Source organism: Pipistrellus kuhlii, unplaced genomic scaffold (genome assembly GCF_014108245.1).
Source record: "Pipistrellus kuhlii isolate mPipKuh1 unplaced genomic scaffold, mPipKuh1.p scaffold_m20_p_9, whole genome shotgun sequence".
Classification (NCBI taxonomy): Eukaryota; Metazoa; Chordata; class Mammalia; order Chiroptera; family Vespertilionidae; genus Pipistrellus; species Pipistrellus kuhlii.
In genome coordinates this window covers 24,115,359-24,187,447 of record NW_023425595.1, presented here as the reverse complement: position 1 = coordinate 24,187,447, position 72,089 = coordinate 24,115,359, and the positions used below count along the sequence as shown (strand labels likewise).

The 72,089-nt window shown below is 37.1% G+C and overlaps 2 protein-coding genes across 5 annotated transcripts; both read right to left on the bottom strand.

Annotated features, from left to right (window-relative positions):
* Nucleotides 1-20,125: 20,125 nt before the first annotated feature.
* Nucleotides 20,126-49,414, bottom strand: COPB1 (COPI coat complex subunit beta 1). The gene is made up of 22 exons (XM_036426583.2): nt 49,279-49,414; nt 48,389-48,543; nt 45,044-45,273; nt 44,520-44,689; nt 42,755-42,869; nt 40,877-40,969; nt 40,056-40,193; nt 37,498-37,617; nt 36,992-37,099; nt 36,764-36,910; nt 35,943-36,088; nt 34,690-34,786; nt 32,729-32,889; nt 31,754-31,874; nt 27,170-27,397; nt 26,856-27,035; nt 25,573-25,717; nt 23,957-24,076; nt 23,243-23,388; nt 22,537-22,626; nt 21,267-21,422; nt 20,126-20,506 (listed from the first exon to the last, which is right to left on the bottom strand). Exons 2-22 carry the CDS (start codon nt 48,477-48,479, stop codon nt 20,447-20,449), a joined length of 2,862 nt encoding a protein of 953 aa, XP_036282476.1. The 5' UTR covers nt 48,480-48,543; nt 49,279-49,414; the 3' UTR covers nt 20,126-20,446.
* Nucleotides 49,415-54,440: 5,026 nt separating this feature from the next.
* On the bottom strand, nt 54,441-66,180 carry PSMA1 (proteasome 20S subunit alpha 1). 4 transcript variants are annotated; one of them, XM_036426585.2, is made up of 10 exons: nt 66,061-66,176; nt 64,463-64,507; nt 64,092-64,193; nt 63,863-63,966; nt 61,641-61,729; nt 60,966-61,036; nt 60,710-60,839; nt 59,505-59,584; nt 55,905-56,015; nt 54,441-54,817 (listed from the first exon to the last, which is right to left on the bottom strand). In XM_036426585.2, the coding sequence occupies exons 1-10, from the start codon at nt 66,061-66,063 to the stop codon at nt 54,761-54,763; spliced, it is 792 nt and encodes a 263-aa protein (XP_036282478.1). In that variant the 5' UTR covers nt 66,064-66,176; the 3' UTR covers nt 54,441-54,760. The 4 variants fall into 4 exon arrangements, 3 of the variants coding, with proteins under 3 accessions (XP_036282478.1, XP_036282479.1, XP_036282480.1); XM_036426586.2 differs by lacking the exons at nt 64,463-64,507; nt 66,061-66,176 and adding an exon at nt 64,328-64,448; XR_004986097.2 differs by lacking the exons at nt 54,441-54,817; nt 55,905-56,015 and having other exon boundaries at nt 59,506-59,584; nt 60,626-60,839.
* Nucleotides 66,181-72,089: the final 5,909 nt, after the last annotated feature.

Here is a 72,089-nt window from a genome sequence, read left to right as displayed (position 1 = left end):
TCAAAGAGATATCTGCCAAGGTTCAGGGAGGTAAGGACACATATGTAATACCTTAATCAATAAAGAAAAATAAAAAGAGATATCGCCCTAGCTGATTTGACTCGGTGGATAGAGCGTCAGCCTGCGGACTTAAGGGTCCCAGGCTGGATTCCAGTCAAGGGCTCCATCCCCACTGGGGGGCATGCAGGAGGCAGCCAATCAATGATTTTCTCTCATCATTGATGTTTCTCTCTCTCCCTCTTCCTTCCTCTCTGAAATCAATAAAAATATATTTTAAAAAATAATATGGTAAGAACCTAAATGATCACTAATGAATGGATGATTAAGAAAATGAAACATATATTATTATTATTATTCATCCTTAAAAAGAATAAAATCCTGCCATTTGTGACAATGTGGAGGAATCTGGAGGACATTTGTTAAGTGAAACAGGCCAGACAGAAAGACAAATACTAAATGATAGCACTTATATGTGGAATTTTTAAAAGTTGAAGTCATAGAAACCAAAAGTAGATTGGTGGTTGCCAGGACTAGAGAGTGGGGGCAATGGTCAAAGGATACAGTTTCAGTCATCAGGATAAATAATTTCTTGGAATCTAGTGTACAGCATGGTGACTATAGTTAATAATATCGCACTGTATACTTGAAATTTGTTAAGAGAATAGATCTTAAAAGTGTTCTCACAACAAAGAAAAGGGAACTAGGACAATTAAAAGGTGCTGGGACAATGGAATATCCACATGCAAAAATATTAACACAGACCCTTACTTTACATTATACAGCACACAAAATTAATTTAAATAGATCATAGACCTAGATGTAAGAGCTAATATTATAAGCCTTCTAAAAGAAAATATAGGAGAAAATCTTCATGGTTTTGGATTGGGAAATGAGTTTTTAGATACAGCACTAAAAGCAGAAGCCATAGAAAAAAATTGGACTTCAAAATGAAAGACACCATTAAGAAAATTAAAAGACAAGGGTTAGGTTGGGATTAAATATTTGCAAATCACATGTTTGATAAAAATATTTGTATCTAGAATAAATAAAGAACTCATAATCCTATAAAATAAAAGGCTAATATGCAAATCAACCGAACGGTGGAACTACCAGTCACTATGACATGCACTGACCACCAGGGGGAAGAAACTCAATGCAGGAGCTGCCTTAGGTGGTCAGTGTGCTCCCACATGGGGGGTGGGAGGTGGGGAATGCTCAGACAGGAGCCCTGAGCCAGGCTTGCGGCTGGCTAGTGCAGGCAGAGGAAGGAGCCTCTCCCCCCTCGGCAGCAGCACTAAGGATGTCCTACTGATGGCCATCAGTCAAACATCCCCTGAGGGCTTCCAGACTATGAGAGGGCACAGGCCAGGCTGAGGGACTCCCCCTCGACCCCCCCCACCCCCCGCCCAAGTGCATAAATTTCATGCACTGGGCCTGTAGTTCAATAATAAAAGAAAGTAATCCAATATGTAAATGGGCAAAAAGAAGATAGATAAATAAGACGTACAAACTTCCAGTTATAAAACATGTAAGTCATAGTAATACAATATACAGCATAGGGAATATAGTCAACAATATTGTAACAATTTTGTATGGCGACAATTACTACTAGACTTAGTCTGATGATCATTTTGTAAGGCAGATAAATGTTAAATCACTATGTTGTACACCTAAAACTAATATAATATTGTATGCCAACTATACTTCAATAAAAAGAAGATATAAGATCCCACTATACACTCACTAGAGGGGCATAATAAGAAAGATATATAATACCAAGTGTTGGTGAGGATGTGCAGAAATCAGAACCCTCATGCACTATGGGTGGGAATATAAAATGGTACAACCTTTGGAAAATAGTTTGTCCATTTCTTCAAAAATTATTATATAATTCTATTTCTGTGAATGTATCCAAAATAAATGAAAAAATATGTTTATACAAAAACATATAAAAATTTTCATAGCAGTATTATTCATTATAGTCAGAAATGGGGGGGAAAAATCTCAATGTTCAGGGGAGGAAGATCTGGGGGAGATAATAGATCAACCGAAGGACTTGTGTACATGCATATAAGTACAACCAATGGACATAAAACTCTGGGGAGGTAGGGTATGTATGGGAGGGAGGGAGGAGGGCAAAAAAATCAATAAAATATATTTTAATAAAATAAAATAAAATAAAATAATGAATTTCCATGTTGAAAAATAAATAAATAAATAAATAAAAATCTCAATGTTCAATTGATGAAAGATAAAATATGGTATATCCATATAATGGTACATCATTTAAAAGGAATGAACTCCTGATACATGCTACAACATGGATGAACCTGAAAAACTAAGTGAATGAAATCAGAAGCAAAAACTACCTGTGTAATTCTATTTCTATGAAATACCTAGGAAAAGCAAATTTAAAGAGATTAAGTGGTTGCCTAGGTCTGGGGAGGGAGTGTAGATTAACTACTGAATGGATATCAGGGAACTTTCTGGACAGATGATAATGTTCTGAAACTGGATTATGGTGATAGATGCACAACTTTATTAATTTACCAAATTATTGCATTTATAAAGTTTTAATGGGTCAATTTTGTGGTATGTGCATTATACAGCATCAAGAAAGCTGTATAAAAGAGGAAAGAAAAAAAAAAACCTTTACCATTTTTTAAACAAAGGTTAAAAAGTCATTACCAACAAACCAGCACTGGTAGGAAGGTTAAAGAAAGTACTCCAGATAAGAGGAAAATTATACCAAGTGAAAATCTAGGTCTACACTAAGAATTAAGAGCACTAGAAATAAAAACATATACATGTATTATCTATTGCTGTACAACAAATTACTCCAAATCTTACTGGCTTAAAACAGCAAATGTTTATTATATCACAGTTTCTGTGGGTCAGTCTGGGGAGACAGTGCCCTACTGTACTTCTGCATATCTTGTACCAACTTTGTTCTAGACAATCTTTTCAAGGATGTTTGTACCGCAAAGAGTCTTGGAAGACAGAGAACGTGTCTTTCTCCATAGCAGAGGGCAGATTTGTACCCTAATCCATCTAATAAAGATAATGTCTTTGTCTGGGGTAAAGGTTGGGTAGGTTTACTTGCCACTTCCAGCTTTTTACCAGAGACTATGGATATCAAAGTTGGTTTCAGGGTGTTGTCTCATGTGAGATTCAAACACAAACTTCATTAGTAATAGTTATGATATTATGTTCCAGGAAATGCCTGCTCCAGGAGTTAGTACAAAGATGGAAAGAACTATTTAGTGTGAATAAGGTAAGGGTTGGGAGAGAGAACTTCAAAATAGAGAAATATACTCACAGCAGGCCATGATCTGACAGAGGCTCCTCGGTGTTCAACACAATGGCTAACTTGGCTGAGGAAGCCACAGCTTCCTATCCTTTGGAGATAGTATGAAGATAGGAGTTTGCTGATAACTGAGATGAGCTCTTTTTAAAAAAAATATATACTTTATTGATTTTTACAGAGAGCAAGGGAGAGGGATAGAGAGTTAGAAACATTGATCAGCTGCCTCCTGCACACTGGGAATGTGCCCACAACCAAGATACATGCCCTTGACTGGAATCAAACCTGGGACCTTTCAGTCCACAGGCCGATGTTCTATCCTCGGAGCCAAACTGGTTTCTGTTTCGGCTGAGATGAGCTCTTGATTGAGAAGAGAAACCACAGAGCCATTGCCTTACTGTCATTCAAACAAAGGAGACAAACCCACACACAGGGCTTGAGACTGGAGATGGGGAGGACTGGAGATAGATTCAACAACCTGGAGATGGAATTGCCAAAGGCAGAAAATAGAGACAGCATATTAGCTTTATTATTTTAAAAAATGTAAAAGTAATTCATGCTTACTGTAAAAAAAAAAATTGAATAGTACAAGATAATATAAAGTGGTAAAAAAAAAAAAATCTTCCTGCCAATCTCACTCCTCAGAGTAAAGCAATAATTTCTTGCCTTGCCCCAATCTTACCCATTCCCCCAAGTCCTTTGCTAAGAGGTAACCGTCCTAGTTCTTTCTTTTGGCATTTCTGTATCTCTGTTTTTCCCTAAATAATATGTTCTTATTGTTATCTTTGATTAACCCATTTTAAACATAACATAGTTACGTCTTGTTATGTAGATTAGGATTTAGCTCTTTTACATCCCCATCCCTTCTATTTCTTCTCCCCCATGTTCCCGATAGAACTAATTTAGGCTAAATCAGTATTCAGCGTTTACATGATGACCCCTATGCAAATGTTATTTACAACTGACCGTCGAAGCATATCAAAATTATATTTCCTATTCTGCCTTTGCTTTTCCTAAAGTTAACAGTCGTCTTGATTTTTCATTTGGCAAATATTCTTTGCAATAATTACCTACAGGAACTCTTCTAACGCCTTCCAATAATCGTTCACTACAGTTTTCTCTGTGGTCAATGGCGTCAGGTAATCTGTCAGCTTCAATGTTTCTCTTAAACACATCCCTCTCAGGACCTTCGCTTTCCTGCTGGAACTGTTTGTACTTGAGCCCTCCTGGGAATTTCCTTCCCTGTCATTCTGAGAAAATTGTTCCCACCTTGTCCTGAATTGAAGTCCTCATTGACTAGAATTTTTATCTTCCTTTCTTAGGTTATATTCTTATTTGAGAGATCACATTACCAGTGTTTTCATCAGTTTTAGAAAGGATGATAGTCCACAATATAAATCTTTTGAGTCACCTAGCTCTTATCAGAATTGGTTGCCCTTTATACCGGGTGCAAAGCTGTGATCCTAGGATTTATCTTCACTTCCACCTTTCAGCTGCTCTTTGTCTTCTTTTTCTTGTTGGGACTTCTGTTTTCTTGGTTTATTTCCTTACTCTGGTGAGAAAGAGTGCATGTCAAACATGGTATGTCTATAAAATTTCTTTATTCTATCCTAAAGATGTACATTTAGATCATTTCCAAAATTTTACCATTATAAGCAAACCTTATACAAGCATCCTTCCACACGTATCTAAATTATCTGTAAGAAGAAAACAAAACTGAAGCATGTGACAGATACAGGAAACAGCACAACAAAGGTCAAACAGGAGGAGGAGCTCAGCAAGCCCCTCTTGGGTAAAGGGTAAGCTGTGTAAAGGGGAATAGAAGCTAAAGCTGGAAAAACAGGTTGTGGCTAAATTGTTGAGTGCCTCAAAGGTCCGCTTCATAAATTTAGATTGGAAAGCCATAGAGTCTTTTTCAGTTGGAGTTCGACTTGATTACAGCCATTGATTCTACTTTGATGGAACGAGAAAAAAGTCCTTTTACCTCCAAAACATAGTAGGAGGAAAGCCAAGAGCTGCTAGTATCATAACAGCCAGAAGAGAAGCTTCAAGAAGAGAATAGACAACTAAGTCACATGATACAGAGAAATCAAATTAGATAATTTAGCAATAAAGAATTGTGGTGGCATTTGATTGAGTAAACTGTCAATGGAGGGGAGGAATCTAAGGGCTAAAAACCATGTCAGAAATAATATAATTCTCTGGAGGTGAGAAAGTAGAGATAGTAAATGCATTAGTTAGATAGGCTATGCTGTAGGAACAAACCATCCCTAAATTTCAGTGACTTACAGCAAACATTTCTCTCTTTCCTACATTCTATGCTCTACACAGTCACTTAAGAACTCAGAGCAATGGAGCTGCATCATCTTGAAGTTGTGATTTTTAGGAGACAAAACTCCCTCTACAGTTGCCTCAGTAATTAAAGAGCTCATTGGAAGGTCACTTGCCAGCTACTCTATATTTTGGTCCAAAGTGAAATACTAGTTGCCTGGGTCTGTCTAAGTAGGAAGCAAGTCAAAGGAGCTGCGAAATGTGGGGGGTACATGAAATATTGGTGAGCACCACCATTTTTGACATAGGGAGAATAGACTATTTGTAATCTACACTAATAAAAGAGAAAGATGCAAATTGACCATACCTTCATGATGTCCACCAGCCAATCAAGAGTGAATATTAAAATTAACCCAACAAAGATGGAGTGTTAATTTGCATACTCAGGCACTGAGCAACCAGGGCAGGGTAGGGGACACTTGTGTCGCCATGGTGATGATGCAGGCATTTCGCATCATCCCAGCACTCCGGGCCTCTGGACAGCGGGGAAGGCGGAAAGGCAGCTCAAGCCAGAGTGAAGGTGCTGCTAGCAGCCAGGATAAGGAAGGCCCAATCTTGCATGAATCTTCATGCATCAGGTCTCTATTTTAAAGGGAAGAAGAGATATGGTGACAGATAAGGTAATATCGAGGGTGACAGGAGGTTAGTGGGTTTTGCTTTTCTAACTGAAAGAAAATTGAGTTTGCTTCAGGACAAGGAGTAAACAAGCAATAGAGCATAGATATTGGTCCTGGAGAATGCAGATGGGGGAGTGATTGGCCTCAGAAAAGAGACCTGACCCTATTTCTCTGAGATTGGCAAGAAGAAGGTGAAGGGCATGCAGTCAGCTAAATCTGTTGGTATAGAAGCAGGAAACTGAGGAAGTTCACACCTGATATTTTCAGTTTCCTAAGAAGTAGGAAGCAAGTCAATTGCCAAAATTGGTAGTAGTGATAGTAGTGGTGGTGACAGTGGGAGGAATCAAAAGTAGATAATGGGCCTTTTTGGCGTTTGGAGAAGGTTCTCAAATCTTTCTCCACTAAACGACCAGCCTTGGAGTAGACAATTACAGTTTCTATCTGATTTACTTACCTCCAATTCAACACACTACAAATGAGTTAACCTCTATTAAAAGACAAGGCAAACCAGACAATGTCATTCTCTGCATAAAACCCTAAGGATTCAAGATCCTTCAAATGACCCAAAGATCTGGTTCACCTTGACTTCTTCAGCATTGCCTTTAAATCCCTCTGTACACAAGGCTCACTTTCATTTCCTTCCTCTTTCCTATCTCAGGGCCATCACACTCTTCCCTTTACGTGGAGAGACCTTTCCTTCCTCTTCTACTTCTACTTAGCTTATGTGAGCCCTTCCTTTAGGCCAGAAATTAAATGTCACTTTCTCAGGAAGGCCTTCCCTGGTCCTTCAAACTAGGGCATGTCTTCCTCTGGTGTACTTTTATAATACTTCGAGTTTTTCTTTTTGCAGCACTCTGTATTAGTGGACAAGGTCTCTCTCCTCTGCTAGACTATAATTCTATGAAGGCAGGGAATGTATCTGATGTCTGTTTTTGTCTACCATATACTGTTTTCTCTTTAACAAGCAGTACACTTCCTGGCATGAAATGGGTGGTAAGTAAATATTTGCCAAATAAATGTATGGGCTAATTGGTTTATTAGTTCATCAATTTATACCTATTTTGAAGAGATGACCACAGCTGCATTAGAGCCAATTTGCATGGTTGTGCTCAGGAGCCCAAGCATAGGAGTGAAGAAGGTAGATAATTGGACTGATACAGAGTTTAGATTTTTAGGAATAGGTGTGGCAGATATAGGATAATGCTGTTTTTCATGCTGTACTACAAGGTCCTGGGAGAATAGGAAAGGAAACAAAATATTTAGGGGAGTGATGGATTTTGGAGAAAACAGTGAGGCCAAAGGCCAGGATGTTAAGGAGAAGGTCTGATAGGAGTCAAAAAGTGAGAGTTAGGAAGCTAGGAGATTTAATACACTAGAATTTAAGCTCTCTAAAGTGGAGTGCCAGGTCTTGAGAAGGTCCAGGGTATGACTATGGCTGTGAGGTAGATGGTTATTGTTACCAACATTGTGAAACAAGGAGGGTAGGGTGTTTAGCTTTGTATAAATAGATAAAAAGAGCACTGATAATTTTGTACATATTGTTTCTGAGGCAAAGACTGGGTGATGGCAGGACTTGAAGTGGAGAAGACTTAAGGGACTGTGTTGGTCAGAAGTCAACCACTACAAAGAAAACATGGAATATGGCATGAGCCTCAAAGACAGTCCCTCATCTCCATCATTCCTTCCTTTGCTGTGTCACTTATTCAAGGGTCATGGTCCCAGGACAGAAGGTCTGATTGACTGAGCTGGATGGCATAAGCCTCAAAGGAAAAGTAAATTTTGCAGGTAACAGGAGTGTAGTGACAGGTTCCTGTCAATGTGGAATGCCAAGAATGCAGTGGAGGCCCCTGTGAGCAGCTCTCCCAGGAAACCACACTTGGGTGACGTTGCCACACTTGAATGAGGCTGCTGGAGACTTCCCCACCGTACCCCTTTCGCCCCTATTTCCTTCAGTAACTTTGAGGGGAAAAACAGATTATATCTAGTTCCTTTTTTCCTCATTCCCTTAGGATTCCAAATGCTGATGATTCTGTCCTCACTTTTTCAAAGGGCACTGGGAGGGACCCACCTCATTCCAGGGTACTTGGTCATCCAGGATTGGGCTCTAGTTTACTGAATAGGCGACAATAATTTAAAAAAACAAACAAACAAAAAACAAAAAAAAACATGGTATACCAATTTTATAGATGAAGTCACTGGAAGTAAGAGGTTCGGGGCTTCCAGTGGGGGAGCCATCTTGGAGAAGCACCAAAAACTGAGACTGGATTGTGGTCTAAGGCAAGAAAACAGTGACAGCTGAAGTTTGGCTGTCCAGCATACATTTCCCTATCCTAATAGCAGCCTCACTTCTGCACCACTATATACAGTCTTGCCTCCCATTGCCAGTCACTGAAGGGCTACAGAGTTTTAACCTGTGGATTTAAAGGAAATAGCAGAAGTTCTTTTGCTACTGAGACTAGTACCATGCCAAGCGTACAGTACATGCTTAGCAAATGTGACTTGTTTTACCATTGATGGTTACTTATTATCTGTGTGATGTTAGGCAACTCAAGTAGTAGTCTTTGCCTCAGAAACAATATGTGCAAAATTATCAGTGTTCTTAACATCTATGAACTGCTATGATTATATAATTATTATTTTATTAGTACTCGAAACAGTGAATGGGTTGAAGCAATTGTGGTATATCATCAGCATGACAAATTAGTTAAAATAACATATAAGCAGACATTGAGTTGTTGATATAGAAGTTTATGTCATTGAATAAAGTCACATTATGACATTTAGATTAAAAAATATATATATATAAATGACTACATGTCTGAAGTAATATATCCCCAAAATAACAAATATTTATCTCTGGTGGTGAGATTGTAAATAACTTTTTAATTTTATTTCTGCCTTTCTTCACTTTCTATCTTGAGAAGCAGGCAATACTTAGTAATTAATTTTTAAGTTAAAAAAGGCCATCAGGTAGTAGAAAATCAAAGACTCTGAGTTGATTTCTGTCAGGGGCAAATTCAGCAGGGGAGGAGGGCAAGGTAGCCAGGTTCCTGGCAATAGAGATGGAGTTAAACTGTTAGTCAGAGCATACTTCTGGATGAAATACTTCTGGTTTAGAGGAAGGTCCTAGGCAGTGGCTATATACAGATCCAACCCCTGAGGGATGCTGGAGGCCAAAGCTCAGAGAGTAATTTTTATCTGTCCCCTGCTTATTTACTGCATCTTCTACCACTTCATCCCTTTGTCACACACAAAGAAGAGAAAAAAAAATCCCATTCTGTTCTTCAAATATGCTAAACTCATTTTCACCTCATTTCTTGACAACCCTTCCTAAGTTACCCTCCATCTGTCCATTAGCCTATTTATTTCCTGGATAGCGCTCATCCACTTTGAAAATGTCTTATTTGATTGTTGTCACAAAAATGTAAGCTCATGAGTGCAAATATTTTGTCTGTCTATTTGTCATACACATGCTGTGAGAAGAATAGGGCTTGCACAAACTAGGGGTTCAGAAACAAAACCACTGATTTAATGCAAAAGCAGAACTCATCATCAGAGAAAATGTTAAAATGGGAAACAGAAACCCAGTTGTGCTACTTGGACCCAGCAGCATAGAGGGTCGGCAATTGTGAGTTGACCTTTTGGGGATGGATTCAGTCAGGAATATAAGGACATACATACAATTTCAAGTAGATTTTTCCTTTGTGAATAGTTATCTCTCTCTCTCCTCTCTCTCTCTCTCTCTCTCTCTCTCTCTCTCTCTCTCTCTCTCTCTCTCTCTCTCTCTCTCTCACACACACACACACACACACACACACACACATTCACACACACATTCACACACACACACAAATGTGATGTTATTTCCAGGGAAATATGACACAATTTCTATGCATGAATTTATTGGAAGTCTGGGCTAAATTAGGACTTCCTGAATTATGTGAAAAGTGATGTGACTTGTGGCTTTCCAGAAAAACTTGACACAAATAGTGCACTAAAGCAATTCCATGGAATGATATTTGATAGTATAAATGGTCACTTAGTTTAAGATATTTTGGCCAGCTGAACATTTTTGATACACACCAAAATCCTTCGTATGTAGCTATTAACTCTATTTTCCTGGGACACAAGGAAGCAGATAACAAGAATTCTATACCAAACCTGTGAACAAGTGAGAGAGAGAGAGAGAGAGAGAGAGAGAGAGAGAGAGAGAGAGAGAGGAGAAAAGGAAGGGTAGAGTAACAAACAGTTGAAACTAACTTTTATTCAGCACCTTTTACATGCCACACACAAACAAATCATGAATGTACTCATTTAATAACACTGCAAGACAGGCATTATTTCCATTTTCCAGATGAAAATAATGAGGCTGAAAAGAGTAACTCAATGAAGATCATAGTTAATAAATTACAGAGGTAAAGCTGATTCCAGGCTCATCTGATTTCAAAGCCTGTACACTTTTCTAACACACTTACTTTCCTACCATTTCTGGAAACCCCCTTGATGAAATGTATTGCTCATCTTTAAAAAAAAAAAAAAAGGAAGAAAGAAAGGCAACTATATGGCTGAAAAGAAGACAGGAAATAACAGGGAAAAACTAATCCACAAACTATGTGGTTGAATCACTGAAATTGCTGATACTTAATTTTTTTTTTCTATAAAAGAGGCAATTTCATATCATTCAACCTCATGGTATTTGTTTTATGGGTGAAGATTACTATGACACACCTTCACATTTCATTGCCATTTCAGTAACCCCTTAAGACAGGAGGGAGAAAGATAACTGTTCCCATTTCATACATGAGGAAAGACAGATTTGATAACCTTTCCTGCTTATCTGAGCATCATTTGCCCTTTGAGAAACCTGCAGCTTTTTTTCTCTTTTATAACCAAATTTTAATTGATTTTTAGAGAGACAGGAAAGGAGAGGGATAGAGATAGAAACATAAATGAGAGAGAAACATGATTAGCTGCCTCCTGCACATCCCCTACTAGGCATAGAGCCTGAAATCTGGGCTTGTGCTCTTACCGGGAATTGAACCTCTTAATTCACGGGTCAATGTTCAACCACTGAATCACATGGGCAGGGCAACCTGTAACATTTTATTTATTTACTTATTTATTGTAATTTTTCATATTTTATTTACCAGTCTACTTTAGCCTCCCTCACTAGATAAAACTTGAAAGGCTCCAGGGACTCTCTTTTATCTCCAGATCTTTCATAGTTCCTGGCACACAGTAAATACTCAATAAATATTAGTTTAATTAATCCATCATCCTGCAAAAGAACTTTTCAGAAAGTCCTTTAAGTTATTTACTATATTCTAATGAATCTAAGAGGAACACTGCATTGAATTCTCTGGATTTTGAGCCAGATACTGAAACACTATCTATACTTTTTTTTTTTTTTAATTGTTGCCCTTGCTGATTTGGCTCAGTGAATAGAGCGTCGGCCTTCGGACTGAAGGGTCCCAGGTTCTATTTCGGTCAAGGGCACATGCCTGGGTTTTGGGCTCAATTCCCAGTTGGGAGCATGCAGGAGGCAGCAGATCAATGATTCTCTCTCATCATTGATGTTTCTATCTCTCTCTTCCCCATCCCTTCCTCTCTGAAATTAATAAAAATATATTTATAAAAGAATTCTTTATTGTTCACCCTCAACCTGTAACATTTTTAAGGCTCCTCCCTGTCCTCTACTTCCTGCTCCCACCATGTATCTGCACCCCCACCCCCGTGGACCACTCTCATGTTGGCAAAACAATTCTTTTTTTTCTTTTTTTTTTTTTTTCTTTTTTTAATTTAATCCTCACAGAGGACATGCTTGGAGAGATGAAGGGAGAGACAGAGAGACAGAGACATTGAACTGGAAAACTTTCGGTGCACAAGACAACACTCAACCAACTGGGCCACTCTGGCCAGGCTCAAAACGATTCTTGAATTTGACAACAGGCTCCTAAAACTAGTTTCCCACACCTTCAATCTAGTCTCCAAATGTAACCAGAGGTTTCTCTAAATGTAAATTTCATTATTTCACTTACCTGCTAAAATTCCTTAGTAGTTCTACATTCCCACAAAGATAAAGTTCAAATGCCCCAGCCTATTTCATGATCCCGCCCCTGCCTATCGTTTCTAGCCTCACCATCTGCTTTGCTCTCAGCACATCCTCTGCTGAGCAGAACCCACCTCTCTTGTGCCACACACCTGTGACTATACCTGCACTGTTCTATGTCTGCAATTGCTTCTCCATCTCTTCTCCTCATACCTTATCAGACACCCAGTGGGCATACTCTTGCTTTTCAAGGCTTAGTTCAAACGTCACCTCTTTGTGAAACCTTGCCTGACTTTCTTCGATAGTCACCATTTTTCCGTACTCTCACAGAAGCTGGTACCTTTTTCTAAGACTTATTAAATAGTACTCTGATCCAGTGTTTATGTGCTCTTAAAATACCCACCAAATTGTATTTTATCCTTAGTAACTTCAGGACATAGCACAGCACCAGACATAGAGCAGGTATTATCAGGCAGAAAGGGTTCTAGAAAGTCCCAACTTGTGCCTTAGTTTAGGGAATAAGGGAGGAGTCTTCATTACAGGTTGAGTGCCCAAAACCAGGGCACCCTCACCCAAGGCTTTCCCAGAAGTCATTCTATTGAAGAAATAAGCTAGGGATTACCTGAACTTAGATTTGTACTTTCATTACCAAGGGTTATTTTCATTAAAGCAAGTAGTGCCCAGGAGTGTATAATCTGTACAAATTACATAAGACTATGTGGATTTTATATTTTGCACTCCTAAACCAGGAATGGAGCACCTAGAAATCAAGTTGGCCTTTGCCACCTATGATAATTACACGTTTAATTCAATTTGATGAACAAGAAACAATTTATTATACTAGCAGAAAATGTATGTATATAATATAAAACCACCAGGAATACACATGGCCACAAAGACCAGCTATTAGACCAAGAATATTCAGCTGGCCAAATATTCCCAGAATGCTTCCTTAAAACCTTTTAAATTTGGTAGCAGGTACTAATGTATCAAAAAACATTTATAGAGAAGAAACATACAATTGACAAAATTCTACCTACCAACTTTTATTGGACCTGGGAAAAAGACCACCAAGATTTGATTTTAGCTGTGGGAACACCACATGGATCTACAATAGTTTGTGGAATCCCCGTGTACCAGCAGATAGTGTGAAACCCACACTCCTTACAGTTATACCTTTACTCAAAGCATGAGTAACAAAGTAGAGGGTTGTTAAAAAAAAAAAAAAAAAAAGTGAAACAACTTCATAGAAAGAGAAACATTTTGATTATGATTCATTAAATTCACTTTTTAATGTAGTTGGGCTTTAAGAAATGGTTTGGGTAGCTTAGTAGAATTCAGTAATTTTCCCAAACAGATGCCTTGAGCCACATAGTCATTTCCCCACTGTCCTGGCTGAAATCCTGGGCAGTAGATTCAGGACCCACCCTGTTATAAGAGAATGCAGTGCTTACTTAGGGGAGGATGCCAGCCAGCAATCTGGGTGGGCCCAGAAGCTGGCGTTTCAGCAACTTAGAAGCCCAAGAGATCAATATCACAGATCTAAAAATCACTAGAGCTGAAATCAGGAACTGTGGCCAATGAAATAGCTTAGCCACACCAGTGATCTATGAGGATAGACAGCATTTATTTTCAAGATGTTCTAGTGAGATAACTGGTAGATTTTGATTTTTTTTAATTCACTTGGAGAGACAATCTATCTGTAACATATCCTGATTCATCTTAATATAAGAGACACTCTTATAGGATGGTGTCTTTTCCCCCACCTAACATTATTTCATGGGCACAGGTCCACAGTGTAATTTAATACACACCATTATCTTTATAGCTACATGTTTTATTCATTTGGTCACTCAATAAATATTTATTGAGCATCTAGTATTTACTGGGTACTTTGATACACTATATATATATATATATATATATATATATATATGTATATAAATCTATATATATTTAGTACCATTTGGATACTCATTATGGGGTGTCATAATCATTTTCAATATTAAAATATATGGATTTTTTTTCTTTTGTCAGGTATGTCTCCCAAAATGATATCACTAGGGAAGCGACTGAACAGGTCAAGGATTTGTATAGCTACTGTTGCATGTGGTCAAGATGAAACATAGGCTTTAATTTTAGAATTACATGTGAAATTTATAGTTAAGCCACTGCAGTAGACAAGAATAAAGATGACAAGAGTCCAAATCAGGGCAATCTTTGTAGGAGTAGCAAAAAAAAAAAAAAAAAAAAAAAAGTTAAGAAAAATACTTGGAAGAAAATGGAACTTAGTGTCTGATGAGATATAGAGGTTAGGGTAGAGTCAAGGACGACTACAGGATTTTTAGCCTAAGTGACCACACTGAGGATACAGCAGAGGAACAAGTTTGACAGGCATGATAAAGTTGCATTTCATGCTGATTAAAATTTTTTTTCTCTATGTTTTTATTTTATTTTTTATTTTAGAGAGGGAGAAAGGGAAAGAGAGAAACATCAATGTGAGAGATACATCAATCAGTTGCCTCCCATATGCATCCCAACTGGGGATCAAACCCACAACCTAAGTATGTGCCCTGAGACCTTTTGGTGTATGAAACAACTCCATAACTGAGCCACATTGGCCAGGGCACTCATGCTTATTTTGAGGTATCTGTGGGGAATATCCAGGTGGAGATATTCAAGTTGATTATAAAGTTTGTTGAAAGGTAGCTATAAAAATGTAAGACCCTACTATGCTAGAGAAAAGAAATAGAAAATGATCTGATTAATAGAAGTGAGTTGATTTGAGCAGCTCTAAATATTAGTTACACTTATCTGGCTGCACTTATTTCTGTGCTCAATTGATAAAGAATCGGTCATTTGGTTGTCATTTTGAAAGGAAACAAAACCAGTATGTTCCTCGGAGGCCATGAGGTAAATGGGTTGTGCAGTTACATGTAGCTGTGCTAACAGTAGCTGATAAAGCAAAAGTGTCAAGAGCTACTTTAAAAATTGACACGATAAACACTTTTACAAAGTCAAGGGCAATAATACCTTAAAGAGTTCTAGAGAAATGAAGTTTCTTTTAATTAATTTACTGGTTTTAAAAAACAAAGCATTCAAGTAACAATAAAATTAGGACCTAAATTCTTTTTTAAAATATATATATTTTTTATTGATTTCAGAGAGGAAGGGAGAAGGAGAGATAGAAACATCAATAATAATTTTTAAAAATCATTGATTAGCTGCCTCCTGCATGCCCCTCACTGGGGATTGAGCCCACAATCCAGGCATGTGCCCTTGACGGGAATCGAACCCCGGACCTTTCAGCCCACAGGCCGGTGCTCTACCCACTGAGCAAACTGGCTAGGGCAGGACCTAAATTCTTAGGGAGGTATGAAGAGAACAGGTTTCCATTTTCTCTGTGTAAGGAAGGAAGGTGAATGGGAGAAGAATTGGAGTGAAATTTATTATGTACCAAATAGTCATAATACAGTAAATATATTATTTCATCCCTCATATCATCTTTATGAAGCAAACATTATAAGCACCGTAAAAATGTGGAAACGAGTCACAAAGGGAAGCGGTAGCAATGTGTGATTAGATGCAAGGGCTTTAGTTTAATGCATCCTGGCTTTATGCCTGTTAAGCCTTAATTAATACTAAGTAACTTACCCTCTCTATATATTACACACTGGACATACTTACTTAACATTATTTGCTTATCAATACCTATTTTGGGGTATAATAATATTTGCCTCATAGAGTAATTGGGAGGATTATACATGTCATGGAAAAAGCACTTAGTGTTATGCCTGCCATATATAAGCATTAAATAAATTAGCTATTTACCATCGTCTAAGACCATGCAACAAGTAAGTGGCAGATAGAGATGTAGTATCATAAAAGAATGAGCAAGATATAAGATGCCTTAATGACCCAATTAATTAGGAGTCATTTATTGCACTTGGTCCAGAGGGAGTTGTCTCTCCCAAATCTCTAAGCAACACATACAGGAAGTTTCAATATCTGTGTTTTCCGATGGTCTTAGGCGACTCTTCTAGCAGTTCTCAACCTGTGGAATATGACCCACAGGTTGAGAACAGCTGCTGTAGAGCCTAAGACCATCGGAAAACACAGGTATTTACATTATGATTCATAACAGTAGCAAAATTACAGTTATGAAGTAGCAACAAAAATAATTTTATGGTTGGGGGTCACTGCAACATGAGGAACTGTATTAAAGGGTCCTGGCATTAGAAAGGTTAAGAACCACTGATTTAAGGGGAAGGCTATCAATTATTAGCTAAGAATATTTATCAGTGTGGAAGGAAAAGGTGACCAGTAAAACTATTTACTTTATCCAATATAGCACAGATATTTTACATCTGATATTGAGGTTCTAAAAATACAGGTGTCCCCAGAATATATATATATATACACACTTTGAATAATTCCAATAGGTTAAACCTGAAAAGAAACATCGATTGAGCTATCAGCTGTGTATACATTTTTTGTGGATACCCTGTATTTTGATTCTCTTGCCTTTTTAGAAATCCTGAAATGAGTTCTCTTGTCTCCTATGTTATTTATAAATCACAAAGTTTCTTGTAGCTAGCAAAATATCACTGTCAATCTTGCTAATAAATTTACCTTTTTTCTTCTTATAATGACAACTTTGAACATCATCACTTCTAATCCCAAAATAAAGCTGCAAAGAGCTCCCTCTAGTGTCAAGACAGCAAAATATAAGGGCTACTGATGTCTCATAAGACTTACAGGTAAATTCATTCAATACATTTATATATTACTAGAGGCCCAGTGCACAAAATTCCTGTAATAGAGCTTCCTTCCCCTGGCTTCACTCCCAGCTGCCAGGGGAGCCTGCAAGTCCTCACTCCTGGCTGGAGCACCACTCCTGTAGCTCCCTTCGCCGACCCCTTCCCTCTAATAGCAGGTGTCCCGCCCCTTCTGGCTGCTCCTGGGCCATGCCTGCATATGCAAATTAACCTACCATCTTTGTCAGTTTAATTTGCATATTCACTTCTGATTGACTGTGGGTGTAACAGAGGTAACAGTCAATTTACATGTTTGTCTATTATTAGGTAAGATTAGAGGCCCAATGCATGAAATTCATGCACAGGTAGGGTCCCTAGGCCTGGGAGGTGATCAGGGTCCATCTGTGGGGCAATCGGGACCTCTGTTTGCACTCACCTTGGCCTGGCACAGCCCACTCACCACCTCACCATCCTGCTGCAATCCTGCTCTCATCAGGCCCCATTGGGATGGCAGCGTCTGCAATGCTGCCCACTCCCAGCGCTTCGTAGCTGATGCCTACCATGTTCTATGCCATGCCCTGATGGTCAGTGCACATCTAACTCCCATCCATGGGGACAATTTGCATACTAGCCTTTTATTATATAGGAGGATGCCCTTATTTGGCATCAGATACTATGTTTATTCTCTTACCAGACACCATGGCCCTAATTATACATCTTCTAATGTGAGCGGCTACAATCTTTAGACGTGTATTATATCCTAAGAGAGCACAGTGTAAACAGCTTCTGTAAACAGTACTGCCATCCCATTCAGTTTACATTAGATGCACAAAGCTAATACAATGCTAATGAAGTAAACTGCTTAATGTAGTATAGATATCTGACAACTGTGTTAACTTCTTTCTTTGTTCTATTTATAAATTTAAGAAAATGGCAATGTGAGCCAATTTGATCCCAACAAAAATGGCCTAAATATGTTAGGCAGGCAATCTTCTTAGCATTATCTACCCATATTCTAGGACAGTGGTCACCAACCTTTCGAACCCCATGGACCACCAGTTGGCGACCGCTGTTCTAGGACATAGAGAGGAATAATTTCTTGAGATCTTAAATGCAATACAAATTGATTGTGAATACGAAAACCAAAATCTTTAACTTGATGTCACCTTTATTGTCCTATATATTGTCAATAAGTGTTCTAGGAAAAAAGAATTCCCTAGTCAAGTGAGATTAAGATATGATGGGTTAAACCAAACTAATCTGTCCTCAAGGACCTTTGAGAATTTGTAGTATGCTAATGTACACAGTGAATCCCCAGTAGAGCACAGCATAAAGCTTTTCCCAAACTTACTTGACTATGGATCCTTTTTCTCCCAGAAGACCTAATGACATCAGGAAAGCTAATGTTCAATGGGACAAACATCCTCTAGGAAATGTGACCTAATCCGAACAAAGCCAGATCAGTTTCTTTGCTTTCATCACAAATCCCCAGACCTTGACTCAAAGAATCAAAATGACACTCTTCCACAATCCTAGTATCTTTCATTGGGTAGCCACTGACTTTGCTTTGAAATTTCAATGCTCTAGAGTAGGGGTGTCGAACTCAATCAGAGAAGGGGCCAAAATCTAAAATCCAGCCTAAATCGCGGGCCGAATGGTTTACTGAACAGTCATAAACTGTCATTGTGATGGAAACGCAGCGGAGTGCAGTGATGACAGCGCGGGTGCGGGCCACATTGCAAGGCCTGGCGGGACGGATTTGGCCCGCGGGCCTTGTGTTTGACACATGTGCTCTAGAGTCTAGAGCAGTGGTCAGCAAATTCATTAGTCAACAGAGCCAAATATCAACAGTACAATGGTTGAAATTTCTTTTGAGAGCGGAAAACTGACTTCTGCACATGGGCCATGAAGTTTCGATTGCACTGTATGTGTGCGCCCGCATGTGGTATTTTGTGGAAGAGCCACACTCAAGGGGCAAAAGAGCTGCATGTGGCTCACAAGCCACAGTTTGGCGACCACTGCTTTAGTCTCAAATGCCTGGTAATCCAGTTTTTTTCTGATTAAATAAGCAAGTCACTTCAAAGTTAATGACTTTAAGGTATCAATCTCCTTTCCAATCCAAACAAATCATTCCATCCTCTCAGATGCTAAAATAGGAGATGCTGCTTTCACTCCTTCACAGATCTTATCTATGGACTCACCCTGATCCTAAGTGTAGCCTGAAGCCTAATTGGAAGACAAAGTATAATAGTTCAGAATTCGGCTCAGAAAAGCATTTGGAATCATAATGGCAGGTGATGGTGCCCAGGCTGTGTAGAGTGAGAAAATGGGAAGAGTAAGGCGAGGAGAACAGCTTTTTGAATCCTCTAGAGATGAATTCATCCAGTGTAGCTTCAGAACTGGCTGAACCAATTTAATTCCTAACAAATATTAAAAGAACACCCAAGGCTAAATGTGAATGAATAAAATCTACTTCCAAGGTAAATGTCTATTTTGGGTTATCTATTTTTTATTACAATTCAGGATAACTAGAATGGTATGTTTATTTCAGTCAGAATTCAAATGCTCTTTTAAACTTATGATGGGTCTGTCTTGTTATTTGCTATTTTCTTCCTGAAGTTAAATTCTAAAGAAAAGTCCTTCATGATACAACTAGAGGCCTGATGCTTGAAATTCATGCAAGAGTAGGCCTTCCTCCCACCGGCTGCCAGCACCAGCTTCCCTCTGGCACCTGGGACCTGGTTTTCACTCCAGCACCTCCGACCTGGTTTTCCCTGCAGCCACTGGCAGGCACCCAGGACTCGGGCTTCCCTCACAGTCCCGGCTTCGTTCAGAAGGATGCCTGGTCTAACTAGCATATTTTGCTTTTATTATTATAGATGAGGTGTTTTTAGAGATAATGTCAGAATATTAAATCAGTAAAAATCAATCAAGTAAATTAAGACCTATCTCATTTCATATCATTGCCTTTGTAAATTATCTCAATGAAGTTTACATATACACAACTCAAAGTAAATTTATAATAGAAATTTATAACCCAATTAAAAGAAATCCATCGCAATATGACTAAAATTATGTAACTGTATATTTATTTATAAAATAACAAAAGATTTAGAAATAGATCTGTTTATTGTGAAAATGGTCTTGGTATATGTGAGAATATTATATACTTTGCAGACAGCATTCATAACTGTTAAGACAAAGACAAACTATAATTTTAAACTCAATCTTGATTTAAGGGAAAGGCTATAAATTATTGGCTGGAATGCATTCAGCATGAACTCAAGATTCTATATAACATAAAGCATGAAAGTACAAAAGATGTTGGAGTACAGTAAGCCCAAACCTAAATTTTAACTATAAAGCTGCAAGGACTTTTTGTTTATTCTTATATAATATTTTTCTTCTGAGACAAGTTGATTTTATCTCCAAGACTTAAGGCCATTCCCTGTAAATAAGAACACAAAAATTTTTATAATTATTTAAACTATGTAAAACCAGTAGGTAATTCTATCTTAACAAGCTCCCATTCAATAACACTACATTCAACAATGAAATCAAGGAGTACAGATCAACAAAAACTTAGTTTGTTATTACCTACTATTTGCTAGATTTACAAACAGCCAGTAGATTTGTAGCTGAGATTTCAAAAACCTCTGAAGAACCCATTTCACAAATAACCCTTAGGACTCAATCTGGCTTTAAGTAAATACCCAGAATGAAAGGGCCAAAAGGTGAACCATTTTAATAAAACAGAAGTTATATTTCTATTCAGAGAATAGATTTGCACCTAATGCACAAAACGTTAGTATGACAGAGAAAATTACATATAGAAATAAGAAAAACTTAAAGTCTCCATCCTTTGGGGGGAGGGGGAGGAAGGAGAAACAATTGTAATAATCTGAACAATAAAGACTTATTAAAAATAAATAAATAAAGTCTCCATCCTTTTGTTCAGAGATGAACTAAAAAAAAGCAACTGTTGGCTGGCCAGCGTGGCTCAGTAGTTGAGCGTCAACCTAAGAATCAAGAGATCACGGTTTGATTCCTGCTCAGGGCACATGCCTGGGTTGCAGGCTCAATCCCCAGTCGGGGGTGTGCAGAAGGCAGTTGTTCAATGATTCTCATCATTGATGTTTTCTGTCTTTCTCCTTCTCTCTTCCTCTCTGAAAGCAATAAAAATATATTTTTTAAAAAGCAACTATTACCTGACTTTTTGCACGAATTCTTATGTGACCAGTAACAGGAGCCTCTGGTCCCTGTTGAATAGGCTTCTCAATGCTGACATTTGCAAGTGCATCTTCTCCAAATATGGAACGAGCATAGAGGTTGGCTGCCATAAAGCCACAGTAACCAGAAAGTGCCTGGAAGTAATTTGTGATAAATTCACTACTTCATTATTTCTAAATAACTTACACATAAGCAAGACCAAAGAGCATAGATAAATTATGTGGCAGTTATCATATGGTGGTGATAATAAGACTACATGAATTTGTCAAAATTCATGGCACTATACATGAAAACAGTGTGGATTTTACCATGTCTATATAAACCTGACTTTAAAGATATAGCACTTATATCAATTTGTATTTATACAGCCTCTATTTACAGTTGTTTTCCTTCTACATCAGACCTTAAGCTCCATGAAGAAAGAGACTTAATTTTTTTTTCTCTTCATTATTGGATATCCAACAGCTCACGAAGTATTGGGCATATAATAGTTATTTAAATAGCTGTTAGACTCAGTAATATATTAATTAAAAGTACTTTTCTAGCAGCAAATAGCTTACTGATAAAATTAATATTGTTACATTAGCAAATATTCCTTAGAGCCTCAGCTTCATTTTTTCTTTCTAGTCTTTTTTCATACATACACAAATACAGCAGATAAGCAAAGTATATCAACAATTCTGTATTTAAGCCGATATATTCTGACCCACAAGCAAAGCCAACAAAGACACCACTAATTGCGTATTAAAAACTACTTTGGAAAAAGCCTTTAGCTTAAAGGGAGAAGATTGAAAAGAAAAACGAATTTGACTATTCAGCTAGGTCACTGTAGTAGGAACAAACTGGCTGATATGTTCCAGTGGAGCAGGGGTGGGGAATGTCTGGCCCGTGGGCCTTATCATTTGGTCAGGCCCTGCCAAGGCATTAGACCAAGACATTAGGAGTGAGTCAATTAAGTGTCTGACCAAATAAAGCAGGCTAATTTTTAAGTTAATAATTTTATATAGCCCATGAATGATGTTATAAATATCCAAATGGCCCTTTGCAGAAAAAAGGTTCTCTACCTCTGCAGTAGAGAAAGGTAAGCAGATTTATACATTCTATAGGATAACTTCTTTTAGCTAGTCCAGAATGAAATGGCTTTTCTCATGCTGAATGATAACAAAAATACACTAGAGGTTCTTATACAAGAAAGCCAAGAATCTACCATACTACTCTATCAGATTTCAGGTCTCAGTCCAATCTTACCTTCTCTGGAGTGAGGCATTTCATGTTGGTTGACTTTAATATGTGTTGTAAATAGTCATTTAAATCAATTATATTTGTGTTAACTGTCACCTGTACAGAAAGAGAAAAAAGTCAAGGAGATTATAATTCTTACAATGAGAAAAGTAGTGAATTTCTTAGTTGGGGTTGAGAAACAATTACTCATATGTCATATGAGAATGTTTTTCTAAGTATTTAGTGGGAAAGGTAGACAACAAAAAAAATAAATGATATGTATAAAACCTAGCAAACTATAGGATGGTATCAGAATTTTTAGATACAGATTACTTCATAGAAGATTAATATATTGCATAGAAAATATTTATAATAAAAATCAGGACTCAAAGAAAATTGCACAGTAAGCCACTGACTTTGAAAAGTTTCTTTTGGACACTGGATTCAATTATAACTTAATATTCATACATACAAGAAATGGAATATTGTCTATAATGTTGATCAATCTTTCAGCTTAATTGTAGAACTGCTATTTTCGCCAATTTACAACAGCAACTTAACAAACTAACTTTCATGACTTTCAATTAAAGCTAATTTGCAAGAACAGATATTGAAATACTTTGCTTCTCACATCTGACACCTTTTAATGGGATTAATTTTATAGGCAAATCCCTCAACATTAGCTAAAAAGGAATAAAGATAAGGAGTTCAAGCATATTTCCCTAGGACTAACTTTGTTTTCCCATTCAAATTCGGCCCACATCTGACGGAATTCAGCATCAGTGCAAGTTGCAGGCTGGATGTAGTCCATGATGTCAATGTGAATATCACTGAGGACCACACAATTTCTGTCACTTGCTGCTCCAGAAACATCATAAACTGCAATATACATACACAAAATGATCCCAAATCACCAAAGGCAAATTTAAATTTATATAGTTTCAATATTTCCAAATAATGATTATGGTATTAGTAAATATTATATAATGCTTATTGTACATTGCTCTATTCTAAATGCTGTACGAATATCACCTGCTTAACATTCACATCAAGCCTTTGTTACAATATTATTTTCCATCTTTTTGATGAGGAAACAAACAAAAAGAAGTTGCTCAAGGTCACAGTTAATAAATGGTGGGAGCCAAAAAACTCAAGATACTATTGTATATTAGGCACACCAGGAGAATACACAAGTAGTAATGCCACATTGCATTGTAATTATATATTTATTTACTCCTTCTGCTTGACAGTTTCTTGAGGACAATGACTTCATCTGGTTCATTTCTGTATATCCAAAACATAGAACAGTGCTTAGTACCTCAGCAGGTGCTTCACAAATGAATAAATGAATGGATTTAGGTCCTGTACTTAAGAAATGTCAAACAGTTTTTCATTACAAAAATTTTTGAACAAAAATATTCAAACACCACATGCTGTAATTTCTTACCTATGTTACCAAATATTATTCCATTTTCTGTTGATGCTACTTTAACATTAGCTTTAATATTTGCAAAATCGTGAGGAGCAAGAGTCAATGGAGATGGCTTTTCCACAAGTTTTAGATCCCCTGAAAAAAATTTAGACAGTTAATAAAGACATATAAATCTTTCAAATCACAAAACCTTAGCATGTATACAGCTTTATGGTTTCTAGTAAAGTAAGAAACAAGAAAAGGGATATGATTCAAATATTATGAGGACAAAAATAAAGAAATCATTTAACACATTATTCATTTCAATATGCATATTTTTATTTTATTTTATTTTTTTAAAAATATATATTTTATTGATTTTGTACAGAGAGGAAGAGAGAGGGATAGAGAGTTAGAAACACCAATGAGAGAGAGTCATCGATTAGCTGCCTCTTGCACACCCCCTACCGGGGTTATGCCCGCAACCAAGGTACATGCCCTTGACTGGAATCGAACCCAGGACCTTTCAGTCCCCAAGCTGACGCTCTATCCATTGAGCCAAACCGGTTTCGGCTATGCATATTTTTAAAAGGTAATAGGCTTCTCAGGATAATTCTATGTTTAATTCGTGTGTGTGTGTGTGTGTGTGTGTGTGTGTGTGTACTGTGGACATATCATTTTATGTCATTGAATGAATACAACTTCTCAAAAGTTTGTCATATACTAAAAACTCCATTACAAAGAAAAATCTCTACAGAAAGATGTAAATTCTTAGAAAAATAGTTCTTTATATAAACATCAAGCTATGCTGAGGGCAGAAGTCTATTTTCCTTTGATATCTTCAAGTCCTGTAACTCTTGTTTAAGCCATATAGAATTTCCTAGTGGCACTGCATGTTCTTGTATACAATTTATATTTCCCAACTTCAAGGCCAGATATAGAAGTGGTCAAAGTCTGATTCACGTGTCTTCAGTAAGAAAAACGAAAGACATCTCAAATTGCTAAATATAATAATGATATATTATATGGTATATATTGATTATAGACTCAGAAAACACTTAGGTCTATACTAAAGGAATTAAAAATTTAACTAAGTGAGCCACTCGGTCATCTGTAATTTAAATTCTTATTTATAGCTAGAAAAATTGGTATTTATAATTGAGCTCAGTGAATAAACTTATTTGGATATACCAAGAGCATAAGAAAATAACACCACAGAGGTACAGAAAACTGGAGACTAAATATTAAATGTAAAACTAAGCCTTGATTAAAATGTCACAAATGGTTTGAGAATTCTTTTTTTTTTTAATTCCTCATCCCAGGATATTTTTCCATGGATTTTTTAGAGAGTGGAAAAGAGAGGGAAAGACAGAGAGAAATACTGATGTGAGAGAAACACATCAATTGGTTGCCTCCTGCACACACCCTGACCAGGGCTCAGGCCGGGGAGGAGCCTGCAACCGAACGGTAGGTGCCCTTGACTGGAATCAAACCTGGGACCCTTCGGTCCACAAGCTGACACTCTATCCACTGAGACAAACTGGCTAGGGCTCAAGAGAATTCTTATACTAGAACTTGTACACATCTCTTAATAATCTGTCATAATGGCTTACTATAAATATCTTTCCTTTATGGTAAGTAAATTTCCTCACCTAGAGTAGCTAACTCTAAAGTGCAGTTCTGTAAAGTATCACTGGTTTGGTTCACGACAAGCACATCTAGGACGATATCATACTGGTTGACATGAACGTAAGCTTCTGCGTATACAGGATCTGAGAAACCCGTCAATTGGGTGACCTGTCAAACAAAAACAAAGAGATAATCAATGACTGAGAAAATTTAGCCAAATATATCCTGGCCAAATGACTAAGTCTGTTAGGTAATTAACAGATATGCTTAGATTGGACAAGTCATTTTGAAATGGGTATAATAAAATTATTTTGTCATGGAGACATGGTAAATCAAAATGGAGACATTAGAAATAACAGAGTCTAGACTTTATATCCCAATAGAAAGACATTAAATGTGTCTAGCAAATACATTAACCATCCAACTTAGGAGTTAAATCCCTTACTGTCTAAACTCACTAGATGTTCTCCAAAATTCACGAACCCATAAAATTCAGATCCTGTGGCAGTAGAGTACTTTATCAGCTTCTGAATTTCAATCTTGTTTAATAAACCTATCAATCACAATGATTTGACCAAAACTGATGCTGTATAACAAGCATGTCAAACACATGGTCTGTAGGTCGCATGTGGCACGGCACGGCCCACAACAAATATTTTTGCAGCCCAGCCAATATATGTTTTAATAAAAATTTTGTAACTTCATTTTTAGAATATCCTGTTTTACGTAATTATTAATAACGAATTACAACGTTCGTTAATGACTGATTACTATAATAGTTTCCCTTATGTGCCTTATGCACAGGCGCACCATTTCTCTCCACTAATACTAGCAGCAAATATTTTAGCAGCTGACTACCACGTCATTAGTCTTATACTGACTTTTGTGTGCGCAACAGGAAATATTTTGCTTTCAAAGAAGGAAAAAAAAGTTTAGTTGTGTTATGTTTATTGATTTGTGCAGTTGTTCAGTGTCTGGTAAGTTAATGTTCAAGAAAAAATATTAATTTTTATTAAAATGTTCTATTATCTTATGTTAACAATTACTCATTTATTTCAGCCCTTTGTTTTCAGCATGTCTCTATCGAAATAAACCTACGTTTCTATGAAAATTGAAGCTTTTGTTTTTTTGCAGCCCACATAAACTTAACCCTTGTTTATTTGACCCATGTTAGCCTTTGAGTTTGACTTGCCTACTGTATAACTTATTTTTCTTTTAAAAACCAGGGGGACCAGCAACTTCCTAATTACTACTTTCTTAAATAGCCAATTTAAATAACTTACCAGTGCATTTGATATTTTGTTACCTTGTTAAGTTTAGATGCCAGGGGATCTGCTGCCTCTTTCCTCTGTGTGTTACCCATTGCAGCCAGCAAACTCAGCTGAAACTGATCTTCCTTGCAGTTCATTTCATTCTTAGCAGTTAGTTGCATGAAGGAAATGGGGTCATCGGGCTGTACTGTCACATTCCTCTTTTCAGATTCTTTCTGTGTTGAGAAAATAAACATGTTTCTCTTTAATTGAAAAGAAAGATAGCTTTTTGTATGCCTTTATGAGAACTGAATTAAAAAAGAAAAAAAAGCCACCAAGGACTTTTATGGCTTTATCATATATACCTTACCTTCTGGGATAATTTCTCTTCTTCGAGTTTAGCAGATAACATGTGTGAAAGGGATTGTCTGCATTCCTTATTGAAAATGTCATTCATTAAAGGCGAACATTCAGACAAGACCTTGAGGCACAGGGAAATTCGATCTACATCATCATCTGTAATTGGCTTCTTAGGAAGAGAGGATTTTCCCAAATGAAGGACAGTGGCCATAAGCAACATAGCCTCAGCGACAAAAGACTAGAAAAGTAGAGAAATTGATTCTTTATCATGTTTCTGTAATTGCAATAATGTTACTTTTTATAACTCAAATCTAATAAATAAAACTTTCACTTCACTTGAATAAGATTTCAAATCTTTTGGATTTTATCTCTATGTTTTTTGCATCCTACTTTTTCCTTTCTATGCTAGCTGCTACCCTCTAAAACCTTCATTAAACCAGAACTAAAAGACAGCAACCACTTTTTAACTATCTTGCCTTACTCTAACTCCCTGACAAGCCAATGCTTTCTTTTTTAAATTCCAACAATAGAAGTTAAAAGAATGATACATTTCACAAATAGTTAACTTTCTGCCATATTTGCTTTCTGATTTTACTCATATAAGTGCACTTATTTTTTTAAACATATGAAAGTAAGATTCTTCACTTCCTAAGTACTAAGAGAATCAGAACAGCTTCCTATATAACTTTTTATCACTATCACTCCTGAGAAATGTAACAATCCCAAAATGTATCTACTATATAGTCTAAATTAAAATAAATCTCTCTAATCTCACAAAAGGTTTTGTTTTTTTATTTATTTATTTATTTATTTATTTTTAAATATATTTTATTGATTTTGTACAGAGAGGAAGGGAGAGAGATAGAGAGTTAGAAACATCGATGAGAGAGAGTCATCGATCAGCTGCCTCTTGCACACCCCCTACTGGGGATATGCCCGCAACCAAGGTACATGCCCTTGACCGGAATCGAACCCGGGCCCTTCAGTCCCCAAGCCGACGCTCTATCCATTGAGCCAAACCAGTCTCGGCAGGTTTTGTTTTTTTAAATCCTGGATCAGCTTCATACATTTTATTTGGTTGTTACTCTCCTTAGTCTCTTTGAATCTAGACCAGTCCCCTGGCTTTTTGTATTGTTTTCCATCACAATGAGTTTTTCACCTATTGTCTGATTTTCAAAAGAAAGAGGAAGGAAAGGGGGCAGGAAGGGGAAGAGGGAGAGACATCAATTTGTTGTTCCATTTATTGGTTGATTCTTGTATGTGAGAACTGAACCTACGGCCTTGGCATATCGAGATGATGTTCTAACCAGCTGAGCTACACAATAACTTTTAAAAAGAGGCCAGGCCAGTTTTTTATAAAATGCTCCCCACTCCTGGTTAGATAACAGACAGGTGATGTTTTGTATTTCTTTTGTATTGCAACAGCAGGCACATAAGTTAGGTTGTCCCATTATTGGAGACACTAAGTATGATCACCTGGTACTGCTATCTTAATCCTTATTGTATGTACACCAATCACTTCACTCTACATGTGAATACCTCCAAAGAATTCCCTGGGCCTTCATATTGAAATCCATATGACTTAGCCTGCTATTCAAAGTCTTCCACAAAGTGAATCCAAAGTACTTTTGCAGTTTTATGTAGCATTAACCTGACACATGCTCTAAGTCACTGCCAAATTGTCTTTGGTTAAGTATTGATTAGTACACATACATGAAAAAACTATCAGAAGCCTTGGGAAAGAAGCTAAAAAATAAGTATAATAATCCTCTGATCCTGGATACTGTCACCAGAGGAGAGGAAAGAGGAGAGAACAGAAAAAAATAGAAACGTAAGCAAAGTAAAGATGAAGAAAACCACACAAAGCCATATCTTAACTAAATTACTGAAACCTGGCGATAAGGGGAAAAAATCTAAAATCCACCAGAGAAAACAGGACACATTCCATGCATAGGCATGAGAATGACTTTGGCTTCTTTGAGAATACCAGAAGACAATGGAGAACATCTTGATGGTACTAAAAGAAAAAAATGCTAACAGAAATCTATACCTACAAAGATATCTTTCAATAATGAAGTAGGCCTTTTCAGACAAACAAAAACTAAGAAAATTCACTACCAATATACCTGCAGTAAAAGAAAAACCGAAGCAAATTCTTTAGGCAGAGTTATATAATACAGAGAGAAACTCAGCTCTACACAAAACAATGAAGAGCAATGGAAAAATGCATAAATGAAGGAGAGCTAGTGTGATGATAAACAACCAAACTTCTACCTGCCTTGTACCAAATGCAGCAAACTTCATGGACCAAATATGTTACCAGAAACCTGGCTCTCTCAGATATCAGCAAATGCTCTCCCAAACTGCAGAACTGAAGCAGCCTTTCTATTAGAGAAAACCAAATTGGACCCAGAGACACAGAATCCTGGAGAATTTTAAAAAGCATAATTTAAATAATAGATGATTATTCTGTGACAAGACCTGAAAAAATAATGGCCTACAGAGTTGTAAAATAAATTATTGTCCCTAAATCTAAATAAACAGATAAAAAAGAGATAATATATCTTGTAATTTGCCTGACCCTCTAAATATCATTAATGGCTCTTATAATAATGAAAGTTAAAAAAAATCCTTTGAAAATCCCAAGTCTAAAGTGAAAATGTCTAATTATATGCAGGCATAAGTAAATGAAGAAATCTAATGGATTGTTATGCAGCTATTAAATATTATAATTATTACTAGAGGCCTGGTGCACAAGATTCATGAGGGACTCGGAGCAGTCCCTCAGCCCAGCCTGCATCCTATCGCAGTCCGGGAGCCCTTGGGGATGTCAGACTGATGGCTTAAGCCCGCTCCCTCAGGGAGCGAGTGGACCTAAGCCGTCAGTGGGACAATCTTAGCACTGCCGCAGAGGCGGGTGAGGCTCCCGCTGCGCTTACCAGCTGTGAGCCTAGCTTTTGGCTGAGCAGCACTCTGTGTGGGACCACAATGACCGCCAGGGGGAAGCTCCTGCATTAAGCATCTGCCCCCTGGTGATCAGTGCTCATCATAACAACCGGTCATTTTGCCATTTGTTCAATTTACATATCAGCCTTTTATTATATAGGATGATTAGGAAGGGTTTAGAATAAATGGAAAAATGTTATAATGTTAGGTGAAAATGTGGTTTATAAAATGTGAAATTATCACACTAGAGGAAAAAGGGTTTTACAGATGAAAACCATATTAAACTCTTTCTGGAGGAAGGAAGGATTTTTGTTACTATATCTGGTAATGAAATTCCATCTTTTGATGTTTCTATCTCCACCACAATATTAACAAGATTTGTACTTTAGTGCTTAACTAGTGAGTAATATTTTTCTTATTAGTTATTACCTCCTATTTCTTTTAGCAATGTGAAAAAAAGAAATGAACAAAAATAAAATCATTCACATGGGAAGTATGTGGGTAAATATAAGACTTTTTCTCATTTAAAAAAATCTTTAAAAAAATTGACTATTTACAGCAGGAGAACAGATAAAGAGAAGAATATTATATGGATAGCCTTAAAAAAGAAGGAAATTCTGATACATGCTATCATATGGATAAAGCTTGAAGATATCACACTAAGCAAAATAAGCCAGTTACAAAAGGACAAATATTATATGATTCCATTTATATGAGGTGTATAGAATAGGGAAATTCATGGAGGAAGAAAGTAGAAGAGTGGTGGCCGATGGCTGGGAAGGAGGTATGGGGAAGTATTGTTTATTGGGTACACTGTTAGTTCAGGGTGATAGACAGTTTTGGAAATGGAAAGTGGTAATGACTGCTCCACAGTGTGAATGCTCTTAATGCCACTGAACTGTACACTTAAAAATAGTTAAAATGGTAAATTTCACATTATGTATATTTTACCATAAAGAAAAATATCCAAAAAATGGGGGTATCTAGGAAGGTAACTGAACTTTTGCCCTGTTCCCAACTCTCAACTTCTTACTATTAGCTAAGTATGCCCTCTCCCTACCTAAGTCTGGACTCCAGATAAATAAGAAATGGTTAGGAAAAACAAAACAGTGCATACATATAAAAAAGATAACTACTTAATGCAAAAATAATAAAAATGTCAAAAATGCAGCATAGGATAATATGCATGTAAAAATAAAATGTACAATAGTAGTACAAAGGATGGTAGTAGGGGCTAGGGGAATGGAATATATAATTTTAAATGAGCACACAGTCAGAATGGTCAGAAGCTAGGATGAAGGTTATGAACTATAGAAACAGCAATATATTTAGGAGATATTTCTGGGATAAAATAGGCAATGACTGACTGGATGAAGATACTGGATAAAGGCTTATTCTTCACTGAGTCTTAACTAATTCTAGCAAACAGAAATTAATTCATAAACCCTTATATCTCTTCCACTGGACTAATCATATGGTATTATTACTGTATTACTTCAATTTTACAACAACATTATATTACTGTGTCTATTTCCCCCATTAAACCACAGAATCTTTAAGCATTCCCTTTTGGGTCCCTCACAGTTCAATGCATATAGTAGGCACTCAATGTTCACTCGTTGGGTAAATGTAAAATAAACGGACTTACATTTTGCTTTTTCTTCTCCTGAACCAGAGCTACATAGCGCAAGGCAATCTTGGTCAGAGTTGTGGCAAGGGAGGCAGCAACAAAGAAATCTCCATCCAGCAGGAATCCTCTCAGGGGAGGTCTGCAAAGCAATCAGGGAAAATGAAATCCAACAACTTCTTAACAGCATGCAGCTTTGGCATGATTCAAATAAGGCTATTTAACACTCTCGCTGCCATCCTTCAGTGTTAAGAATCTCAACTAGCTCCCTTCTTAGCTCTCAGAATGAAGCTAAAGGAAAAAGAAAAAGAAAATAACATGAATTTAAACCTATCTTTAAATGATACAAGAAGCAGCTGAATACAAAGAGAAAATGGGGAAGGTTGTATGTACTCGAACTAATGAGCTATGTTCAAATCCCAGCTTATCTACAGTACTTATTTATTTACTAATTCACCGTTTGGGGTGGATTACAAACTCATTCAAGGTTCAAATCCTTATTCTATAAAATGGGACAGTAATGTACTTAATGGGTTGCTGTGAAGATTATATGAGGCAAACTACATAGCACAATGCCCAGCATGTAATAAGCAATCATTAAAATTTTAGGCATTAATTTCATCATCTTCACTATAAAACTAGAGAGTAAAATGAGGAAATCATCAAAATTTTATTCCATCAGTTAAAAGTAAAAAAATTTCCAAAATGTTTTCTAAAAGTTACCTCAACTTAGTATTTTCTGTATGAGTAAAATAATTTTAAGCAGAACACAGTTAATTCTATGAAAATACTTATAAAAAGCAGAGGATTAAAACCATCAACATGATTCCTGAAAGAAAGAACTTAAGTATCCTTTACCTTTCAAGTATCTTAAATGGCAAAGATTTCCATGTTGGTCACAAAAGTGAGAGAAAAGAAATCACTTGAGTGTTTTATACACAAGAGTAATGAAAACAGCAGAGCTGGCTGAGCCTACCGGTAAGTGCTGCAAATTACCTTTCTTCCTCTTTCTTGGTGGGTCTAGAACTGCTAAGAGCACTCTGAGTTGCATAGGTGCCCATCTCAGTTACCAATTTCTGAACTGGCCCCACATTTATTTCTTCTTCAGGTTTTAATTCACCAGCTTCCTTTTTTATTTCTGATTCTACAATTGGGATCTAAAAATAAATTGGAAACATCAATAGCAAGCAAAATCACATTTAAATATTCAATCATTTCCATAGAGAAGGCATTTCCCTAATGGGATGTTTGGAACTTGAAACTCTCTATTTTCTTCCCTTCTCATAATATTGTAGTAAGAAGACAGGGGCTTTGTGATTAGATGCCTCTTCCTTGTTGTAATGGTTTTGGGTAAATTAATTAAATGACTTAAGAGCCTTAGGTACTTAATCTGCTAAATGCAAATCTTAATTCTTTCCCCACAAGTCACTTAGTAAGAAAATGCTTAGGACAGTGTCTAAGACAAAATAAATACTCTTTTTCAAAAAAAAATATATTTTATTGATTTTTTTCAGAGAGGAAGAGAGAGGCATAGAGAGTTAGAAACATTGATCAGCTGCCTCTTGCACACTCCCCACTGGGGATGTGCCCGCAACCAAAGTACATGCTTTTCACCGGAATCGAACCTGGGACCTTTCAGTCCGCAGGCAGATGCTCTATCCACTGAGCCAAACCGGTTTTGGCCAAAATAAATACTCTTATAATTCTCCATCCTTCCCTAATTAAAAGAGCCTTCATCTTCATAAAATAAAATAAATCTGCCCTAGCCACTTTGGTTAAGTGGATAAAGCATCAATCTGCAGATTGAGGGGTCCCGGGTTCAATTCTGGTCAAGGGCACATGTCTAGGTTGTGGGCTCAATCCCCAGTTGGGAAGAATATAGCAGGCAGCCGATCTATGATTATCTCTCATTATTGATGTTTCTATCTCTATCACTCCCTCCTTCTTTCTCTCTGAAATCAATAAAAAAAATATATTTAAAAAATTAAAATTAATCTTAGTTTTACAAAATAACTTCATTGACTACTTTCTTTTTTTTTAATTTTTTTTATTGATTTTTTTTATTTTTTATTTTTTTATTGATTTTGTACAGAGAGGAAGGGAGAGAGATAGAGAGATAGAAACATCGATGAGAGAGAGTCATCGATCAGCTGCCTCCTGCACAACCCCCGCTGGGAATATGCCCGCAACCAAGGTACATGCCCCTGACCAGAATCGAACCTGGGACCCTTCAGTCTCCAAGCCGACGCTCTATCCATTGAGCCAAACCAGTTTTGGCTCAACTACTTTCTTAAAAGCACGCAAATGGCTACTATGAATGTATTCCTTAATATCAGCCCCGTTTAATTTAAGAACTGTAAGAGTCTTCAATTATTATCCATCAATTCCTTTATTTTAAAATAACCTGATATACAATCAGGTTAAAGAACTTATATCTAAGGTCTCAGAGCTAAATATTGGCTGAAGCAAGATTGGAACCCAGGTGTTCTAAAAAGCACTGTTCTTTCTATTTGCTCATATGGTTTTTTGAATGAGAAAATACTGCCAGTTTTAGTACATAAATACTATAAAGTCCGCCCTGTTCTTAAAATATTTGCATTCTTCTTTTAGAACACATGGACTAAAGCAGAGTTTTACAAGTCTTTTTCTAAAATATAGAACCTTCTGTTCAAATAAAATCTTTCCTGGAAGAGTAAATAATACAGATAAAGCAATAGGTGTTACAGCACAACACAGGGGAGGGGAAACCCCCAAATTTCCCACAGCTCTCAAGGTTTAATTATGTGGGTAGTTAAAAAATATTTTTCAGTGTTCATTAGTCCAGATAAAAACGGCACATACAAGTCAGATTGAAAACACCACATACAAGTCAGAATGAAAAAGAAAAAAAAAAAGTCAGAAGGACTAAAGTAAAAATCACCAAATAAAACAGCATTTACTATAAAAGTAAAACATACCTCTCCCAGAGATCTTCGGACTTCAGTCATCACACTCTGAATGTCTTCTTTGGTACTACAGTATTCTCCCAGGATCCACAATGCTCCTCGGTAAATCCTAAAGCAAGAATAAAAGTTCTGAAACACTGATTTGTTAACGAATCTTGAAGCAATTTTTCTTTGTGAATTTAAGCTCAAGAAAACAAGATTCTATACTTCCAAGGGATCATGAATGACATTTTAAGAAATATAACAAAGATACTAAGTTTCTTTAATTCTCTCAGAAATCACAAGCACTAAAAGAAAAATAAGTGCCCTCATCTATCATTAGTAGGAAAATCTTAAGACTGGTAAACCAGTAGTAAAAATAAGATACCCAAATGTTTCCCAGGGAGATGATATCTTCCATTTACAACAGAGTTAAGGTAAAAGTTTATCTTATCACTTACTACTATAAAAATTTGTTCTTTTTAATGTAAAAAGTACTTTTTATTTGTAGTCATTGAAAAGTACAGGCAGGATGCTGACAAGAACAATGAACAAGGAAGGAGTAAAAAAGGATCAGTAACGACAACAAAAAAGCAACAATTTTCTAATTAAAAATGTTAAAATAAAGTCTTTAGTCATTATTTCCCTAAGATTTTCATTAAATTCACTTTTTAAAAAATCCTAGAAACTGAAAAATTCTAGAGATCATGGCTGCCAAAAGCAAAACTTTGATTTTTTTCCCTCACAAAGAAAGCAAATCTTTCTCACTTCCACAATTGTCAATCCACTTTCAATCAGAAAACAACTTTGTAATGGCCCCTTATTTCCACCTGTGCAGATATAATGCAAGTCTGTTATAGTCTATCAGATGCTTTATATCAAACAAAATTTGATGACAAAGTACTTTCTCATTAGTAAGGGCCATCTGAAGAAAAACATCCTTCACGTCAATAAATAATAAAGGGAATATAAATAATAATGATATCTAAAAAGTAATACTTTTAAAAAATATGTTCTTAGTCACTTTAGGATTCACAGTGTTTTAAAGAAAATAAGGATAAAGAAATCTAGATAAATCACCACAACTATAAAAAATAAATAAAAATAAGCCACAGATTATGGATCTACCAAGGGTGGGTATAAGGTAATATTTATTGTCATTCTTATTTTTGTCTTGATTGTTGTATCATCTTTCCAGTCTTATATTTTATATCAACTGGCTCTTTAAAGACAGATATTGGTAAAATGCTTACTCGACTTCACATTTAATCAGATTTTAAACCTACTTGACAGATTTAATAGCATGAAAGACTTCAAGCATCTTCTCAACAATAAGCATTCTCAGGTTATCAAAGCGCTGAATGGCTTCACGAACAAACTCCAAGACATCAGCAGCTGCTGCTTCGTTACTGTCACTAAGAAATTCCATTAACTAGGAAAAATAAGGAAAAGGGATTAACAATTTAAACTTACCGTTTAATTACCTTAAGCAATTTTTAGTAAGGTTTAAGTAAATTAAATGTGCAAAGTATGTATTAATAACTTTCAAATGTATAACAAACTGCAAGTTGAGAGATAAGCACCATTAATGTAAACAGTCACGAACTTCTGTTTTATGTGCAGCAAAAATTAATTGAATCCTCCTACATTGTAACTAAAAGTAAAATCATTTTGGGGAAAAAAAAAATTCAGAGCTCAAAGGCAAAATTTCAAATTACAATAACATACCTCATTAATCTGACAGGAGAGAAAACATTTCTTCTATAACTGAATCCTTCAACTTCAAGAGGTAAGACTTTGAAAGAAATACTTACTTGCCCTACTAGATGACATATATATGTGTGTGTGTGTGTGTGTGTGTGTGTGTGTGTGTGTGTATGTATATATAAGTATATATTAAAAATTATACTTCAGGTAACTATAACAAACATCAATTATAATCATATATGGAGATATTTTTGTTACTGTTATTTGTTGTTGTTTTGATGAAGAGAAAAAAGTCAAAGTCCTTATTCCTCTGAGTTTAAGAGTTAGTATTTAACTATTGAATAGAATTCTTGAAATTCTTTTAGTGAATTTCAAAAGTAAGGTACTCAGAATCACATACCACAGGAATAACATTTGCAGCCATATCTGGAAATCGGACAGAACAGGAATGCAATGTCCGCACAAGGAGTTGTCTGTATTTGTCAGTATCTTCATGCTCAGACACGTTATTTGTTTTAATCACTTCTTTCTTCAGGACAATAACCAGCTATCAAACAAAGTAAAAATAAGCAAGAATTACAACATGTATGGCCTCAGAGATTACAAACTGCTGTCAGTTTTGTCTTACCTCTTCAACATTTCTAGAAGAGACAAGATCCAGTGCTAACTGCAGAGTTTTCTTGCGTACTTCTAAGTCTGGTGTGCTCAATACTCTTAGGATGTCCATAACTAGATCCTGAAAAATAACAAAAAATCCAGAATTTACAACAATATTTCTAGTCATAAGAAGAAAATCTTAACAGAAGAATGGAGGGTACAGTTCATCACCTTAATTCTTTGATCAACAATAAGATCACTCGTGGTGGAAGAACCAGGTATTTTTGGTCTCTTGAAAGGATGCAATATGAAATATACACTATCACATAAGATGTATTCAAACTGAAAATGTTTACTCTGACTCTATCAAATTTCAGATCAAATTTGAGAATTTATAAGAAATACAGAGGTCTAAGGAACAAGCTAAATGACACCACCAGACTCCAAGCACTGAAGCTAATAAAGATGGCAAGGCTTGAAAATTATCTCAATTTGAAAAATATTTTATTTAAGATTTCTCTTTTAAACAATATTTACCTGTAGTACTCGTTCATGAGCAGGATGCTCTTTTAACTCGACCAATCGATCCAGAACTATGAGCTTTACATTGTTGTCACTCTCCTTAATAATTAAATCAATGTAACACTGAGCAGCAGCCTATGTAAAAAAGAAATACATTTAAGAACATTTCTTTAACATAGAATCTGAAAATAAGAAAACAAATCCCAAGAAGCCAAAATATATTCACTACTTCCACATTAAAAGTTTATGCATTTTTTCCCAAAGGAATATGTCCTTCTATTCCCTAAATTCTAATAAATCTCATTGTTTTTCAAGTTTACAAAGATTAAAAGCATCAGAAGTTAAAAGGATAAAAAGGGACTGCTATAGGCTACTTATTAACCAAAAACTAAAGGTTGATATTAAGGAACAAGGGAGAAAAAAAGCAAATTAACAATCTCCAAAATTATAGCTACTAAGCACTTTTTACTTTAGGAGCACTTGCATTATATTGCAGAAAAATCAAGAATATTAACCCTTTGCACTCCGCTGTCCCCTCTTAGGGGACATCGGAATTCTAGCATATCACTCGGATGTCCCCTCTCAGGGGACATTGCAGTTTATTAGTGATTACAGGGAATTGAGTTAATTCAACGCACGTTTTCGCCGTTAGCGTCGAGTAGCTGGTAGCCAATGTCCAGAATGGTTCGGAGTGCAAAGGGTTAAGATGACCCTGAGTTATGAAAAGCAGAGGAGCAAAACTCCAAGAGCTCCCAATGATCTAGAACAGTGGTCGGCAAACTCATTAGTCAACAAAGCCAAATATCAACAGTACAATTGAAATTTCTTTTGAGAGCCAAATTTTTTAAACTCAAACTTCTTCTAACACCACTTCTTCAAAATAGACTTGCCCAGGCTGTGGTATTTTGTGGAAGAGCCACACTCAAGGGGCCAAAGAGCTGCATTTGGCTCGTGAGCCACAGTTTGCTGTCCACGGATCTAGAACAATTTGATCAACAAGATAAATGAAAACATAATATTGGATTATACTCCATGCAGTAAAATGTCCTTACAGACATAAAGAAGAAGGAAAGGACAGACAGAGGAAGGAGAAGAGGCAGCTCTTCCTTGCAGAATTCCAACTAGTAAATGCAGAAAGAGGGAAATAGAAAATCACCATTAAAATACCAGTAATAACTGGTGTAGAAAAGGTCCATTAATGGATGCTAAAATTAGTTGGTGCAAGGTTGAAAAAGAAATAAACTATATGCACAGTTTCAAAGTATCTTTCCATGATATTATTAATTGTGAAAGAAAAAAATCATAATTTAACAGGAAATCTGGCAGCTACCACCATAACTGATTAATGAAGGTTAACACCACCATTAATAAGATATATCAACATCATGTACTCCTTTCTGATACTGAGAAGGGAGCATCACTTCTGTGGCATTCTCCCCACAAAATGTATAGCCTCGCCATAATAATGAGAAAACACAAGACAAACCCAAATTGAGGGATATTTTACAAAATAACTCAATACTTTTCAAAAATTTCAAGATCATGAAAAACAAGGACGGGCTGAGGAACTGTAAGGGACTGGGGAGACTAACATATGACAATTAAGTGTAATGTAGGAGCCTGGACTAGACCCTGGGAAAGAAAAAGCGCATTAGTCTATAGTTTAGATAAAAATATTGTTCCAATTGCAATTTCTTGGTTTTGATAAATTATACAATTATTATATAAAACATGAACATTACGGAAAGCTGGATGAAAGGTAATGGGAACTTTGTCCTATTTTTGCAACTTCTCTGTAAGTTTTAAACAATTTTAACATAAAGAGTCTGTTAGCCAAAACCAGTTTGGCTCAGTGGATTGACCGTCGGCCTGTGGACTGAAAGGTCCCAGGTTCGATTCCGGTCAAGGGCATGTGCATTGGTTGCGGGCACATCCCGATAGGGGTGTGCAGGAGGCAGCTGGTCAATGTTTCTCTCTCATCAATGTTTCTAACTCTCTATCCCTCTCCCTTCCTCTGTAAAAAACCAATAAAATATATTTTTAAAAAAAGTCCTTTAATAATTTAAATTATTGGTGTATAAAGCAGTAAATTCTCCTATTTATACAATATGGCTTTCTAGAATAATTCATTCTCTGAATATAGTAGGGATTCCTTATATAGTCTTGATATAATAAACCAAAGAAGAGAAAGATAATATTCCATTACTGAACATACTTACTGGAACCTTTTTTAGGACCCATCCTTTAGGATCCAGAATTCAATCTCCCAGATCTAAGTTTCAGTGTAAAATATGGGGAGATAGCTTAAAACACCAGAACCATTCTCCTGAAACTAGAAATATTGGTATTTTCTATCTCTCGTTCTCTCCATGTATTTATGTATGAAATCAGGAAGGGAGAAGGAAAGTCAGATTACATAAGTAATCAAATAATTTCTTATATGAAATTTATAGCTATTATCTCTATGTCATGCCATGCTATGTAACCACATAGTAAACTTCAATGTCACTAAATCATAAGCGACAAGACAGAGTGCCTATAATCTAACTGGCACCAAAATAAATAATCAGTACCTTGATTGCAGTCGGTGCACTGGAGAGAGTCACTAAAGTTCCAGCGGCTTCATATTTTACAGCAGGACTGGATGACTGTAATAAGTTATAGATGCAGCGAATAAAACGAGCCCTTTCTGACGGATTAGCATGACAGACCTGGAGAAGAAAGCATTTAGGTTTCAACTAACTTCATAGACAGTTAATTTCAAATATATTTTTTAAAATAATCCATGCTTATGGGATGCTAGTTTTCTTAACTTGAAAGCTAAGTATAGTCTTATCAAGACATCTGAAGATGAAAACCAACTTGGGATGAGACATTGTGTCTATCTATATTAATAAAAGTGTAATATGCTAATTAGACCGACAGCAGAACAAGCTTCAGACAACCTTCCGGACAAAGCCATGGCTGTGAGGATTGAGGCAAGCCACTACCAAGGGCTGAGCCCCTTGCATGAATTTCATTTCATGCATTGGGCCTTTCTCCAGTATATATATATATATATATATATATATATATATATATATATATATATGTGTGTGTGTGTGTGTGTGTGTGTGTGTGTGTGTGTGTGTGTGTGTGTGTGTGTGTGTATACAGAAGCCTAAGAGACTGGCCAACAGGGATTGGACTGAAACTAGCAGTCCAACATCCTCCGAGATATCCCCAATTGCAAGAGGGCACAGGCCAGGCCACAGGACTCCACCAGTGCACAAATCTGTGTACTGGGCCTCTAGTTAAAATGTATTATCCTAACAATTAAAGAGCTTTCTGGAAAGACTATTTTACCTTATCTTAAACTGTTCAAGTTTACTTTACCCATCATTGATCAGTCTTACCTTATAAATTAGCTCAACAATAACCAACTGAAGAATGTCTCCAAATGTCTGAACTTGATCAATACAAGTACTTAGGTAATCCAAAGCTCGATCCTAAAAAAATAAGAACATATTTATCAAACTCCACCTCATTTAATTAAAGGACTTAATGCAACTTACAAAAACATACACAACTAAATAGAAAGCAAATGAGGAAATCAGGGCAAAGAAAAATTAACTAATGAAAAAATGAAAGTTAAAATATAAATATAAGTCATAAAATCAAATATATGTTCTAGAAATGGGTCACAAATCTTGGGTCTGAATTTTCTTGCAGTTTAACCAAGGAGAAAAATACTATGTATTCAGGGTATATGATTCAGGGATTTATACAATCAAAATAAACCAGCTACTTTGGAGTATAGTTCTTCCTATTTCTGAGATCAATAAGAAAAATCTCATCAATTCTCATATATCAAACACTGATATAGAGAACTATGGCCTCAACAATATCTCTACAGTAAAAGTATCAACAAATTTTATCGAACTATTTTGGATTATATCTCTTCATGTAGGTATCACCAAAAACATATCACTAAATCAACTCTACATGAGGATGAAACATTGTGACCTAAATAAGTAGCTTTCTTATAGTTTTATTTACGAAGATAAAACAGCAATAACTAAATTTCAGAGAAATAGACGACTGTATTTTTTAATCTTCATGCATATTTCCCACGTTTTGATAAATACTGGATAGCAAAAATTCCAAGATTAGATGCCACCAAGATGTGCAAAGTCACTGCTAGCCACGAGCAGATCCATAGACTTTAACCACCAGCAGAGCTGGATGTAGACTTGATATTCACTCATGAAATCTAAAGTCTATAAGAACACACCCCTCTTTCACAGACATGGCTCAGGGTGGATCTTATACAAAGCTACTGTTTTCTTTGTTAAACAATTTTAGATCTACACCAAGAGAAGGAAAAAGACATCAAAGCCCCAAAGTAAAAGACCACAAAATATGACCATAATTTCAATCTGGAAAACCTGTGGTTGTTGTTAAATGTTTACTTTGAAAAAGAATATATATAAGCAATATTCCAGAGAAGGAAAACCACTGTATTTTTATACAAATTAAATTCAAAAATCTAAAAAAATAAAAATATACAAATTACATACTACAAATAAAATTACTGTCTAAAAACAGGATTAGGCCTATGTAATAGTTGTTTTTTTTTTTTGTTTTTTTTTTAATGTTTTTACTGATTTCAGAGAGAGGAAGGGAGAGAGAGATAGAAATATCAATGGTGAGACAGAATCATTGATGGGCTGCCTCCTGCCCACCCTTACTGGGGATTGAGCCCATAACCCAAGTATGTGTCCTAACTGGGGAAGAGAACTGTGATCTGGTTCATGTGTTGACACTTAACCACTGAACCACATCAGCTGGGCTGAAATACTCTTTTTTTTTTTAAATCCTCATCCTAGGATATTTTTCACTGATTTTCAGAGAGAGTAGAAGAGAGAGGGAAAGACAGAGAGAAATATCAACGTGAGAGAAACACATCGATTGGTTGCCTCCTGCATGCACCCCGACCAAGGTCTCTGGCCAGGATGGAGCCTGCAAACGAGGTACATGACCTTGACTGGAATGGAATCTGGGACACTGGCTTATTAAAAACTATTCCCTAACTTTAAGAATTATTCACTACCATTTTTGTTACAATGATACCCCTCCCCACTTCCTCTCCTCCCATATTATTTTGAAGCAAATATCAGACTACTTATCATTTCTTTTGTAAATAGAGGGTATCCCCAAACAGGGCTGGGCTATAATACTTCTAATTCTCACTTAAGTACAGTTATAAAAGTTATTTTTTTTTAAGTACTTACCTGATCTGCATGAATTAGCATCATAAACGCATTCCTTTTGCAACTTGCATCCTTCTCATTCACCAGAAAATCATGTATCAGTTCAGGGGCATCAGGTATAAGATGTTCAAAATTTCTTGAAATAAAACAAGTAATATCCATGTTTAATAAAATCCTACTTTATTATTTTACAACTCTATGAACACTACCAAAATTAATCTTTATCAAACTTTGTAACAATATCATTGTTTTGCTTTTTAAAACTTTAAATCAATTAGAAAATTGTGGGTAGGAATCACAAGCTTACATCTTCATTTATTAATGTATCAAATTATTCTTTCATAGTTCAATACAGAAAAAGCTAATTTATTTAGCATGTAATCTGTCAACTGACTATCTCAAGTAATTGCTTTTCATATACTTTAGGAATAAAATATTAATGCTCATGATGACATCTTCAAGATACTTAAAGATCATTCTTTAAGAATTATCAGAGAAAAAAAAGGATCCCTTGAATTTTATTAGTTATACACTATATTTATTAACTTATTTACTTACTGATTTCTTATTTTGGAAAAATTTAAGTATTTCTAACGGAATAATAAACACTGGCTTATTAAAAGCTATTAGCTAACTTCAAGAATTATTCATTCACAACCATTTTTGTTACACAGATACCCCTCCCCACTTCCTCACCTTCCATATTATTTTGAAGCAAATCCCAGACCACTTATAATTTCTTTTGTAAATCAAGGGTGTCAAAAATGTACACATACTTTGTACAATTAGAAAGGCAGTATTTATTAAAATACATTTCATTTTCAAAGTGTAATAGAATCAGCTGTTAAAATGTATATGTACACATTTTTTTGAATACCCTGGTTTGTTTTCTAAAATTAAGAATTCCTTCTTTGTAAAACTAATCATAATACCCTTATCAGATCTTAAAATTTTAACAATTCCTTAATATCATCATATAGCTAGTGTTTAAATTTCCAATTGTCTTAATGGCATAATTTTTGTGCATGCATTGGTAGTTTAAATACTGAAATTTGTGTAGTCTGTATGGTAGCTTTCAAGAAACTCTACATTAATAACCACAATACCACTTTCCCTAACAGATAACCAAATCTAACATAACAGTAAAAGAACTGTAAAATTATATAATAATCAACTATTAAAGTACAAAGATATTTATAAAAATTACATCTACTTCTAATGGATTGACTTCTAATGGAATGAAACCAGTGATTATAAAAACCAAGCATTCTAGCTTCATCTAACTGGTTCTTTGAATGTTTTTAAAGTTCAAAATCTTCAGCTTTCTAATAAGAGGAATTAGTTGAGAATTACAGTCCTTCCTAAAAAAGTTCCCTCCTTAAGGCCTCTAAGGAAGGGTAAAAAGACCCACATTCCACAAAAAGAGAATTCTAAAACAGTCAAAAAGCCTTTAAGAGCTAAGTTAATAAATTAAGTGGGCTGGAGTAATACAACTGAGAAAGACAGGCATTGTCATAAATTCGAAAATGTACAACCTGTTTAAAAGGGGGCTACTTATCACTGAATTTCAGCCGATTGCTGTCATACAGAAACTAAGACCCAGTGTTGCCAGATCTTTTGACTTCTCATGTTGACAACTTAATGATAATAAGGGGAAGAAATCTTATTTAGGCCAAATGAAATACATATGCAAGCTACATACAATATGTAAGAAACCACTTTGGAACCTCTAATGTAAAAGAAGAAACACCTCACAGAACTAGGCCAAAGGAGTACCTTTATTTACCTATAGATAGTATAGATGGCCAAAACAGCATTTCTTCTAACATAGCTGTGACGATGCTCCAAACATGCACGAATAGCTGGCATTAAAGGTTCTAACAATTCTGCTTCTTTCAATTTGCAAAGAAAACGAAGAGTGGATCCTCGAATAAATTCATTAGGATGCTGAAGATCCTGATATAAAAATTTAAATAGAAAGTGTTGACTTCCAGAATTAAAAATAATATATTAACGCAAAAATTTCCAAGAAAAAAATCAGTAAATAGGTTTGAGAAAGACCTAGATTATCACATCATTTTCATCAGTGAAAGCAATTTTTGTCACATCAACTATCTTATATTCTATGTCACTGTTTTTATTAACAACACATAAAAATGCATAGGAAACGCCTGCAAAAAGTAACAATAAAACTTTTTACAGTAACTCCTTACAACTTCAGTTCCTAACAAGTAAAATAAAGCCCCTCTACCAGTTTTACAATTATCTAAAATCAAAGTATTATTCACAGATAATTATGGTTTAGTTTACCTTTCTATATGCATCACATACAAGGATCATTTCATGTAAAAGTCTCCCATCTGGAGTGGTTTTGGGAACAATTTCCCAAAATACCAGCAATAGTTTTTTGATGGTGTGATCCTGAAGAGGCAGCACAAAACGAATGATGGTCATCAGAAGTCCAGGAAGCTTTTCACCATTCAGAATCATAATGATGACTTTCTTCAAAGCTTCAGTCTTTGACTTCACATCTCCTTTTTCTGATTTAAAAAAATTTAAGTAAAACATAATTATTTCAACAGAAAATTTCTTAGATAATTTCAAAAGCAATTAACAAAGTAAAACCATTTTCTCGCTTTATCAGCAACAATGGTAGTAAAGGCACAAACCTAAATAACAAGGGTTCTCAATCTGGGAATGCCACAAACAAGCTATATGACTTTACCCAGGTGATTTATCTGTGATTCTTTACACATAATATGAAGGCACTGGATTATATCTCCGGTCCCTAACCAGTGGAATTAATGCAGAGACCATAAGTGTATAGGTATATTAAATAATGTATGTCTCAAACATGCAAGCAGCTATTTTTCACAATGTAAATATGTGCCATTAAGAGCTTCTGAATTCAAAGTAGTTTTTAGTCTGTATATATTTTGTCAACCAAAGTTACAGCCATTATTGAGGGAAGGAGGGATCACTGACATGTTGGTGGTACTCAAACTCAAAAAGATTGGGAACTAAAGACTACATTAACCCCAAGATCCCATCATATTCTTACAGACTATAAAACTTTAGAATCTTAAAGGAATAACCTAAAAATTGAAAAAAAATTAAAATGTACTAGATTAGTAGCTACTGTTTAGAATTAAGGATAACACATTTAAGATAAGGTGCTAGGTTATTGTTACTTAGCCTAAAAAAATATTCACTATAAAGTAATTTATGTAAAACCATTTATAAATTTATAGCATTATCTTTGAATACTAAAGAATTTATGGTACATCTTTTGGATCCAATATGACAAGCACATTGATACAATTGTTTTGATCATAAAAATAAACAAGTATCTAGAAGGACAAAGAGGGAAGACAAAGCTACTTAATAATCCTGAGTTATCATGAGCAAAAAACAAAACAAAAAATAAATTTCTAATACTTAGAGCAGTTCTTTGCTGTTGCCAAAGAGACAGAAACTACAGTTGGTAGAGTTATAGAAAGGATTTAAGCTTTGAAAGAACTGTACTAAGTGAAACAAAAGTTCATTCTAGTCCCCAAAGGCTAAGTATTTAATCTTAGCTTGGTATGATATTTAAACATGTTGCAGAATAGAGATTATCCTCAGGTATTTGAACTGAAAACTAAGTGAAGGTTATTGATATATTTATCCCACAAGAGTCGATATTTTTGTTTAAAACTGACTAAATTCTCGTACATCTCTCCCTGTTTCAGAGTATTATATCTCCTGCCTTATGTGAATAAATGTTGACATGTGCTATATCAAGTCAAGAAATAAATGTTGGAGGATGGAGTGTCAATCTGGGCAAACTTTGAGTTGTTAAGTCTGTGAAGAGGACAAAAACAAAGCACCAGGAGAGATGTCAGAAGCCGATAACTATATCCATGAAAATAAGACAGACTAGGCAGAATTCTAAGTGGCCAAAGTTGTATTGACAATACAGGTTTTCCTCTCTGTCACAAATCTTCCTTTCTGAGAAAAATAAAATAAAAATTAAAATCTACACCATTTATATTTGAAGCCTCCTCAACACCAATTTCCAATTATTTTAACAATTCAAATTGAGTAGGGGGATGCTTTTATCCACATCTTCAAAATTTTCAAAACTTTATGATCACTACCAAAATATATGGAAACTTTGAAATATCAATTGAATTCACCAAAATATTACTGCATACTCCAGAGAAAGTACAGCCATCAGAGCACATATCTAGTGAGTGATTAAAGAAAAGTGTAGGTAAAGCAACTAAGTATTTCACCAAACAAAAAGTATTTGTTACTCAAATTGGAAACTTCTAAACTTTTTCTCATCTCAACTCTTTTGGTTAGAGGGTAATCAAGGCAGCTGCAATTAAAAAGGGTATTGTTTACAATTAAGGACAGGTTTTGTTCTTTACCTTTCTAGATATAACCTTAAATATTTTGGGAGTCTAAAAATAAAGTTTATTCATTAATTTTCATCCCATTCTACTATGTAAGTATGAAAACACACACACACACATACACACACACACACACAGCTTTTGTATATAAAGGTATCAGTTTAAATGCCATTAAATAGGGTTTTTTTTTCTTGTCCAAAAATAGACCTCAATAGAAACCTAATAAGTGAACTAAAATCAGGAAGTATTCCATTACTATTTATTAAGAAATAAGAATACACAAAATATTGTCTTCTTTCAAACTGCAAATTATCTTCCTAAAAGTTACCTTCAAGACCTGAAGGATAATTTTCACTCTATTTTAAACAGTCGCTATCAGTTTAAGTTAAACTTATTTTTAGTAGTTCAATTAAACAAGATTCATTATTTTGAAATGTGGGTTACTTAAAAATTTTTTCTTTACAGAATTACAAAAAGGAGACAGGGTGTACACATTTAAAATTCAGAAATATAGTTCTTGTTTTCTCTTTTGTATGTTTTAAAAATGAAAAGTTTAAACCTTTCTAGAAAATACATGTGTATTCTGCTGAAACTGGTTTGGCTCAATGAATAGAGCGTCGGCTTGGGGACTGAAGTGACCCGGGTTCGATTCCGGTCAAGGGCATGTACCTTGGTTGCGGGCATATCCCCAGTAGGGGGTGTGCAAGAGGCAGCTGATCGATGACTCTCTCTCATCGATGTTTCTAACTCTCTCTCTCTCTCTCCCTTCCTCTCTGTACAAAATCAATAAAATATATTTTTAAAAAAATACATGTGTATTCTTATTCTTGTGTTGACTTCATTTGGTCAACAGGTGAAAACAAAGTTCTTTTGGTTTTACAAGCTAAGTAATATGAAGTTACATGCACAAAGGAACTAAGACATTCAAATACACACTTTCAACCTGTTTGTTACCTACAGAGAATTGTCAGATTTATTAAAGCATCATATATTAAACCACACAAGCCATTATATTATTTTTAGAAATATCTAACTAAATTATTACATTTCTTTAGCTTTACTAACTTGGACTGGGATGTTTTATTTCCAAAAAACCAGTACGTCTAAAGGTAACAAAAGTTTTCATTTTAAATAAGACAAAAGGTCTATTGAAGAGATCCTAGAAAACGCTTAGGCAAAAATTACGCATGTCTAATTACAAAGAAACCTGAAGTGCAAATGAGCTTTTCATTTCCAAAATACCATCGAAGTTTACCTAGATCATTTTTTAAGCTAATCTCCGATGGAGGTTCCGAATCCATTGGCACGTTAATTAACGTATAGCACACATTCTCAGCAGCCGTCATGGTTGGTTTCCAGTGATTGTCAACCCTGGAGACAAGACTTGAGGATAAAAGATGCCAGACAAATCTAGGAAAACAAACACAAGGATAGGATATCATTACAAGTAGAAAAATAAAAGCACAATCAGTAACTACCGTGAACTTCACTGTCTAAAGTTCATTCAGTTTAGCTTATGAGCTTTGAAGGATCAGAAGGGCTGGGTCCATCCATATTGGGTCCCACAAAAACAGAGCCTACTGTTTAACACCTGTCATTTTCGACCTAAAGGGGTATTTTTCCACCCCCCACAACCCCGCGGTCCCCAGGTTTAGAACGCGGTCCCGCAGACCTCGGGCCCACCGTCCAGGGACAGAGCCGGGCCCCGCCCCGCCAGGGAGGGCACAGAAGGGATTTCACGTCGCAGACACTCCGATCGGCTCCCATTCACAGACCCCGAGCGCCATCCCTCGGCTAAAACCTTCGGGTGTTTCATCGCGTTTAACGGTGGGACCCGACGCTGCCTCCGTGGGTCCCTCTATCCGTGCGCTGCACCCCACCTCCTTTCTCCGTCCCCTTCTTCCGGCAAAGCAAGCCCCAGCCTGGAACGGCGAGCCCGCGGCGGTGCGGGTGGGAGGGAGGGGACCCCTGGCCGGTGCGCAGGCCGGGACCGGGCGTCCGGCCCCGGGCTGCCCAGACCCCTCGCCGGGCCTGGACACAGCGGCCTAGCCTCTCCTCTTCCGCCTCTACCTAGAGGGAGCCCGTTCCCCCGACTCTCCCCGGCCCGCCCCGCCTTTTGGGATTAGGGGGCTCGTGGCCCGCTACCTGGCTCTTGGGGGCAGCAGCTGGGGCAACCGCGGGACCGTCTACCAGGGATCCAACCCCCAGCAGCAGCGGCGGCTCCGCGGAGTCCTTGGCTGACGTGGAAGGGGGTGGGAAGACGGCCCGGGCTCCAGCCACCTCGCGCCTACGGCGGCCCAGAGAGGACACGCCACGCCGTCCTGCGGCTGCGCGCGTCAGGCACTCCAACTTTCCCTTCCCTCGTTCATGGTCGGTGTAGGCCGCAAAAAGGACTCGAAAACACGTATTTATTGTTTCCCCTACACGCCTGAATGAAGCGCTGTGGCCATTTAAACGCTATTTAGGATTTGTTTCTTATTCCAGGCATTGAAACAGCCAAGGAAGTTTGGAGAGGGGCGGACACACACACTTGACACGGGGCTGTTGTGTGTCCAGTGGAAAAGAGCACAAGATTGGGAGCTGGAAACCCTTTTCTAGTTCACCCACTAATAAACTGGGAAAATAACGAAATATTATTATTCGGGTCAGTAACTTAAGTTCTTCTAATAAGGGATACTGTGTTATGTGAAGATCCATTTCGGTTCTTAATATCTGAATCTTTGTCTCTGCATTTAGGCTGGAGTTGCTAGACATCAGAATCACACGTGTGATTTCTGGTCTTTTTTTTTTTTTTATTTTTTTTTAGTTACGGTCCCTTTCATGATCTTTTCTGAACACTCAGTAAATTACAAATTTTTTAATGTATAAATGGGTTGACAGCCATTGTTTTAAAGGCTTTTACCTATCTCCAAAGACCTCATTTATGCAGTTATAGCAAGCCATAGCAAGTGCTGTATCCTTGCCCCTCTCAAAAAGGGTTTTCTGGTTAATTACCAAGTTTAAAAAAAAATGAAGTCTGAAGCAATATATTGTGAATACAAAGAGGTCTGAAAAAACCTGCCCTTATTGACAGGTAACCTCAGTTTGGAAGTTAGAACGTAGAGTGCTTCAACTATCTAGAACGCAATTTTGATATTTCCTCGGAACCATCAAGCAAAAAATGTTGAGCACCCAAAATATATCACAAAAATCCCATTTAAGGTCTGCACTTAAAATTATCTTAGTATTTTCTCCTCAAACCCTGTGCATTAATTTTTAATTATTTTAAAAAAATATTTTTTATTGATTTCAGAGAGGAAGGTAGAGAGATAGAAACATCAATGAGAATCATTGATTGGCTGCCTCCTGCACGCCCCACACTGGGGATGGAGCCTGCCACCCTGGCATATGTCCTTGACCGGAACCGAACCCAGGACCATTCAGTCCACAAGCTGACGATCTATCCACGGAGCCAAACTGGCTAGAGCTGCATTAATTTTTTAAAAAACTGTTTTGAGATCACTGTAGAGTGACATACAGAAATCCCATGTACTTTCCATCTGGTTTCTTCCAGTGATATAATACCTTGTCTAATAATAGTAAAATAACAAATCCTGGAAATTGATATCCATACAGGTCACTAGTTTTGTTGTTGTTAATCCTCACCTGAGGGAATTTTTTCCCCATTGATTTTTAGAGAGTGGAAGAAAGGGGAGGGGTGCAAAACACCACATTGATTGCCTCCAGCACATGTCCTGGTCCAACCCTTTCGTTGCATAAGCCCACACTTTAACCACTGGGCCACACTGGCTAGGGCATGTTTCACCAGTTTTACATGCACTCATTTATGTATTTAGTTACCATGTTTAGATTCATGTGATCACCAAATCAAGATAAGGTACAATTCTATTTCAAGAATCATTCCTATCCTTTTATAATCACAGCTACTTCCCTGTATAACCCCTGGCAATTACCGTATTTTTCGGACCATAAGACGCTCCGGACCATAAGACGCACCAGTTTTTAGAGAAGGGAAATGAAGAAAAAAAGATTCTGAAACAAATAGTGTCCTAAAATATTTTATGTGCATTAAAACCCAACATCACAGTCATAAACACATGTAATCAACCCTGTAAACAGCAGCATTTAGAACCATTTTAGAGCCGGGCAAGCACACAGAGACCACACAGAGCCAGGCAAGTAAAAAAACTTTTTTTTTAAAGTATATGTGTAGGCTATATTTGGACCATAAGACGCAGGGACTTTTCCCCCCCACTTCTGGGGGGAAAAAAGTGAGTCTTATGGTCCGAAAAATACGGTACTAACCTGTTCTTCATTCTATAATTTTGTTATATCAAGGATGTAATATTAATCATACCTACTTCAGTTGTCCTGGAGACTCCATTGTATTACAGATTTACCATGGACTAAATTAAGTAAAATTAAATATGAAAAAAGGCCAAGAAAGTAATGTTCTAGAAAACCTTATTTAAGGTCTGCACATAAAATTGTCATAGGAAGTTTTATATATTTATTGTTGTATATATTTAACTACAGGTTGTTGAGCAGAACTTTACCATACCCTAATTCTACCTGATTTATTTTTTAAAAATATGCTTGTATTGAATTTTAGAGAAAGAGGAAGATAGAGATAGGACAGGTTTTGTTCTTTGCCTTTATAGTTATAACTTTAAGTATTTTGGGGGTCTAATAATTAGTTTATTCATTAATTTTTATCCCATTCTACTATGTAAGTATGAACACACAGAGCTTTTATATATTAGGGTATCAGTTTAAATGCCATAAAACAGGGTTTCTTTTTCCTTCTCTAAAAATAGGCCTCAATAGAAACCTTTAATAAGTGAACAAAAATCAGTATTCCATAACTACATATTAAGAGAATACACAAGTAAAATATTGTCTCGCCGAAATTGGTTTGGCTCAGTGGATAGAGCGTCAGCCTGCAGACTGAAGGGTCCCAGGTTCGATTCCAGTCAAGGGCATGTACCTTGGTTGTGGGCACATCCCCAGTGGGGGGTGTGCAAGAGGCAGCTGGTCGATGTTTCTGTATCATTGATGTTTCTAACTCTCTATCCCTCTCCCTTCCTCTCTGTAAAAAATCAATAAAGTATATTTTTAAAAAATATTGTCTCCTTTCAAACTGAAAACTATTGATGAGAGAGGAACATCATTGATCAGAATCAAGCTAAAAACTCCAGCATGTGCCCTCTGTCTCAAACCAGTGACCTCTTGGTTCCTGGGTCAACACTCAACCCAAACCCAGCCAGGCTCTTCCTGACTTGTAACATGCATTTTTGTTTGGGGACTTATTTTTACTCTAGCATGTAATTACATCATTTTGAATGCTTTTTAAAATATAATTTATTTGCGCAAGGACCTTGTCATATGTCAAGAATCATAAAAATTTACATGTCTAGGAAATTAAGGCCTAGGAAAAAAGGGAATTATCCCAAATTGCAAAATGGCCAAACACTGCAAAAGCTGGGACTAGAACCTGGATCCTGCCACCAATTTTATTGACTCTTATTTTTAACCACACCAGTTCTTCAAAGATGCACATATAGATGCTTAATAAATTCCATGTGAATTGAATATTATCTGTTTACATAGAAAGTGACAGTTTCTATGTAAAGACATTAGGAATTATAATTAACAGAGAGCAAATGGAATAGCTGCTGCTGGTCCCCATGGGCCCCGAGTGGGACTGTGGCGGGTTGGAGGTGTAGGAGATCGAGTGGCACCAGGCCAAGGCTGGTGCAAGCAGTGAACCCATCACCTCACAAATGGTGACCAGCAGTGGCGGTGGGGGGCATAGCCACTACCCAGCAACTCATGGGCGCCCAGCACCTGAGCACAAGGACTTCTCCAGCACACAAGTCCTGGAGGAGTGAGGGAACTGAGGGAGCTGGGCGGGGGACTGTGATCTTTCACCGGCTACTTGGGGTCGGCGAGGTTCGGTGAGAATGTGGGGTATCTGCCAAGCTCACTCTCACTCCCTCCCCCTGCTACCCTTCCCCAGGATGCCAGAACTTGTGTGCTGGGGAAGCTGTGTTCAGGTGCTGGACGCCAACAAGGAGCCTACCCCACACCTGTGTGGCCTCTTCTGGGTGAGCCAAGCCACTGCCACCAGGACTGGTCAGGCTCCTCATGGGTTCGCGCATGAACTGGTCTGGGAGAGAGCATGCTGCCCACTCGGCTTCTGTGCAGTAGAATTATGCGCCTCAGCCTGCAGTGTCTAGCCACCCTCAACGCATCTCCATGTGGGAACATGGGTGCTGTGACTCAGGTGGAGGGGGACCTTTGGGTCAGGCCTAGGGGCCACACCTGTGCATGAATTTTGTACACCTGGCCTCTAGTCATTGATGTTTCTCTCTCTTCCTCTCTAAAATCAATAAAAATATTAAAAAAACAAAAAAGTTTTGGGCAACCTAGAACAAAATTAAACTACCATTTAATAAATTGTTTAATATACAAGATATTTTCAGATAAAATCTCTGATTTAACCTTCAAAATAATTCTCCAAAGTTTTTTTTTAAATCCTCACCTGAGGATATTTTTTCCATTGATTTTTAGAGAGAGCAGGAGGGAAGACAGAGAGAGAAACATCGATGTGAGAGATACATCAATTGGTTGCTTCTAAGCTGGGAATTGAACTGCAACCAAGGTATACATCCTAGACCAGGAATGGAACTTGTGACCCTTTGGTCTGAGGGCCATCATTCTAACCACTGAGAAAAACTGCTCAGGGCCAAAGTATTTTCTTAATTAGGGCTAAATAACTTGTCCAAAGCCAATAGCAGCTAATAAGTAAAATTAAGTCTAAAGTCCAAGTTGCCTCCAAAAAGATATGAATCTTAAAAGATAAAAATTGTTTTGCAGTATTATATCTTGCTATATAGCTCACAGGATAATGAAAGGCAAACTAAAGATCATGCGCCAGAATGTGGCTAGGGAGGATAAGCAGAAATGAAGGTTTCATATTAAATTTTCCCTTTTGTTACAGTTGCAAAAAATTCCATACATGAGACCAGAGCTATCACTACTGCCATCTGTTGGTTGGAAAAATAACCACACCACTTACCTGTGAATATTCTAAACCAAATCTCCATGAATTCTCATGCAGCCAGTCCATACACTGGGAAATTGGCTTAAGGCTATGATAGATAATAGGTATTATTTTCCCCCACCACTAAAAATAAGGCAATTTATTTTACAAACATGGTAAATGACTACATGTAATCTCAGACTAATATTTATATAGTTGAAACTGTTAAAAAAAACAAAAACAAAAAACAACAACAATATATCAGCAGGTGAAACAATTTTATTTCACAGTTGTATTTAAAACCAGAAAGACACTATGTTCTTTATATAAAAACATTAGTAAAGGCAAATGTACTTTCTAGAAAATGATTATAGAGACCCTTTCAAAAAAAAAAAAAAATGCATTCCATTATATGGTTTCAGTGAAGCTGCTTGCAATTCCAAACCTCACATCTGGACTGATTCCTAAAACATACCATTCCATGACTGCACCTTTTGGGTCGAAGTATAGATTACTGTCATCAGTACATGTTCCTGCATTCTTACACATTTGCTAATACAAATATGGACTGGGGGTTATCATTTAATGTTCCATTGGTTCATCAGCCTTTTCTGCAGGTTCATCAGCAGGTTGAGCAGGCTTAAGAGGAAGAAAAAAGAAAATAAGCAATATTACATTATAAATAAATCTATGAGAAAAAGGGGTTAGGTATATTTTCAGTTTTAGTTCATTGTCCTATTGAAATTTCTAGACAAAGGTTATTTTTTTAAATATATATTGTGTCATAGTTCTGAAAACCTAAGCATCATCGAACAATTCTAGCATTTTATACTTTATTTTGCTCAAGAATTTAAAGCCTTCCAATAGCAGTTTCAATAATGCAAATCTTGCTTCTCCAAATGCCAACAATATCCTTTTCAAAATGAAAAGAAACTAATGCTGTAGAAGAAATTTCTGAACAGGACACTTTATTTTCAATAGCAAATAAGCATATATAAATAGCAAATTTGCATTCTAAATATCCAATATAGAAGTCCAACATTTAATATGAGATTCATCGACATGTCTTGATCCTCTCCAGTATTTGTGAAGAACTAACTTAGTTTCCAAAACTGGCCCCCAGTTAATCTCTGTTCCCACTACTATGGACTCCTGGCTGGCCCTATGACTTGCTTTAGTCAACAAGATGTGCTGAAGTGATGCTGTGCCAGTCCTGGGCCTCAGTCTTAAGAATGCCTAACAGCTTTCATTTTTAAGCTTTTAAATTTTTGTAAACTCTGAGCTGCCACCCTGCTGAGGAGACCCTTGGGAAAGAAAGGCCCCAAGACTGCATGGGCAGAGGCCCAGCCATTCCAGCAGAGAGCCCAGCCTCCTAGTTGTCTCTGTAAGATACCTAGAAAGTGTGAGTAAAGACATGTGAGTAAAACCATCTTGGACTGACTGCAATGTGTTAGAGACACAAGTGAGACCAGCAAAAGAACCATCTAGCTGAGTCCCAGGCAACCCATAGAATTGTGAGAAATATAAAATATATAATCAACCCTTTTTATGTTTATGGAGACCAATTCCCTCTCAGTATTTTACTTTACTCAGCTTAGTTTTCCTAGCCATTTGAATTATGAGCTTATCTCAATAGTTAAAGACAAAAATGGTAGATTTACACAGTTGTAGAAGGAACAAGTTAACTATCAAACTAAAGCCTCTTGTGTCAAAATTAGTTATATACCTGTGACTTTCTCTGTGGTCTTTCTTCAAGGCCTTCCAGGAATGGAGACACATCATCATCATCATAAATCGTAAACTCCAAGTCTTTACCAACAATTCCAATGGACACATTCTGAGAAGAGGAAAAGGTAAAAATTTAAAAATCAAGAGAATTTAGGTTGAAAAATGCTTTTGATAAAACTAGAGGTGTGATGCACAAAAATTCGTGCAAGAGTAGGCCTTCCTTCCCCCGGCTGTGGTTATCGGCTTCCCTCTGGCACTTGGGACCCAGGCTTCCCTCCAGCTGCCCACAGGCACCCGCAACATGGGCTGGCTTCCCTCCGCCGGCTTCGTAAGGAAGGACTACGGTCTAATTACTATATTAAACTTTTATTATTATAGATATTGGGAATAAAGTTTTATATAGTACTTGAATAAAACTTAACTAGTAAGCCCTTGTGATTTGCAATTTAAATACTCACTTTTATGAATAACCCCAAAATTTGCACATTGGCTATTAATAGAAATATGCTGCTAACAAGTGTGAGGGAACAAACCACTTAGCTAGGAAGTAAGCCTAACTCTTTTGGGATCTAAAAAGCTAAATAAAGTGGGGGCTTGCAACTATTTTCTACATGGAAAAATTAGAGAGCAATGCTTAAAATGTTCAGTGAATGCTAACCACTGCAAAATAACTCCTGCAAATTAAATTTTTAGTGAAAATTGTAGGCATATGGATAAAAAGGCCATTTTCTATGGTTCAGTAAAAATATGAAATCAGGAAGCCAGATACCTGAGCTAACATTTCCAAACTGTAAATGTCCGGTCTACACCCAACTTTTAAAAGATAGTTATCTTGGAATGATGGCATTATAGCAATTTAAACAAAGTTTTAAAATTTAATGTACTTCTCTATTTTTTTTATTTTTAAAAGAAGGAAGGGGGAAGAGAGGAAAAGAGAGAAAATAAAAAAAGGGAGAGAAACATCTGCGTGAGAGAGATACATTGATTGGCCCGCCTCTCGCATGCACGCTGACCGGTATTGAACCTGCAACCCGGGTATGTGCCCGGAACAGGAATGAAACCCGGAACCTTCCAGTGCATGTACAATATGATGCTCCAACCGAGCCACACTGCCAGGGCTCCTAATTTGTTTAAAAAAGAGTATTATTTTTATAACAGGAAAATTTATTTTAGAAAAAATTATGCCAGCTATAAAGTTTTCATATACATACTAATTATCTAACCACTGTAACAAAATGGATTTATAATATCCTGACTGATCTCACTTTATTTTTTTATATATATTTTATTGATTTTTTTTTTACAGAGAGGAAGAGAGAGAAGGATAGAAAGTTAGAAACATCGATGGGAAAGAATCATCCATCAGCTGCCTCTTGCACACCCCCCACTGGGGATGTGCCCGCAACCAAGGTACGTGCCCTTGACCGGAATTGAACCTGGGACTCTTCAGTCTGCAGGCTGACGCTCTATTCACTGAGCCAAACCAGTTAAGGCATGACTGATCTCACTTTAATAAATAATCATTAACTTCCAGGAGGCCTTTACTGGTTTCTGTTTTGTGCTGTAAAGGTCCCTAAATCATCCAATCCCCCATTCTCCTTACAGATGGAAACCTTGCTATTTCACTGAGAAAATAAAAGCCAATTAAGAAGGGAACATTCACAAACTCCCACAGAATCCACTCTTTCCTGTATCTGTGTCCTTACATTCTCTCCCTTCCTGTTACTGTGAATGAATCATCCAATTTCTTCTCTAAGATCTATCTTACCACCTGTATACTATTCAAAGAAATTGGTTTAGCAGGTTTTCTCAAATTTCCCATATATATGGTTCCTTTTATACTGAATTATTCTCATGCAGCAGACATGCTATAATTTCCCCCATGTCAAAAAAACAAAATAGCCGAACTGATTTGGCTCAGTGGATAGAGCATAGGCCTGCGGACTGAAAGGTCCCGGGTTCAATTCCGACCAAGGGCATGTACCTTGGTTGTGGGCACATCCCCAGTAGGGGGTGTGCAAGAGGCAGCTGATTGATGATTCTCTATCATCGATGTTTCTAACTCTCTATCCCTCTCTTTCTCTCTGCAAAAAATCAATAAAATATATTTTTAAAAAAAAAAGGTCTGGCTCGTATGGCTCATTTGGTTGAGCATCATCCCATGCACCAAGAGGTCACTGGTTCAATTCCACATCAGGGCTCATGCCTGGGTTTGTGGGCTTGATCCCCAGTAGGGGGAATGCAGGAGGCAGTCAATCAATGTTTCTCTTTCATCGATGTTTCTATCTTTCCCTCTCTTAAAAAAAAAAAAAAAAAAAAATCGATAGGTTTTAAAAAAATACAAAGTAACCAAACTCTATGACTCTGCCTAATCTGCAACAATCTCTCACCTGAATTACTGTAACAGTCTTAAAACTATTCCTACCCATGCTCCCACTAGAATCTGTTCTCAAAATAGCAGCCAATCTTTTAAAACCTAAATCAAATCGTGGTGTTCCTCTGCTCAAACTCTAACAGCCCACTCATAGTAAAATCCAAAGTACTTATCATAAGACATAGTCAATCCATTACCTCTCTAACTTCCTTTCTTCACTTTTTCTTGATCACTAACTCCAACACTATCAGCCTCCTTGTCTTTAATACTAGAAACATTCTGGACCCAAGGCCCTTATACTTGCATTCCCTGGAATAAGCGTGCTCTAGTCATCTGTATGGCTCACTCACTCACTCCCTTTAGATATCTTCCTCAAGTTCCACTTGCATGTGCCCTGACCAGAAATTGAACCGTGACCTCCTGGTTCATAGGTTGACATTCAACCACTGAGCAACACCAGCTTGGCTCTTTCTTTCTTTTAAAATTGATTTTTAGAGATTTGTTGTTCCACTTATTCATGCATTGGTTGACTCTTATATGTGCCCTGAGCAGGGCACATTCCACTTTCTGAATGAGGCCATCCTTGACACCTATTTTAAATTATATCCACTATACTGCCTACCTACACCCAATTGGTTATTTTTTCTCCTCTTACACGGTTTCACTGTTTCTACAATGTTATCATCTATATACTACATAACTTACTTATGGGTACACTGTCTATCTCCCGCCACTTGGATATAGGTGCCATAAAAGCAAAGATGTTTTATTATCCTATATAATAAAATTGACCAAAATGGCGGAAAGTCCAGAACAACTGCATGACAAGTTACTATGAGGCGCACTGACCACTTCTTGGTCCCTTTCCTCAGCCCGCAGGCCCCCATCGCCCGATGGTGAACAGGGAACTAGGGGTGGGTGGCGAGGACATGGGTGGCACCAGACCAAGGCCCCTGACATGCCATTCACCCCACACACAGAGGGCGACCCATGGCTGGGGTGGGAACGACCAACTTCTCAGTCCTTCCCCACAGCCCGCAGGTTCTGATCACCCAATGGCGAACAGGGAACTGAGGGTGGGTGGTGGCTGGGCCAGCTGCCAGCGGCCAGAGATGCCCCTGATCGCAGGCCAGGCCTAGGGACCATATCCATGCCCAAATTTCCTGTGCAATTAATGATTAAAGTGTAATGTTAATATCTACAATTGGAAAACATGGCATTTACCTTTGTCGTTAGGTCTTGTTCTGCAGGAAGTGTCTCTCTTAAAGCACGCAGGCCATGCTTAACCAGTTCATTCAAATTGCCTATATATAATAAACAAACAATTATTTCTTAATTCCATCTTAGTCACATTAAATATATCACAATAAAAACAGCCAAAAGTTTAATGTTTAGCCTTATAATCTTCTAGTCATGATAACATTGCTGATTGCTTTATTTAATGAGATATGGTTTTTACTGAATTTGACTTTTCTTTATGCTAAGCTAAATCAAAATCCTGATTCACAAATGTAAAGCTCAAAGGCTTGTAGCAAAACTAGACAGAGACATCACAAGAGAATAAAACTATAGGTCAATTTGTCATGAATATAGACACAAAAAAAATCAACAAAACACAGTAAATTGAATCTAGAAACATTTATATGTTTATATAAGCACTTATACATATAATTTATATTATACACTATGACCAAGAGGGATTTCTCCTAGAAATGCAAAGATGGTTTAACATTCAGTCAACTAATGCAATATAGCACAATAGAATGAAAGGGGAAACCCACATGATCACCTCAATAAATAATTTAAAAACCATGTGTTAAGATTCAAGACAATAAGCAAAGCACTTGAAAACCTACCCTATCATCTCATATTTTTTAAAAATATATTTTTATTTATTTCAGAGAGAAAGAGAGAGGGAGAGAGAGAGAAACATCAATGATGAGAGAGAATCATTGAACAGCTGTCTCCTGCATGGGGATTGAGCCCACAATCCAGGACGTGCCCCTGAATGGAACTGAACCCAGGACCCTAGGGCCATCTCATATCTTTTACCTTTCTTTGCTACAATTACACTGAGTTTTTACTTGTTTATGCAGAAATATCTGTGTGGCTAAAAGTAAGAACAGAGCCTAAAAAGGTAACAGCTGCAAACAGTGTTTCTCAACTGTAGGGGGCACACTTCAGAACAACTGAATCAAGTCTTCAAGTTTGGGGACACATATTTGTAATTTGAAAAAGTCCTATTAGTGAATGTAACTACTGCGGTAGTTAGAAGGGCTAACAGCTAGCATGTATAACAGAAAGAATAAACACTTCACCGGCTTAATTTTTTAAAAAATTCTTACTGTAAGACTGGTAGTTTTCTTCATTTAGGAAGCTGTGCTAATTCATTATATAAAGACTGGAGGGGGCAAATAAAAATCACTTACAATCCATAAACTCAGACATATGTCTCTCCAAGTAAGTACGAGCTGATTGAGAACGGGCTCCAATGGACATAGCTCTGCAGTCAAAATAGTTAGCTGACGGACAGGTTTGGAAAATATGAGGGCCCATATCCTACAAATGGGGGCAAGGGGGGAGAAACACCACATAATTCTTGATTTTGATTGAGCTAAAAATTAGACAATTTCTAGTCAGTTTTTTAAAAATCATTAAAATGTAAAAAATACTCCGTGAACTTACATCATAACCAGCAATAAGCAGTCCAACACCATATGGTCTTCGGCCATATCTTTGTGTTGGTATCTGGGTCTCTTAAGCTAGTTAAAGAGCCTGTTCTAACAAGAAATAAAATACTATCTTTCTTTTCAAATTAAACATTATTAACAAAGAACTTTTGATTTTTTAATTTCTGCATAATCTATCATAGGAAGAAGAAAATAAAACAACAGAACAATATTTCTTTGGCCTACTATTAAAAAAATGCTCAACAATCCACCAAAAAATATTCAACTATTAATAAAATATTTTCTTCTCATAAAGAGAACTTCATTTGTTTTGGATATAAGCAGTAAAGAATATTTTTAGGACATACAGAACTGAGGAAAAAAAAAAAGTTTAAATCTCATTTTGGTTAGTTTTACTGAAACTGACCTTAACTATGTCTGCAAAATATCAATTGCTTATAAGGGCTAATGATAGAGCAAACCAATTCCATATTTTAGAACCCACTCTTCCATAGTAAAAGTTCCCCTAGTTCTCTTTCTAAATTTTAAACATTGTTATTGAAAAGTAACTAACCTTTTCCTGCAATATTACCTATGTTATACACTATAATATTTCTAATAACTAACATAAAGGATTAAGTATCAAAATTCTTTAAAATTCAGGTCCAAAATTGTAACATAAAAAGGATACTGCTTCCAATTAGAGCTACAAGACGAGACACAGGAAGAGGTCTGTCAAATACAAATCTGGAATCCAAACACTCCTGGCGCATAAAATTACTAAAAAAGAAACAAGAAAAATTAGTAATTTCAAATCACAGAGTTATTCAAATCTAAATTAAGTAGTTTGATTTCATTTTGCTTTCTTCCAAACACTCACATGGATTACATTCATATAAGTGAACCAGAAAGACATGGAAGGATGCGTTTTTATACCAAACTCTGGGGGTAGGGAAGCACGTGAAGTTTAAAAACAACAACAACAAAAACCCTTGCACAACTAAAATATTCCTTTAAAGAACCTTTGTTTCAGAGTACTTTATAGAATAGAGAGAAGGCTGAACAAGAGAAAAAGAACATTCTCTCTTATCTTTCCCACTGTCAAAAAGATTATTTTGAATTCTGTCTTTAGCCAGGAACAAGTTTACTGTTTTTTTCGTGAAAACTAAAATTTCCCCAATAGAGCAATTGCAAAACATAGAATCTATACTAAGACACTGTTACTTGTTCCTGACTATTGAATCTCATCGCTAAACCTGACAAGATTCAAGTAAGTCTGACATTGGGGAAAAGGGAATTCATGCCTAACTATTCAAGCCAAGAGGATAAACAACAGATATCTGCCTTTCTTTCTGTATTGCTTTGTCCAATTTGTGTACATGTCACATCTGATGATTAAATGCTAACTGCAGAAACCAAGCTCTTTGCTCGGTACTTTATTTAAGTCCATTTCCCAAGGCTGTCTCAGACTGCATTGCCCCAATATTGCATGTACTAATCACATGTGACTACTGAGCATTTAAAAAATAGTTGGTCTAAATTGAAATGTATCATAAGTACCAAATATACATGAAATTTAAAAGTCTTAGTATAAAAACAATGTAAAATATTTCAGTAGTTTTTATATTGATTACATGTTGACATGACATTTTAAACAGATTGGTTTAAATAAAATGTTTGACAGTGAAATATATTTTACATTTTCAAGAACTGCCATAAATCAATAGTGTTGTCACTATACTGCTGATTCAAAAGAACAGGAGTTTGCTGGATAACTTACAAATCTTAAACGTTAGCATTACTATTTCCCCTTAGTAGCTATATTCTTTCTTCCCTATTTAAGTCACATACCAAAAACATATTAGTTTTGGCTTATTACTCCCATAATCCAATACACACACTCACATATTAGCTGCAGCTACTGTTAAGTGCTCTACATATTAGGCTACTTAACAATAACCTTGAATAAAATAATACTAAAAAAAATTAAGAGTTTAAACAACAAGCCCAATCTCAGATACTAAGAATATAGGTGGGAAGTAAACTCATTCTGTGTGATTTCAAAGCCCTAGCTCTTCATTTACATAATGCCTTTCAACTATTAATAGAAATAATCTTCATTTCCTTTGAACTCACACAAACATCTATTACTCTCCACTTTTTACCTTCCATTATAGATATATTACTAGATTTGCACTTCCTAGTATACAAGATCTATATCTGATTCACCTGTACATACTATGCAGTATCCAGAATTAAGTTTTTCAAAAACTAAAATTCTGGTGTATTAAAGAAAGGGTAGTTCAGCTGTTTCTCAGAAATCAGGCAAAAGTTGTCAAGCTCTTTTTAAACAAAATATCATCTCAAACAATACACACTGAGTTACTAAGTTTCACATTATTCAGGGATTTCTCAAATGTGCTAATATGCTTAATTCTATTTGTTACTATTATAGGAATCAAGAAATGGGATACTTAATAACTGAGCCCAAATCCACTAAGGCAGCGTTTTTCAAGATGTTGCCTGGTGTGCCGTAGGTGCAGACAAGACAAGAATTTTATAATTTTTCACTATTTTGTTTACTTAATATTTCATAATAAAGTAATTATAAAATACTTTCTTTGTGTTTATTTGATTCCTATTCAAGAGAATTACTTTATATATAGTCAATATAGGCACAGAGTTAAATTTTTTAACATTTTCTAATGGTGGTGTGCCTCGTGATTTTTTTCATGAAACAAGTGTGCCTTTGCCCAAAAAAGGTTGAAAAACACTGCACTAAGGTATTCACAACCTTAACTTAGAAATACTCTGGTAGAGAACTCTCTAACATATATTAACTGGTTCTTCTCTAGAAATGAAATCAATGATAAATCAAAAGAGATGTTGCTTGTTTTTCATGATCATACTCACCATAGCAGTCTAGCATCAGCAGTAAGTCCCGCAATTGAAATACCAATATGGTTGTCAACATGGAGAATTTTTTTCTGATGAGCGGCAAGCTCTGACTGTGCTCTCTAAATACAGACATTATAAAACATACAAATAATTTTAAAATTTTATTACCTGTACAGTGAAACTTATGCTTGATAGTTCTGTTTTTCTAAACGAGGAAGATACACTTATTGCTTTATTTACTTACCTTCAATGCAACCAATACTGCATGGGTTTTTGATTTCAGACCAACTGTGGCTGAACCTTGTTTGACAGCTTCCATTGCATATTCAATTTGATGAATCCTGCCCTAAAGAAAAAAAAAAATAACAAGATATCTTAGAGTCATCTTACAAGACTTTCATAAATTTAAAATTAGAGTTCCCAAATCTCGGGTGAGCATAGTGAAATCTCAAATGATTATTTTTAAACCAGAAAACTTACTTGAATGATAAATGTAAGGCCCAGGAATGTCCAAAGTGATTCTATCCCATTTTCTCACAGCCTACAATATCATGAGTTTCTAAACATACTGCAGCCACCAAAAGCCACTTCATAAAAATTACATAAAACATTTACCTGAGGGCTCCAAACAGTGACATCATTGTCATACTGGTTGCGAAACTGAAAGTAAAAGAAAATAGACCTATTAATAAAAGAACATTACAAATCCCAACTCTTAACTGGCTCTATTAGTAAAGAAAAAAATGTCTTCCTGTCCAGCTGATGTGGCTCAGTGGTTGAGCACTGACCCATGAACCAGAAGGTCATGGTTTGATTGCCAGTCAAGCACATGCCTGGATTGCAGGCTCTACTCCCAGTGTGGGGCATGCAGGAGGCAGCTGATCAGTGATTCTCTCTCAACCTTGATGTTTCTATCTCTCTCTCCCTTAATCTCTGAAATCAATAAAAAATAAATTTTTAAAAAAGTTTTCCCATCTGTTCCCATTCAACCTTAATACAACGTTGTTAATACAATCTTACTGTAAGATTACTACTGTATGTACTTAGTTGCAAGCCAATTCTACATATACCATGAGTTAGTGGGGGAGGGAGGAAGCAGATCTAGATGGGACCTATCTTCCCAACTTCCAATCCTACCAAAGATCACGGCACTCCTTTTGGGTTCAGTCAATTACCCAAGTTCATGTGTGTCAACTTTCCCTCATATCTTTGCTTATGTTCTTCCCTTATACCAGCTTTAATAAATAATCAAAAGCATTCCTTTTTGAAAATTTAGCTCAAATGTCTATCTCTTGAAATTTCTCCATCTTTTCTTTCAACATTTCCCCAACACATACTCCCACCAGTTCTTTACCTCACATCCTCTCTTCCTTATATTATGATTAGGGGCATGTCTATTTTATCTTTGAATGCTCAGCATACTTAAAATAGTGCCTTGTAGGTATAGACATTCATATTGAATGAATAAACACAAAAATGTCCTCAGAAAGGTAGAAGTGGACACAAATAGCTACCGCGACAGAACCATTACTGCTTTAATGATGGTATTAAAAGAAGTCTACCGGAACAGTCCTTGAGAGAATAATCATGGGGTGAACAGATTGAGTACTGGAAGCCCCGAGTCCCATGTTGTAATCCTGATCACATCATATCTCCTCTCAGCCTTGGTTTACTCATCTGAAAACTAGGTGACTGGACAATGTGACTGAAAATGGCCTTTTCTCCTGGAGTTCTAGGGGACAGGGCCATTAGATAGGACACAGCAGGAAAGTGCACGCGGTACCGGAACCCAAACCCTGGAGTCAAGTCCGCAAGGGCAGTACCAGGAAGCCTCCAACGCAAATCCCTATTTTCTCCTCCCACCCCTCCAACCCCCCACGCAGAGCACGAGGGGACCACTCAGTACAGCTAAGTATCTACTCCACTGAGAGAACTTGGAGGGCGAACTAGGCCAGTTCACGGAGGAAGTCGTGTCTGAGGCCCGGCAGAAAGTGAAACAAACAAACCCTGGAGAAAGGCCGCCCCGACTCCCGCCCGCCCCTCTCCCGGCCAGGCCGGAGATGCTGAATCACTGCCCGAACCCTCGCGTCGTCTCTGGTTCCCGTGCCCCGCGGCCCTCGGCCCCTCTAAGGATTGGCTGGAGACGCAGCTCGCCACCCGGCCAGTTAGCGGACCTCTGCCCCAACCCTGCCTGGGCTTGGAATCCAACGCACCATGGTTCCGACGCGGGGCTGGCTGTGCGCTCCTCCTGCAAAGCTGCCGATCGATCTAGGAGCGCCGCCGAAACTACCGCTCGGCGATCTACTGGGAAGCCTGCGTCACTTTGACGGCAGAGGCGCAGGGCAGAGCAATCTATCCCAGAGACATCGATAGGCTCCCACCGCTTCCCCGCCTTTGGAGCGCTGACGTCCGGGGGTGGGCGGGGCCTCGGGGAAGGTGGCACCGAGATTGGCGGGAAATCCCGGGGCCAGAGTGTCCACGGCCCCGCAGAGCTGCTGGCCGGCCAGTACCAAGTTGCGCTTCCTCCATCCTCGCGATTTACCTGTGTGCTTGCAGATGTCCTCCAGTTTCTCACTGGCCCTGCCGGATGCCCCTGACATCGCTTGAGAAGACCGCTGCCGCTACTCGGGTGATGGAGTGTGCAGCTCAGCCTCTCCCATTTACCATCCACAGAGAGGTGGTGGGTTGTGTGACTGGGAGAAAAAGCAGATTGCCATGAGAAAGGCCACAAAATAATGGCCCGTCTTCTGGTTCAACCGTAATACGCTGACTGGAGCATGTTGTCGATGTACATGCTTTTCTTTGCACGTGGGAATCCAAAAGAACTCATCTGTCAAGGCCTGTCATCATTGGTCATCGTCATTATTATTGGTTTCCTCCCACCAGACTGAACTTTTTGAGGGCATTAATGTCTTTCTGTGCGTCCCACGCCCTTCCCCCGCCCCCAAACCAAGCCTGGTTCCTGATTGACTAGGTCACTGAGAAAAAAAATGGGACACTTTCTTCAGAGATATGTATTTTCTCTTTGAAAGCATTAATACGTCCCTGAGATTAAATAGTTGAGGACACTGCAAGCAGTAGCCAACCTAATATCTGCCGACTGCCCAGGATGACTTATTTTCTTTATATTGAAGAAAGGATGAGTACCTGGACTCAGGTAAGAGTTGAAAGGATCCTTAAGGAGGAGGTCTGGCTGGTATAGCTCAGTGGTTGAGTATCCACCTATGAACCAGGAGGTCATGGTTCATATTCCCAGTAGATCCCCAGTGTGGGGTGTGCAGGAGGCAGCTGATTAATGATTCTCTCTCGTCATTGATGTTTCTTCCTCTCTCTCCCTTCCTCTCTGAAATCAATAAAAATATACTTTTAAAAAGGAAAGGATCCTTAGGATGTGAGCTTTGAAGACGAAGTAACACTCAGATCACTTAAGTGATTTATTCAAGTTTGGGACAATTGAGTATCACTCTTTCTTAAACCTTTCACATATATTTTGGACATTTTTCCGTGTTAAAAAATTTTTCAGGTTAAACAGAGCTTCCTGGTATTCCACCTTATGTCCATATATTTTATTTACTGAAGTCCCTATTTAATATTTAAGTACTCCTTTTCCCAAGCCATGTATTTATGAGCTGCTTGATGTATTTTTTCCTGTACATCTCTGTTCCCTTCTTTAGAATCCTATATAATAAAAGCTTGATATGCAAATCGACTGAACAGCAGAATGGCCAGCCACCTGGACGACCATCTGGATGACCATCTGGGACCACGCTATGACATCCATTGGCACCAGGCCAGCCAAGGTGGGTGCAATGCAATTGATTGGGGGCCTGGCTATCGCCCCATGATCAACCTGCAGAAAGAGGCCCAGGCCACTGACCAATGGGCTGCGGTGTGTGGGCAGGACCTCCCTTTATGGGAAGCCTGGGTCCTGGATGCCAGAGGGAAGCAAATGCTGGCAGCCAGGGGAAGGAAAACCTACTTTTGCATGAATTTTGTGCATTGGGCCTCTAGTAAATTCATAAAAATGGAATTGCAGAGTCAAATGAAATGGGTATTTCTAAGGCTTTTGATAAAAAGTGCTCATTGCCCTCCAGAAATGTTTTACCAATTTACTCCAAACAATAGTATGAGTGTCCTCCTCCTTAAATTCGACAATATTAGTTGTCATTTTTTAAAAATCACTGTTAATTTAGTGGATTAAAATAACAGATTTAAATTAACAGATTTTTCTCTTTTGTTTCTCCAGCACCTAGCACAATGCCTGGCACATACTAACTGCTTACTGAGTATTACTGAATGAATAGTACACTTAAAAAAGTATGGCCATCTTTTCTTTTTTGGAAATTGTGCATTCTTTTTTTGTTTGTTTGTTTTTAAATATATTTTTATCGATTTCAGAGAGGAAGGAAAAGGGAGAGAGAGATAGAAACATCAATGATGAGAGAGAATCATTCATCGGCTGCCTTCTGCACTCCCCCTACTGGGGGCATGTGCCCTTGACCTGAATCAAACCCAGGACCTTTCAGTCCACAGAGTGATGCTCTATCCACTGAGCCAAACTGGCTAGGGCGGCCATCTTTTCTTATATATAAGTAATGATCTGTATTGTTTTCAACAGTTGCATATTATTCCCTTGTGTAGAAATCTAATAAATTAATTATGGGTGGCAATTAGATTATTTCCAAGTCTCCAGTATTATAAAAATACTGTATAATGAATATTTTTACCCCTAAATTGCAAAGTACCAAAGATTGATATCTAAAACTTGGTGTTTTTAGTACTCTTCTAGTAGAATTTTTAAATTTGAAAATATTGACAGTAAAATTGTAGAATTGCTTGCACTTTAATGTCACCATGGTAGATATTCTGTTACCTCTATGTATCTACTTCACTCTTTATGGATTATAGCAGCAATGTCCCTTCCTCTCTGGCTTCTGGTTAAGCTCAGCTGATGGAGGCTGCCAATAGGAGATCAGAAGGCAGTAGGAGATAACATCTCAAAAAAATAAACTGCCACAAAAATTTGTATCAAATTATATATGCTTATTTTTATCTACTCTTTAATTTAAACATTATACTACATATCACATGCTTTTAAGTGTCCGCCTAATAGTAAGGTATTCCATCACATAAGAGGATCGTAATTTATTTAACTAACATTTGATAGCCTCTAGAGAGCTCGCTCTAGTCTAAAGCCAGCCTTGTTTGTAGCCACTCCCACCTTATCCCCTCAGTGTTGTGTGACCAAAAGAGAGGCCTGTACAAAAGCTATTGGCATAGTTAAGTTGTTTAGAAATATTTTTTTCCAGAAATTAAGCAATTGTTACAGAATGTCATCTAGATTGTTGAGTAATAATGAATATTACATGTCCATGTGAAAATTTTAACTTGGCTCTTATTGGAATGTATTTTTATTTAATTTTTAAAAATCCAGAAGTAACAAACTAGAAGCAGTGCTGCTTTTCTGGCTTATTCTTCCTGCAACATACCCTTATTTGTCCATTTTGTAACTACTGTATAAGAATCAGGGTGTACCCTGGGCCAACTCATGCTTAAAGGAATGAGAGCCACTAAAACCCCAGGAGGCCAAATGTCTCGTCTGTTGGTCCAAAAGTGAAACTTTGATATACGAGCCACTTTGAAGAGAGTCCAGCCAACCAAACTTAATTCAGAGCCACCAATATATGTGTAGAAGGAAATTGTGAAAAGGATATACTTTAGAGTTAGATAATTCTCACTCATTCAACAAATATTTATTAACCACCTTACTATATGCCAAGCATTATTACTAAGATATGCTAGGAATAGCTCAGTAAACAAAACAGACAAAAATTCCCAAAGAAGATTATTATAAGATGAAATCTGAGAGGAAATGGTCTGGGAGGGGGTGCAGGTAGTATAGGGCCTTTAGGTGACTTTGACTCTGAGAGAGGGTTCTAAAATGAGAAATGTACTGACTGTTATTTTTAAAGGATTATCAAATAATCCTTTAAAATGGATTAAAGACCTGGGTGGTTTGGTTCAGATATCTAAGGAAAAGATATAGCTTCGGTCTGGGGACTGAAGGGTCCCAGGCTTGATTCTGGTCAAGGGCACATGCCCAGGTTGTGAGCTCAGTCCCCAGTGGGGGGCATGCAGGAGGTAGCCAATCACTGGTTCTCTCTCATCATTGATGTTTCTATCTCTCTCTCCCCCTTCCTCTCTGAAATCTATAAAAAAATATATTTTTAAGAAATGGATTAAAAATGATAATGTTGAGAACAGACTGGAGCCAGGCATGTTAATAAGATCAAGGCAATTATATATCCAAGTGAGAGATGACAATAACTTGGACCAGAGTTGTAATGGTAAAATGGTAGGAAGAAGTTGGATTCTGTATATATTTTGAAGGCAGAGCCAACAGTACTTTGCTAATGGATTGTATGTGGCACGTAAAAGAAAGAGCTTTCAAAATGACTAATGTTTTTGGCCTGAGAAAACGGAGTTGCAATAAACTGTGACAAAGGAGAGATAAGAAGAGCAGGTTTTTGGGGAAAGATAAATATGGTTTTGCATATTAAAAGTTTAGGATGCCTATTAGATATCTCAATAGAGATATGGAGCTATTAGTTGGCATATTTGTTGGAATTCAGTGCAGAGGTTCAGGCTGGAGACACAAAATTGGAGGTCATCATTGCAGGCATATTATTTAGAGCCATGAGGCTAGGGTGAGAATAGGTAGAAAAGAGCCTAGCCGATGTGGCTCAGTGGTTGAGTTTCAACCCATGAACCAAAAGGTCACTGGTTTGATTCCTGGTCAGGGCACATGCTCCGGTTGCGGACTCGATCCTCAAAAAGAGTGTGCAGGAGGTAGCCTGTTGATGTCTCACATCAGTGTTTCTATTTATCTCCCTTTCTCTAGCTCTCTAAATTAGGGGTGTCGAACTCAATCAGAGAAGGGGCCAAAATCTAAAATCCAGCCTAAATCGCGGGCCGAATGGTTTACTGAACAGTCATAAACTGTCATTGTGATGGAAACGCAGCGGAGTGCAGTGATGACAGCACGGTGCGGGCCACATTGCAAGGCCTGGCAGGACGGATTTGGCCCGCGGGCCTTGTGTTTGACACATGTGCTCTAAATAATCAATAAAAAAATATATATTTTTTAAAAAGAACAGATAGAAAAGAGTTCCAAGAATTAACTGCTGGGGACTTCGATATTAAGATAGAACTGGGTTTGTATTTAAGCTTAGTTATTTATGAGCTCCAAGACCTTTAACTACTAATTTCACCTTTCTGAACCTGTGTTTTGTTGTTCCTTAAACCTACAAACTAGAAATAATATTGGCTAGTATCTTTTATGATTGTTGTGATGACTAAATGAACTTTTCATTTAAAGTGCTTAGCACACTGCCTGGCACGTGGTAAATACTCAATATTTATTAGTTACCAGAGGCCTAGTGCACGAATTGGTGCCACGGTGGGGTCCCTCCGCCTGGCCAAAGATCAGGGCCGATCTGGGACATCTCTCCCAGGCCCAATTGGGGCTGATCAGAGCCTGCTGGTGGCTGGAGGAGGGACTGGAAGAAGGTTAGCTGGCTGCAGGAGGTTGGCTGTGGGAGCTCACTAACCACCAGGGGGCAGCTCCTACATTGAGCATCTGCCCCCAGTGGTCAGTGTGTGTGTCATAGAGATAAGCTGACTGTTTGGTTGACCAGTCGTAATGTTCGCTTAGGCCTATATATATATATATATATATATATATATATATATATATATATATATATATATATATGTTTGTTTTTTAAATATATATTTATTGATTTCAGAGAGGAGAGGAGAGAGAAACATTGATTGGCTGCCTCCTGCATGCCCCCTACTGGGGATCAAGCCTGCAACCGAGGCATGTGCCCTGATGAGGAATCAAACCGTGACCTTTTGGTTGATAGGTTGGTGCTCAACCACTAAGCCACACCGGCCAGGCTACTATTGTTATTTTTAAACCAGTATTTGTCTTGTAAAATGTTGCTGGCTGCCTTAGTGAAAAAATACTCAAATAGTCAATACAATAGTAATGTCAATTACTTATCTAGATAAAAAGTGGCAGACTAGAAGTATACAGTGAGGTCACTCCTCTGCCTTTCTGTTGTCTTAAATAAGTTATACTTTTTCAGCTTGGAATCTTCTTTTTCAACTTGTTAACTTGTGAAGTACTTCTAAATAACAGTGTTTTAATTTCTTGAAATTTTTATTTTTAGTTAGC

Coding starts and splice junctions, on each gene's coding strand:
- COPB1 (XM_036426583.2), bottom strand. CDS start 48,479: ATGACGGCTGCTGAGAATGTGTGCTATACGTTAATTAACGTGCCAATG. Junction 24,077..25,572: donor TTTAGAGTTAGCTACTCTAG/GTGAGGAAATTT, acceptor AATTTTTTTCAG/GGGATCTAAAACTTGTGGAA. Junction 21,423..22,536: donor AATGCCTCACTCCAGAGAAG/GTAAGATTGGAC, acceptor AATTACTTCCAG/GCACTTTCTGGTTACTGTGG.
- PSMA1 (XM_036426585.2), bottom strand. Junction 63,967..64,091: donor CAGTATTGGTTGCATTGAAG/GTAAGTAAATAA, acceptor GTCTGTATTTAG/AGAGCACAGTCAGAGCTTGC. Junction 54,818..55,904: donor GACCACAGAGAAAGTCACAG/GTATATAACTAA, acceptor CTTCCTCTTAAG/CCTGCTCAACCTGCTGATGA.